This window comes from Anopheles ziemanni, chromosome X, assembly GCF_943734765.1.
Source record: "Anopheles ziemanni chromosome X, idAnoZiCoDA_A2_x.2, whole genome shotgun sequence".
In the NCBI taxonomy this organism is placed as follows: Eukaryota; Metazoa; Arthropoda; class Insecta; order Diptera; family Culicidae; genus Anopheles; species Anopheles ziemanni.
This window is the reverse complement of record NC_080707.1, coordinates 15,059,951-15,131,090: the sequence shown is the minus strand read 5'-3', so window position 1 is coordinate 15,131,090 and position 71,140 is coordinate 15,059,951. Positions and strand designations below refer to the sequence as shown.

Genomic DNA, 71,140 nt, shown 5'->3' with positions numbered 1-71,140 from the left:
AGAGAAATCCAGAAGCGCGGTACGCGTCTGCTGGTGTGCGTCTGCTGGTGCGACCGAATGGTTGAAGCTAAACCTATACATATTTACACATCGTAAAACGCAGGGGTACCCTGCCGCAGGTGTGAAAGCGAGGGAAAAAAATAAAAACGAGACAAAAGTAGTAAAGCTTATTTTTAATTGCGCCGTTCGACGCTTCGAACAGAGAACGACGCAGAATGAGCCAAGTGAGAATCTCGCCTCATCAACTTTGTGGAAGAGGGGTGTTGGAGAGGAATGAAAGGGGAGCAGAGTGAGCTGCTCGCTCGTGTACAGATAGGACAATACATACAAATATTAAAGCTCCCGACTGATTCTTGCGCACTGGGAATGAATGCATTTTTGTAATCCAACATGGCTTCCGCTACGAACACTTTCCACATTTTCAAGCGTGTTGACTGGCATATATGTATGAATCTTAAGATGCTCAGATACTAAGCAAAACAATCAAAGTATCGTGTTACATTTTCCTAGAACATCGCTTATATTCGCAAGTTGCCTCTTCCGTAGCTAATTTTATTCGCCATTATTAGTTACAAACCAGCGTTACACACACGTCTACGGTAGTTTAAGTTGTTGCTTATTTAATTTCATATTTTTGTTCATTCCTAAATGTGTTTCCACGTATCACTAGTCTTTGCTATAAAATGTTAGCGATGCATGAAACTTGGACAACCACGTTACGCAATTCTGATGCATTCATTGCACGTGAGTGACAGACAGAAACAAAAATTTGTTTGAAATTAGAAAACTTCAATTCGCTATTCGCTGGGAGTTAGGAAACAGTGGTGCGTCAATTCACGATTATTGTTGTCTACTGGTAAAAACACTCATTGCAGAGGAATATTTCCCTCTCCTGATACAGCATTATGCTTAAGATCCACCCACATTATGAAGAGTTTACTATATGGAAATAAATACAACTAACATACCTCCATAAGCAACAGCGCCTAGACCTTACTCCCAGTGAATTGTTCATAGAAAAGGTATAGTGTTTCATTTTCTCTACTCACTGAATAGACGAGCTACCGTGTAAATGCCACATGTGGTTCATATTCAAAGCCTTTCGTTTCCATCTAGCTCTAAACGCAACCCAAAAACGTGTGCTGCCAGCGTGGGATTTGGTGTGTATGTTCGTAGGTGTACATCTTTGATGTCTAGGTGTGTCCAACAATTGCTCTTCCAACATTTACGACATTCTCAGTCCAGCTGAATTATTTGTATACAAGAATAATTTCCAATAGTTTTTGCATTCCTCCATTCATGTCGTTAAGTTGCTGCGGATTAAAACGCCTCTAGTAAATAGAAATATTTAGTAGAAAATTCCTAAAACTTATTTGTTTTCTTCTTCACGCATATCATGTTTTCAAGCTTTGTTTCCATGTTTGGTATTTCTTAAATAAACCTTTTTTTTTACTTTTACTCATATTTACTTTACATTTATAAAATGTGTTGCACCTTACTATCGGTAGAAGAATTTTAGTTTGTAGTTTCCTTGGTGGCCTTTTTGTGTTGTATTTGTGTGACACGTTTGTTTTTGAAGCTAAACTACTAGTGACGAAACAACTATCAATTCATGACTATTAGTTTTTGGTTAGGTTACTCGGGTTCTCCCTGCTAATGTAATGTTTGCTTCTTATCGGTACATAAGAGTTTGTATGATGTGGTTTTGAATCTCATCTCGCAATATAAGTAATACCGTCTGAAAAATATTTTACAAATCTTATCGCACGGGATTCAAAAATGGTACGGCTAACGCGCAGCTGAATATTTCTTTTTCCACTGGCTCTTTTGTTTTCTTTTGCTTGTAGCAGTGAAAAAGGAATCGAACGTAAAGTACATTTCACTACAGCTCTACTTTTTTTTTTCTTCTCTGTACTCGTACTTATTGTTCATAGACATTGAAAAAATTCTTCTCTTCTATTGGTGAATATATACGTTATTATCTATCAGCTGTTTGGTTGACTTGTCGATTTTTTTCGTCACAGACAGGCACTAATCTAGATATATAATATATAAGTATATATTTGTTTGTTTGTTTGTTTGTTTGTTTGTTTGTTTGTTTGTTTTTTTTGTATGCATGTTGTTATATGTTTTTAACAATTATTGTTGAATAGCTAGAAGCTTTTTGTTGGTAATTTCCATACCCTAATAACTGAAAAGCAGGTCAATGGGTAGAGTCGTCAAGGAGTTTATGTAGTGGCAGCGAATATAAACAGCTGGGTTAAATAATGCAAATCCACCGCACACTACTGACCATCAATGCGCCTTACTCTTGCAATAGTGCTACGTACCGAGCAGCAGATGTAAAATAGAATGACTTGCTTCTGCTTATTGTCATTGTAGCCTTCTTCTTCTAAATGCCACTAGTCGGAGGTCTGTTCGGAGAGAAATCCTAGTAAACGTTGCCTAGAGTCCCGTGGCCTGCTTGCCTCAGTTAAAACTCACAGTCTCTACTGAACAGGCGTCTAGTATACACCTCCATCTTAACGCGATTCATTTACACCTTCTCGAATTGACGTACTGCACAACGGAACTAGAATTAGTACACGCAACGAATGCTTTCAGTACGGATCGGATACGAACACAACCAAACAGATCGAAGCAAGTATTGTAGGAATCTACTTATTTTTTGCAATTTACTCGTTGCTATATGAGCATCCAACATGGCGCACCAGAAAGCTTACTTCACTGTGTAGTGCACTACAATGGTTACCATTATGAGAGCCTTTTATAGCAACCAACATCTGCTTCTTATTATTATAATTTTCTTGTTTTCACATCCAGGTAGGACTATCCGATCCATAGATCGATGGAGAGGTGAGAATTTATATTGATGTAAGAAACTTCGTTGGTAACAAGAAAAATGTTTAGGAAAATATCTCTTTTTTAATTTTCGAACTAAACATATGGTTTAAACCCTTTTCCTTTAGCTTTCCACTGAGCGGATGCTCAGAATGCATGTTTGTTCGCATACTTCTTATCTGTTTGATTACACTTTTATCGTCCTTTGTGATTTTTTTTTGGTTTTACTGTTTGTTGTAAGTGTTTTATTATACTGTGTGTTTTTTGTTTGTTTTACACCTTTCCTCCACAATGCACTTTATTTTTTCCATTCATAGTAACCAGAAGTGTTGGCTAATTTCTATTACGATTGCATTTGGTATACACGTAGGTTGGTGTAGCAGGGTGAATGTGTCTGTTTATGCTCGAGTTTTGCTTTGTACTAGTTCTACTGGGTAGCGTTATTTGTCGCCGTTCACAGTTTTTGGTTGCCAATGCTAGTAGGGCCAAATTTATCAATTTGGGGCCAGTTTCCCGAGGTCTAGACCAGGAACCAAGCAATGGAAAAAATAGTTCTGTTTTCAATTTCCAAATCCTTACCATTCTTGCTCGTCGTCTTTTTTGTCCATTTGTAAATGAAAGTTCCCTCAACAAGGTTGGAACTCAAAAAATTACATCTGAATTTGAAAGATAAAAACTAATAGTGTCCTTTAAAAATAAAATACAATACAATTTTCTACAAACACAAATTTGTCACTATTGTGATTCTAACGTGTGAAAAAATGTTTGTGAATGTATGCGCAGGATGCACTACTCCAACAACCTAGTCCTGCCTATTTGATGCCTAATTTTGCCTCCGTCTCGCATTAACTTCTTTGCCAACTTGTCTCGTTCTCTTGATAACTGCCAATTCCTTTTGCTACTACTCGTAGCAAAATTATCCAATTTATCGCACGATTCACTACTACAATTTGTATTGCATGAAGACTGGTACATTATTCGCATATCTGCAGTGCACAACTTCTTACATCTTCCTTTCTTTCACTTTTAGAAAATCCTACTATACTTGCTGATATTTTTCTGAAGTCCAGTTGACGCTTTTTTGTTTTGTTAGTGTTCTACTAGATAGGCTATTCCCACTCTGATTCTGGCATTACCTTGTTTTTTTCTTTTATTTCCGCTTCTTGCGTACATTATTACTCTAACGGTATATTGTAGTTATTATTATCTTTATCTACAAGGTAGACAGTTATGCAACTTGCTTGTTTTTTTGTGTTTGTTCTCTTCATTTAATACTGCAGCGCTATTCCTGTACAAAATACGATCTTAGTTATAATTCATATTTTCTTTGTCTCTAGAAGGCCTTCGTAATAAGAAGATAAAATTGTTACTTCCTTCGTTTCACAAAGCAAAGTCGACAGTACATGGATAGCATTATTCTACTCTATTCTCTAAACCTTCACGGTACGGATTGACCTTCCAATGCCCTGCTGTATGCTTGGTAACGGAAAATGTGTGTGTATGTGTGTTTGTGTGTGTGTCTATGTGTTACTACGTTAAATCAACATCAACCACCGCTGGACGAGAACGCAAAACTGTATACGAATGGTTATATAATATCTTCAATATAATACTTTGAGTAATAGATTCAACAACTGCACGCCCATTTAAGAAATGTCTTCCAAAACAGTTAACTTAATAAATATATCTGTGTATATATGTATGTGTATATAGGTGTGTATAGCATATAAATATATACCATTGTTATTGTAATACAGTATGGGAACATACTTATTTTAGGCTACAACTACTCCAAGGAACGTAGGAGGTTAAGAGTACTTTGCACAAACACTGGCGTATCGGATCAAAAATAGAGTATGCAAAGTGCTGCGACAGAAATACTGCACTCCATTCTAATCTCCATCTTCAACGGGCGTTCCTTTTTAGAAGGGCGCATGCTGTTAGACACATGCCTCGTAGTCGCATAGTTTACTTACTTGTTTTGGTTTCTTTAATGGTATTATATGTTTGCTTGACTGGTTGCTTGAGCCTGTGCCACACGCCATATGCATAGACTCCATTGATTGATATGTTCTGCGATATGATATGTTTCGTTTCCTGTGCGGATTGTTACGTAGAGGTTGATGTAGCTGCTACATCAAACCTTTTTTGTCTGCTTACACCTGCTTGGTAACGTGTGCCAGATTTCCTAATTTCATTGCTAAACTCTCTATTCCTATATCCATAACAACTTAATAAACACTGGAATCATTCCAGAAGCATATTTCTAGAAGAGATAATAAACTTGGCAAATAGAACCTCCCTGCGTTTCAGCAATTCCAGCAGTGATATCACCGAGTTGCTGCATTCCTTCTGCGCGTGAGGTGAGAATTTGTTTTTCATAAGAATACATAAGTATACCGCTCATCTTGCAACTTAGTAAGAAACAACCCTCCAGGACCGCCCGCTACTACCTGTACTGTCCTAGAGAGGTTCACATCAATTGCACGTTGGTCATGCTTCAACCGATGGGTCTACTAACCATTAACAGAACGAACTCAGGCAGCTATAAAGCCTCTTCCCTTCATTCGAGTATGCTATTCTTCCAAACTACAAAAAGCACCACACCACTTTACCAGTTGAGTATGTTTGCTCGAGCCGTTGGATGTGGCCTCCTATCCGTTCCGTTTCCATCTAAATCTGACATTCTCGCTATCATTACAAAAGGTGTAGGTGTACTACTCATTCGCTTCATATGTTGTAACGGTAACGCATAAAGCACCGGATATACCTGTGTACCTGTATGATTGTGTGTAATGTGGGTGTGTTTTATGTAGGAGTGCGTGTGTTTGTGTTCCTCATTTTCCAATATCAGTATGCTGCGTGCGCACATTCATTTATGTCTTTTTCTTGACTTGGTTTAGGGTTTTTCATTTGGTTGTTTGATTTTTTTTTTGTCAATATGTATAGTTTTGGTAGGAATGTTGGTTTAGTATGCATACTCTACTTTTAATTGGTTGTGTGTGTTTTTTTTTGTTTTGTTTGTTTTGCTTTGTTCGCTACCATCAATCCGCTAAACACCGTATGAATCACATGCATGATGAATTTTGATCATAAGACCGCATCGCGTATTTTTTGACCGTGTTTATATATTAACCAATACTATACTAACAGTACCAATACTAACAATATCTGCCATGCACCACACTTGTCTTTTCCTGGGGAATGGGGGTATTTTTCAAAAGTGATTTTACAATGGTCATAAAAAGCTTTCTTATAAAGGTATTCTCATTGTTTTCCTTTTTCTTAATTTCTTGGTTTGGTTTGGTTGCCTTACGTGCTATTTGTTTGCTCTCCCGCGTCCCATGCTCCTTTCGCCCGTCCCGGGCCCTCCTTTATAATATTGTATATTAATATCTAAACTTTATCCAGTGTTGAATGATATGTTTTTGGTTTTACATATGTATTTCTTTAAATAGTCGGCTAAACATCTAAAAAAGATGGATTTTGTCATTATAAACGTTCTTAAGCAATTTCTGTTCATCTTCTTTTTTTGTTTGCTTTTTTTTGGTTTTGTTTTACTTGTGTTTCTGCAAGTGCCTCTCAAAACGAGCCTTAACGAGGGTTTTGTTTTTTTTTCACGAAAAATGAACCGTTCTCCCTCGCATTATTCGTAACATCAAAATGGCGCCTTTGCGAGTGTGTGTGTTTGTGTTTTTTCTACTGGTGTGTATCAGCACGAGCACTAACGGAATCGGACACAGAAAAACGGAACGGAACCGAACCGAACAACTAAAACGGGAGATAACGTCAACGCGGTGACGGAAAATCCTACTACTGGTTTTTTTTTATCATGCTATCATGGTTTACGCATAGTTTACAGCTAGCCTTCCGCCTCCTTTGCCCGACGTTTCGTTTGTGTCTCTGCCCGCCCGTCCGCCTAAATCTTCCTCTTATATATTCTCTAGGTATAGCTACACAGCAATGTTTCATAAGTCTTTAAGCACGTGATGTGTTTTTTTTTTGTGATAGAGGTTGGTTAGCGGTACCGGGGTTGCACCGCAAAGCAAACGGTTCCCCGCAGCATCCAACCAGCATCCGGTACCGGTCGTGGCAGATTGTTTTCTCCTTGTTTGAATGTGTGTTCGTGTGTGAGTGTGTCAGTGTGTTGGTGTATGTGTGTTTTGTTTTTTCCTTTCCTTCCAGCAGTTTCGTTTGCGTTCGTCGTCGATCTGCCTCGTAACGGGTTGAATGATGGTGATGAAAAGCGCCTGCGCTTCACCTAAAAAGCTCCTTGAAATTCGATAGTACACCGTCACAAACCAACCGAACTGTTTCCGTTTCCGCCAATAGCAGCGTTGATATGTATGGAGGAGTGTGTGGGGAAGGGAGGAGTGTGGGGAGGGAGAATGGGGCTAGCTTATCCATATGCCGGCTACGGTGTACAGGAATGCCACGCTTGCCGCACGCTTAGTTCACGAGGGACAGGAGTAGGGTCAGCATCGCGACGAAGTGCAGCAACGTCGCCCCGGTTCTGCTGCCCTGCGAGACGGCCTCGACCAAGTTGCACGGACTCTTCGAGGGCACTGCGGGGACGGAAGGAAAGGTAGAGAGCGAAATATTAATACCCGGGTACAGGGACGGTAGCGACCAACACTCTCAGCAGCGTACCGGACCAGGCGCGCAACCTCGGCAGAAAGTCGTTCCAAAAGGCGCACGAGGTGGCCATCGGACCGCGGCCATACTTCTCGCCGCGCAGATCGTCCTCCCCTTCGGCGTTGAAGATGAAGTAGATCGGATTTTCGCGCGTGTAGAGCGGCCAGTGTTCCCCCTCCAGTGCCGGGTTGCTGTAAGTGAGAGACAAAACCGGTTACAGTGTGCCTGCACCCGAGGATGGTTGCTGGTGACGTACCCCGTCCGTGCGAACTCGCTCACCGACAGGACCATACGCCGGCTCAGGTCCCGCTCCCGCTGACGATACTGCAGCGACGCGTTCATCGGCTGGCCGAAGATGTACTCCACCTCGTCGCCATGCAAAACGCCCATCCATTCTCCCCAGAGAGAGGTACTGGTGCGCTAAAGAGGGGAGAGGAGAGAACCTTCAATACAAACCATAGCGAAACTGGTAACATCCCTTCCCGAATCTGCCGCTAACGTAACAACAAATAGCTCTTCCCAGTGCGCAAAGCTGATCCTCATCTGCTCTGTAAGGCCATCAAACCCATTGCTCAGCTGGCTAGCTATGTTTTGTTGAGTTGAACCCATTATTGCAAGAGGGTACTGTCATTGTCATGAAATTGGATCTATTCATTCTGCATTCGAGGTTCTTCTATGACCAACATGCACGATGGAGCAAAGCATGGATAAAACTCAAAAGTTCAACTGTGGATTCGAAGAAAGTGAAATATTTCTTCAACAACAACTACAAGATCAACTTGAACGGCTTGCAACTCCTACAATAATGATCGGAATTTAACTTTAGAGACATGTTTGGTTTATCAAGCTTTTAAATTATGTTTAGTTCAATTTAATTGAAGCTCAATGTTATAGGTTATATTGCAATCTTTTCTACAATTCTTTCTAACATTTATCTGTTTTCCGTTTTAATAAATGAGCAAATTGTTTGTGCCTTAGCGCTACTCTGTGTTTGTGTACTTAGCGCTAGTGTACCACCCACCAGGCGTCTCCATCGTGGCACACACATTAACGTCGTGTGTGGTAAGAAATATTTAGAATTTTTCTTGAATAAATGCACGTTGACGGTGGCGTTTTGAAATTGCGAAGCTTTTAATTTTTTTAATGTAGAAGCTTGTTATTTATTGTAGTCATGCCCACAAACCATTCTTTTTTAACCCTTCCGGTTCACTCCGGATTTTCCAGGTGTTGTTAGTTGTTGTCCAGGTTGAAAATGTTTGTACTATACTTGTACTAAAAGAGAACTGTTGAATGAATGAATATCAATCCAAATGATTATTGACATAAAAATACAATTCAGGAATCTATGGAAAATACTCTAAATATGATTGTTATTGCAGCATCATCTGGTGGTGTTTCCCATACACAGAAATGTACTATGTAATATAATAGTATTACACGATTCCACTTTTTGCTCCATAGTGACATGATCAAATGAAATATTAAGCCAAAAACCTTACACCAAAATGTCCAAAAATGTATGACTTATAACAATTGCGAGGCCTTTGGAAGGTAGGCATTATGGGTAATTTCGTGATCTAAATCCGGGCCATCTGCATGTCCAAAGCACTCAATCAATGCAATTGATAACGCTATCAACCTTGTTTTGAACACAAAACAAATGCATCTCCTCCTGAGTAAACTGAGCCAATTGCGCCACCTGAATAAGTGAGTTTGTCGAGCTTACCGAGCAAGTGAGAGCTCACCTGCTCACTAACCAATACGGCGGCCATCTTGCGGGATACTTACGTGCGTGAAGAAGTAATAGTGGACCGAGGCGCCGCGTTCCGTCAACCCGAGAGCGAACTCGTTGGTCGGGCAGATGAAGAAGTGGTCGCCAACCGCCCGGCCCACCTGATGCTGGTTCTGGTAGCCGTCGTTTCCACTCTCCCAACCCGTATACTACCCGAAACAGGCAAAAACGAAGGGAAAAACGAGTAAATATCAAGGCTTTACCTACAATGTGTGTGTGAGACCACTCCCTCCTACCTGGAATATGATAGCTTCGCGTTCCGGCTCGGATGCTTTGTTGTAGATGGTGTTCATGATCTCTAAGAACTTGTCCCGGGGCAGCGAGGTGGCCGCATCCTTCTCAAAGTAGTCGATGAAGTCATACAGGAGGAAGTATGTGCCTGAAAGGGTGGAGTAGCATAGAGCACGGATGTGGATAATACTTGTACATGTATCTCAGGATCGCGGCCTATAAACAGGAACGTACCTTCATCGCGATTGCTGCCGACCAGGATGTCGATTCCTTCCAAGTTCGCCTCGCGCAGCATTGTCATCGGGTCCGCGGTCATGAAGACCCCATCGATGGTCGGCGCGGACGGGAATCCCAGTATACCGGAGTAGGAGTTCCACTGCTGCACGGAGATGGTTTTGGCGTCGACATTCCGCATACACTGCATGACCGTGCTGGGCGAGTCCTGCACACGATTTCGGAACAGAAAAGGGTATGACGCACGATGCGCTACAAAACGCCGACCTATAGCGACTCACCTTCAGCATCGTGAGGTTACAGTTGCAGTCGTCGATGAGGCCCTCGGCAATGTGTAGCGCTTTCTCGGCGGTCATGTGGCTCCACGGGGCGTTCAGTGTGCCCGACTGTAGGATGCCACGCCGGGACAGACCCCGGGTGACGGGCGACATCAGGTGCAGGCTGACCGAGCTGCCGCCAGCGGACTCACCGAACAGCGTGATGAGATCCGGGTCGCCACCGAACGCTTTGGCGTTTTCCTTCAGCCACCGTATCGCTAGCGCCTGATCCCACAGACCCATGTTACCTGTTTGTGTTTGGAAAGATTGGGGTTTGAGAAATCGGCCGCCCCTCGCCCGAGCCCCTTCGACATCGTGCACCTACCCGGAGCGTCCTCCTCGTAGCCGTTGATGTACGGTGCCAGGTAGAGGAAGCCGAACGCGCCCACGCGATACTGCATCGACGCGACGATGACGTTACCGACGGCCGCCAGTATCTCGGCGTTGTAGATGTCCAGCGTGGAGGTGCCACTCATGAAGCCACCGCCGTAGATCCACACCAGCATCGCCAGACCGCCCTTCGATTGGTGCTGGCGCTGAAAGTCGTCGTCGTCCTGGAAGTACTGTAACAACAAACACCGCGACAAGGCGATGCCCCCAAATCAACGTCAATTAGCGAACTCATGCGACATGCGTATGTCGGGTTGTTCGGGAGTCGGGTTGCAACCTACGTCATTGCTGCCAAAGTTCAGACCCCTGCCATGTCGGAGGCGAGTTTTCGTTGGCACCCAGATGTTCAGATACAGACAGTCTTCAGAAACGTTGGTATTGGGATTCCACATCTCTTCGCCAGCGAAGCCGGGGAAATACTCATACCTGTAGCGAGTGTAACAAGGGTTGGCGGATGATTATTTGATCAGGTGTGTCAGGTGTCGTCGCTCGGTGATACCCGCGTCGCTCTCATCGCCCATCGCCCGCAAGCCCCATTCAGGCGAGGCTCTGTGCATTTCTGCAGGTTCAGGACTCCGGGTGCAAGTGTGAGCTCAACGGTGGTGTGGTGTAAAGGATTGCAGGTAATCGCACCGACTCACCGTTCCTGTATGCACGACGGAGGTAATCTGGTTGCATCGAGCACCCCGTGCCACGGTTCGGCGGGGACAGGCTTCTTGAAGCGCAGCCCGTCGACCGGCGGTTTGGCGAACGGGACCCCATTGAAGACGTGCACCTCGCGCCCCTGCACCATGGTCGAGCGGCCGCGTATCGGCCCACTGCTGGTCTGCACCACCAGCCGGTCGATGATGCCGTACGCCGGACATATCACGGTCGCACCGAGCAGCAGCACCAGCACGTTGGCGCACGATCGCCGGCAGACGGAGTGGTTGCTAGTCATGGTGAGCTGGTCGTCCCTCGTCGGCGCTGGCCGGGCCGGTTGATCGTCTGTTGATCGATGATGTTTGAGGAGGCGCGTGTGCTGAGATCGCTTGAGCTCCCACCCACTTGAGTCACTGGTTTCCTTCGACAAACTCACACACACATACACACACACTCACCCACACGACACACGACACACTTCACTATTGTCACTTGCTGGAACGTTGCTGCGAACTGCTCAATGGCGATGGCTCACATAGTGCTGTGCTGCAGCGAATGGCTTCCAACTGATAGGCTGCCGGCCCATTTATATTAAAAGTGATACGCGGTACACTGCAAAAACATAAAAAATAAAAACAACGGTACAGGTAACGGATCTCAAAACCAACACAGATTCCAATTAGTCTTCGTACAAACAAAAAAAGGTTCCTAGTGCTATCCACCAGATCTTATCACGCACTGATTTAAGTCGAACAACAACAGCTCAAGCTCCAAAATGGATAGGACTCTACAGGACAGTTCCAAGAATTACTGCGGAGGACGTTGGGAAGCGTGAAAGACCAAACACAGCGTACTAATCACTAGCGCCTTATATCGACCTTTAGGAAGCTACCCTCCGAAATAGATAGACCCTCAGTTTCGCGAGTTCCATATCACGTGGTGGAACTGGACTGCTTCAGGAGCTATTCTTGAACACGCTGGAGATATTAAGCTTGACAAACCGGCCAACATCTAGCTTAAGTCGAATTCTACGAAATTGGTGTTGGATCAAGCCCCCAGCGGAGAATCGAGGAAGCGTAGGAGAGCTAGAAATCGCTTCGGAAATGGCATCGACAGAACGACTATTAGAGCGTGATGTTCAGCCAAGTGAACATCCACCCGAAATGCTGCGTAATGCCGATGTGCTGCTCGTGCACGTAGTTGTGCATGTATGGGCGCGTGCATAATGCTTCCCCCCCCCTTACTGCTCAACCCAAACACACGTTCGGCAGTGCACTGGCGCCCCTGCCCCGGGCCTGTCGGGGCCAGTTCTTCTTCCGTCGACAAATCAATTCAATTATTAACATGTTTGACCTTCGCGTTGGAGTACGCTCCCGCGCTCGGGAAACCCCTCCATTCAATTAGCGACCGTGCGACGACTCATTAGGTACCATTAACTTTTCCTGTCCCTTCTCTACGTCGATGTGTGTGTGTGTGTGTGTTTTTTTTTTTAGGCTTTGATAATGCATTTTCCTCTCTTTCTCTATCTCTCCTTCTCTCTCTCATACACACTCTCTCTCTCTTTCTGTCAAAAATGTTGTGAGTTATTCCGTCCCCAACATTGTGCCCCTATCGTACCGTTCATCTTACATCATTATGTAATTTGGCGACTTTGGTCCCCGATGTTTCCCAATTGTATGCTACCTACCCATCCTCCGTCGCCCTCCCACCCACTGCCCAACATTCTTTTACATTTTTTCTAGCTGTCGGAGCCCTTGGTCTGCCGAAAAAAAAAATGAAACGCAACTGCAACGCTCTGGCGCCAGAAGATTTTTTCGCGTACGGAATCGGGCACCCCAAAACAACACGCACCCGGGCCGATTTGTACGGTTTGTGTACATGTGTGTGTGTGTTTTTTTTCCTATGTTTTTCACCTAATAGTCATTGCGCGCTCGTAGCAACAGCTCTGTCCTGCCCGAAGGACCTGCCACAGCTGTACACTCAGCCTTGCTTTACCAACACTACGGCGATGCAGGGCTGCTGGTGGCGATGAGTGGAGTGTAAGGGATGGTGGGGGGGGGGGAAGGAGGGGTTGATGGTCGATGGGATGGAATACACACCGCAGCCTTTTGCCTTTGACCTTGAGCGTTGAGGTTGAGAAAACGGCTCCCGGTTCTGCACACGACCCATAATTATTGCTAATATCCTTTTCAACCCGCCACTTTTCCCATGTTTTCTTTCGCCACGTTCGCCGTTTTTTGGGGAGAGGTTTCTTTTTCAATCTCTCCATTAGTCGTTTCTACCTCCCTTCCTCTCTCTCTCTCTCTCTCTCTCTCGCTCTCGCTTTGTCACAGTCCCAGCGTTTTATTGGAGGACACACGACTTGACACGAGTTAGTTGCATTCCACGCAGAACTTTCCCTAGGACTCCCCGTGCCAGCTGCAGCTGTTGCGGAGGGGAGTGGGGGGGAATCAACAAACCAACCGTAGCGCATCCCGTTAACGATAGCCTGACGTCCATAAAATGTCAAACCGATCGCACACCACCGACAGCGTGCACAAACAGACACGGTGCTCATCCTTGCTGCAAGCTGCTTCCGGACGGTATCGATTTTTAGTGCTTTAGCACCCCGGAATCCGGTCTTCGGTAGAGGAAAGGCATTGGTCTGGGAGGGGAGGGGAGGAGGGAGGGGATAACAATTGTCTTCCAAGGGTGGAGGAGGAGGAGGAGGAGGGGGGGGAGGGGGCTGGGCGAACGATGTCAGCTGGGGATAAGGATACACCATATAAGGGTGCGTGTCTTTGCCTTTTGGCTTTGGGTGCACATTTTTGCTTAGCCGTTTCCCCCTGCCCTCCCCCTCCCACCCAACAATCAAACATCCTTGCCTTAACCTCCACCCGCCCCTCTTTTCTCTCCATCTCCTGGTTTTCCTTGCAGCGCAACATCGGCTACTACTTGGTTGACTTTTCTCCGACAACTGTTTTTTTTTTCTTATCTACTCTACTATCGCATCGCTCGGAATTCTACTCCACTCCACACACACACACACACTCACGCACGTACGTGCGCATACAAATGTCGTTTGTGCAACCCCCCCACTCCCCCGCGTTACGCTTTACTACTATACAACCACCAGGCGCCTCCATCTTTACGCTACCGAAAAAATAAAAACAAAAAAAAACCACCCACCCACACACACACACACACAAACGGGGCGAGAAAAATCGTCACTACTTTCTCGTGAACGTTTTCCTGCGAACGTTCACTCTCGCTTTCTCTTTTTGGCCTTGTTTTTTTTGTGTGTGTGTGAGTGTGTGTGTGGGTTTTTTTTTGTTTTGTTACTCTCGCCCTCCCCCCATAAGGCGACCTGCACCACACACACACACACACACACACACACACACACACACACACAAGATGGGGGGAGGAAGGCAGTTCGAAGTCGGTACGGATGGTAGGAGAGAGGAGGTTGGTTACCGTACACGAAAGGGAGGGTAGGCTGGTGAGATGGGTTAGGAAAAGTGTGTGAAGGGGAAGGAGGAGGGGAGGGGGAGAAGTGCACAAGGTTTCCAGCTGGAAGTGGCGGCGCGGGGCGGGGTGTTCGTGTGTAAATCCTGTCAATCTCAATTTCCAAGGTTGATTGGCTGACATGGACGAGCCCCGGGCTGGTTTCGCCGAAGGGACGGCGAACGGGGGGAGGGGGGTGGTGGGGGGGGGGGGATGGCGGGCCTGACTGAATAAATGATTGAATTTGTGCTCGTCTTCCCGCAAACCCCCCCCCCCCCCCCCCCCCCCCTCGATCTACACGCACACAGCTGGGCCGTGTGTGGCGTTTCCGAGACAATAAATCGGGCATCGTCTTATGGACTTTCGGGTGACTCCCGGTGGGCAGCGAGCCTAAAAGGTACGATTTTACGATTTTACAGCACAACACACGACCCTTGCACCGTCCTTCCCCGTCCGGGACTGCGATGGAGCGGACACGGCGGTCCAAACACCGTCGTCGCACCGTTTGAGCGGGTGGCGAACCCCAAAAAAACCGAGCCGCGAAACCACGAACGGAGTAAGCAAAAGCAGGTGAAAATAATAACACACACACCGAGCGGACGCTCCCCGGCCGCGGCGCAACCAAATACAACCGAATCGATCGGAAAAGGCTAGTGGCACAGTGAGTTCCGGCGCGATCCTTTCCCTATACATGTGCGCTTATCCTAGGCGAGATATAGATCTATCGGAGCTGGGCGCATCTATCCCGGGTTCCCCCGCACGGTTCCGACCCTCCCCCCTCCCCCTCCCCTCCCGTTCACACCGAAAAGCACGATTGGCAGCATTACCGAAAAAACACACTCTTTATTTACGGTGCGACTTCTGATGTGCAAAAGCTGGTTTCGGAACACAAACACGTAACCAAATAGTTGTATCAAAATGTTAATCTTCTCGCAGCTCAACAGAAACTGACACGTCAAGCAGGTCCTTTGCCAGCTCCTAGTTATCAGCATCAGCGGCGCAACGGACCGATTCGGGGCACACTCGGCGAGCTCGCGTCGGGTCTCGGGGCCTCTCCACACACACGCACACACTCGGGTGCACTAGCCGAATGGCAGCAACCTGAAATCGATCGGCGCGTTCGGTGCCGCCGCTTTTTTCGCCCGTGTTGTTGTGTGTCGCTTGATTTTGTTTTATTGTTTCCCTTCACACCTCCCCCCTCCTCCCCTGGTTCTGGGACACACAGTGGCCAACAGGATCGTTCTCATCTCCACTCGACTCGGTGGTTGTTGCACTTGTCCTCCATACTCAACACACACACACAGACACCTCATCAAGTACTAGCTTGCACTATGGGCAGCGTGCAATGGCAGGGTGTATCGATGTTAAATGTGACCGTATCATAAATTGCGAGTTTGGTGGAATTTGGACATTGCGAGGTCTACATTTGGACTGGACTTTATGTTTCATAACGCTGTTTCTTTATACTGGTTTCACTTCAATTCCACACACTCAAGCAGACTAGAATATAAGCCCGTTTAATCAGGTGTGTTAGAACACTTTCAACCAAACGCAATCAACCTATCCAAAACTGTTGTTTTCAACGACAACTACAAATGAATTACAGCGCACGGATTGCTTTATGGAGCTGTCAAAAATGGTACAGACCCAACGCAAGTCAAGTACAGGGTTATTAACTACAATAAACGTGCTGTAGTTAATGGCGTTTACAAATAGTGATTTGTGGTTTAGCAAACGTTTACCAGCTATGACAAGTTGCAATCGTTTTAATTGACTTGAAGGATGCGGTGGAGGCAATACAGTTCCCGGTCTGCATTTACCCAATTCATTTAAAAACTAAATAGTGATTAAAGATTTTTCTAATATATCCAACATTGGTGAACCTTAAGAGTTTAACGAAAAAAGTTCAACGTAAAACACAGGCTCTAATCCGAGCCTTATAATGGAGGCGCCTAGTGCGTTGTACATGTGCAATAAACTAAATAAAAAACAACACATTTATGTGCGTCACGATTCTTCGTAAGTGTCGTGAATTTACATGTGGTAAAAACGACAAAACAAACTATCACGACTCTTACCTAAAGTTTAAGTTTAACAAACTACTCACTTTCATCCCGGCTTCTGCCTACTGTGCGGTGGTGCCGTACATACAGGAGCCGCTCTGGAGAAGTTAGTAGACACGAGCTCCAGCATACATTAGGCGTCCGACGAAGTATCCACATCGAGCTGAATCCGCACCGTTTTTGTGGGAACGATTTCCCAACAGTTCAGTGATGAATTATAAATGGTTGACGAACGAAACAGCGAATACACTGAAAGTAAAAATAAAACAAACTAAACTTTAGTGTAAAACTAATCAAACAAAAGCACGTTAACATTTTTTTGATAACCTAAAGCTCGTAACACACAGTGGCACGATAAACCGACGCCTTCGCATGAGAGCCGACGCGAGCATATTTAGAGTATTCGACCGAAATAGGAAGCAACGAAGAAAGAGAGAGAGAGAATGATAGCCAGCAAAACCAACTGGGACAATAAGAGGGCGAGTGTCCTTACCTTAGCTCACGGGTAAGGAAATAAACATCATAAAACGAAACAATCTCGATTACATCCATCTATCGCCAGTACCTCCTCCCTCTGCTGTCTAGTGTGGCGACAGGGATGCTGTGCGGAGGGATGGGGAGGCAAGGTGTGGCTGGAAGTGATAAGATGCATTGGCTTCCGGCACGACGTCGTCCCTGGTTGCCCGGGGGCAGAACGTACATGTGCATTTTTAAATAGATTTTTCGCAAAAGGAAGGTAACCGTTGTTGTTTCAGGGAGGGTTGAGACTGAGCGGGGTGGGGACTATGCCAACGCCAGGAGAGCCCGGAAGTCCTGCCTGCCTGCCTGCCAGGTATCTGTGTGCAGGGTTGGTAAACTATGGGTTCAATAAAACAACGAGCGCGAATAAAACCAAACCAAAACAACCCATCGTAAACCCAGCCGGTTTGGATTTCTCTCTTTCCCTCTCTCTCTCTCTTTCTCTCTTTGGTTGCACCGCGAAGTCACCGACAGCCCGGGCCGCGGGGAGGATGTCCAGGGAGGGTGGGTTAATAAATTTACCAGCTTAAATTAAACCACAAGCATCATGCATGCATGCCAAACCGGAGCACACACCGGCCTGGCGAGCCCGCAGCCGTCAACACACACTCCCGCGTTCCCGGAGCAACCGGACGTTCCGATTATGGTCCATTAATGTACGCGCCCGTTGCGCTAAAGGTCGCGAGCTACGACGTTCGGAGGCTCACCTTACGGCACTGTTAAGATCGTCCCGATCCACGCGTCCCGATGGCGATGGTACTAAAACCCGAACCGAGCGCGAGCTGAGCTGATGCTTTGCATAGAAAAATTCCTTACCTCAGCTTAATAAACCAGAAAGCCATCACCACCGGGTGGCATTAAACCGCACCAATAATGCAACTTCCTGTGCCATAAACTGCTGCTGCTGCTGCTGCCGCTGATTTACGAGCGCCGGTGCAGCATGCAACTGCGTCCATTAGATTTTTATTGAAGAACATTATTGGATTCCCTGGCAGCCGTGCCATTTATACCCGGCTTGCGCTCCTTTCTTGCGGCAAACGTTAAATCCGGAACTCCGGTGGCATGTGCTCCTTGCAAAAAAAAAAGGAGAGAAAAACAAACACTCATTGCTTAGCGTTTTACAACCGCCGCTGGTTAATGCTGCGCTCGAAGCGTCGTGCTGAGCGTCTACAGCGACATCACGCCCACTGAACCGTCCGTGCCGTAGAATTGGCTGAATTGGAACCAATTAAGCAGCTGCGCGGCCCCAGTGCAGCCTCGATGCGGACGCCCGTCAAAGGCAAAAGCCAAAAGCGATTCGAGACTTCCCTTTGGAGGGGGAGACGAAGAAGGTAGGGTAGATAAGGGGCACGTTCACGGCTGAGAATCGCTTCGAATTAGATTCTGCTATTTCTTAAATATAGGCTTATGTTACCTAAAACCTAAACATGGAAATTTGTAAAATTATTCTTAAAAATCATTCGAAACTGATTCAGACTCTCTGGGAAGGTGGTAAAATACTGCTACCCTCTAGGAAAAATTGTAAATCCTTAAAATATCACTTCCTTTCAGCACAAAATATAACAATCAACAACTCTGGTACACAATAAAATAAAGTAAGAGTTTGGAAGAAGCTTGGAACTCACATGCAAAGGAACAACATCAATCCCTAATCTCAATTTGGGTTTCAACCAGCGCTTTTTACAACACATCAAACATATGGAATTAAGAAATACATTATTTCCAGCGGAAATAATAAAAAATAAACAGTCCTTGCATTATAAGACTCAGAAAAGATACCATCTGGCATACAGCTTTGATATACAAATAAATTAAATAACAATTCCCAAATTGTTTAGCTCGTATCATATATAGTGTTATCGCACATAGAAAGATTTAAGTTCATAATACCGCAAGGTGGTGGACTCTCACCCATTTTGTTCAACATTTACAGCTCTGACAAAACAAACATGAAGAATTGTATTCAATACCTTTTAATACGGATTATGTAGCAATCAGTTCGAATGGTAAACAATCTAAAACCATAATCAAGTCATTGCATTACAGTTAAGATCTACTCCAAATAATGTAAAAATCGAATGTCAAAGAAATGGTGAGAAATCAGAAGCAATATTTTCACACACGCTTCACAAAATCGTCTTAAATCCCTAGCAATCAGCTACAAATGGAAAACACGTAAATCAATGTGAAAAAAATCTCCCATGCACTTGCATGTTTCCTAAACAGATAATCGAAGTATAACTCTGAAAACAAGCTAATGCTCTATACGTCATTAATCAGACCAATTATAACGTATTTGAACAGTTATAATTGGTCATTTGGTACACAATGACAGGAAAAAAAACTCATAACCAGTCCAAACTACACCCTCCAACAAAAAATAATAAAACTATAATCTAACTTAAACTTACACTTCTCAACTAGCTGAAATCATGAACCGTTTGTTTCGGTATGCTCAATTGAGAAAGTCGTAAACCGAATTCTTATAAATAATTACAAATAAAGTCAAATAGCAACACGAGTGATCGCGGACTTGATTTTTGTGATACGAACAGGATTTACGATTGGTTCTAAAACTACAAAAGAAATCAAAATGAAACCAACCCAATCAAAGAGAATCGAATGAAACGCATAGTTTTCAGTGGAAAACAAAAATATCTATTTCTCGAATAAAAGTTCATCCGTTCCGATCACTGTTCGTGATGGTGTACTGTTGACGGGAAAGAGTTACTAAAAGAAAAGGCCTTTTCATATTCATATTCATATTGCACAGAAACACGTACACTGATGTCGTTCGAGCGGTTCGCCCGACCACCGCATTCGTTGCGTCCGTGTCCTGCTAAATGCCCTTAGTCGGTGGTACCGGTGGCAGCTTCCACATCAGTGCCTCCATCACCACCACTGCCAGTACTACCACCACCGTCACCACCGCCGACACCATCCTCTGTTTTATTCTTTGTCGCCGAATCACCGCCTTTCTCTTTCGTGCCCTTGTCATCCTCCTTGCGGGCGGCGGAGTCTTTCGGTTGGCTTTCCTTTTCCTTTTCCTTTTCCTTCGACTTCGACGATGTGGTCACACGCGACGACTTCTCCTTGGAGCTAGAACGACAACACGGTATTTACGACCGAGAAGGGAGAAAAACGATAAATATTCCGCGCCGTAACGGGACAGACAGGGCGGTTCGCGCCGGGGTTTGCCGGTGGGGTGTTTGCGTGCGTACGTACCTTTCGCGCTTAGACCCAGCGGAGGACGATCCATCCCGGGTGCTACGTTGTGCGATGGGCCGGACGCGGTCGTACACCTGGTGAATCACGGATAAGTATTCCGCCTGAGTTTGCTGCAAATAAAAAATGAAATAAACAACGCAAAGATTAAACGAACAGTTTGTTTCCTGATATTACTTTCGCTTCACAATTGCACTGCAACTGCTTCGAGCTATCCATTCTTATTAAGTGAAAACACTTCTTCAACTTCTCCCTACGGTACTCACCGAAGCGTTCCTCGAAACGCGCACCGAATCTGCCAGCTGTTTGCTGAGGGATTTCGTTTCCGATTGCAAGTCTTTAATTTTGCTTGTGGCACGGGTGTGGTTCGAAAGGAGCTCCGCGTACTGGCCCTGCAGGCTCACCAGCTGCTTCTCGCCTTCCTCGCGCGCTGACTCGGTCCGCTTCACCTGCTCTAGCAGCTTGCCAACGTCAACCACGCATCCGTTGTATTCGATGATTCCTGGACGGGGGGCGTTAAAAAAAACATCAATCAATTCAAATGAAAACAAACTGTAATAAAATTAATAACAAAAGAAAACGGAGACCAGGCAGACAAGTACGAGTGTTCCGGGAAGTACTACTGTACCACATTGAAACGAATAACTTTTCCGAAGTAATCACGGTGCAACGAAAAACAGATTTATTTAAAATGCTTGGCTCAAAACGATACTTGTCCTGGAGAATCAATCAAAGATTTTTGTTACCAACATTGTGTATCTTTGTAAAACAAAAATATTTAAAGGGAAAATTGAACAAATAACTAAGAGCAAATGGTTGGTCTCTCTATGTTGTGTCAATGCCTATAACAAAACTGTTCGCCATAAGCAAATTAAAGGAAAATAAGCTTAAAATGTGTTCAATAGTAAAGTTTGAATTAAATAAGCGGAGTCAAATTATGAAATTTATCGATTCTTACTTCCTTAGCGAAGTAGTTAAAGGTACAATTTGACGATAACGTTTTGACTAAACGAAAACTGGGGATAAATGCCATTTCCATTTTGTGAATTGATATGTTTGATCTACGAAACAAAATGTGTTTTGGAAACGTAATTATCTGTTTTAAATAATCAACTACTTACCGGTACGCGTGGTTGAGAGTTGAGACGTCTCGTTCGTGGACGTAGAGTTTCTGGGGGAGGCATGTTGCTGTTGCCGCAGTCGACCTTCACCGTCATATTCTTTCAGGAGCTGCTCCAGACTAGCCTTCAGCTGCTGTTTGTAGTCTGTGTTGCCGCAAATCACGGCCTCCGGTGCGTCTGCATCCGACTGCTCGTCCGACTGCTTCTTTTCTGCACCCTCGGACGCATCGTTGTCCGTCTGCATCTCGACGGTTTTGTCCGCGTCTGCAGCCTTCTCGGCGGGTGATACAGTTTCGTCCGCTTGGGAAGTAGTGGCCGCCGGCAGCGACACCACCTTGTCAGTCAGCTTGCGGTAATACCACGGCTCGCGTGTGGTTGCTTTGGCTACCGTTTTGCGGATCTGTGAGCGGGACAGGTTCAGCCCGAGCGTGTAGATAAGATCCTCCACGTCCTTTTCGGCGATGTAACCGCAGTGGGTGACGTCGAAGTAGACGAACGAGAGCAGCAGCTCGGAGTTGATCACGATGCTGGAGTCTTTGTCGCGCGATACGCGGTCCCCATCGGGTGTTTCGCTGCGACGCGACCGCTTACGATCGCGCGGCTCCTTGTCGTCGGCATGGGCCGATTTCTTCTTCGTTTCGTCACCTTTTTCGGACGTCTTTCCGCTGCTCTCCTCACCGTTGCTGGTAGCGGCGCTGGTTTCCGCCGTTGCCTTGCCGTCGGCGGGCCCGTCCTTTTTCGAATCGTCGGATTCCTGCTTGCGCGACGGCATCTCGCACAGCGCACGGTAGATGTTAAATCCAAAGTCGCGCGTCAGCATCTCGTTGAACAGCTCGGAGAACAGGGCCACCTCGAACGAATGCTCCTTGGTGTCCTCCAGGCGATAGTCCAGCAGCACCGACAGCGACATGATCGAGCAGTCGAACTTGCCCGACTTGGCCATCCGCGACGGATGAACGATCATGTGCGGCTTCTCCGGCAGCTGGTAGCGCCGCTCCAGCAGTTGCCGTTCCTTCTCGGTGAGCTTCACCGGTTCCTCCTTCTTGCGAGCAACGACTGCTGGCTTGCTACTCTCAGTTGTCGAGCCCGTTTTTTCGGAGATGGTCTCAGCGCCACTCTTTTCCTGCTTGCTCTCATGGTTAACGGGTTTCGATAGGGTTTCGGCCGCCTTCGCGGCCTCCACGACGACCTTTTCCTGTTTGGGTTCATCGTTCGCGGGCTTCGATGGAGTTTCAACCCCCTTCAAGGGTTGAGCAACCTCCTTTCCCTCTTTGCTTTCATCTTTCACGAGCTTCGATGGTACTTCATCCACCTTCGAAGCCTCGGCGACGTCCTTTTCCTGTTTGTTTTCGTGATCCTCCGGTTTGAGTGCAATTTCGGTCATCTCCACGTCGGTGTTCACGTCCAGTGTCGTCTCCTGCTTAATCGTTACTGCTTCCCCCACAGGATCTTGCCCTTCCTGAGCTTCCTCCTTGCCCTGCTCCATTAGCTGTTCCTTCTTCACGACTACCTTTTCCGCCGAACCCGGCTCTTCTTCACCTTCGCAAAACTGTTCTTGCTTAATATTTGTATCCACCGGTGCCAGTTCTTCTTCCTCATCCATTTTCACCGGCTCGAGATTTTGCTCCTCCTCCTTCACCACTACATCATTCTCGGAGTGCGTGTCGTCGAGGGCTTGCTGTATCAACATTTGATGCTCTTCCTTATGCTGCTGGACAACAGCTTCCGACAGACGCTCCACCAGAGTAGCCTTTAGCCCTACGAATAGAATCGATATTGTTTTTAGTTATTGATGTAAGCAACTAAAATGAGTGCTTGAGAATAAAGATTTAGTCACGTCAATCAAAAGAGAAGGACAACCCCAATGCTAGCTCTTTCTAACTTTACTGCCAATTTCTAATATGAAAACAATGGACATGAAAATAGAACATCATATTTACGTACCATCAGTCGGCAGGTTGCGCTTGCTGAGTTCAGCCTTCAGGTCGGCCACCTTCATCTTTTTGTACTCCTGCACCAGATCCGGCACGAAATACGGCCCCTCGGCGGTGTCCTGCAAGTGCACACACGAGGACGGAAAAGAAAGGGATGTGGAGAAAAGCCACCATTAGTGGTCGGTCTGGCCAGCGGGGTGTTTGAAAGGGCGTAGCGAAAACAAATGTATGCGGTAGCACCGGGGTTTTGTTGATTTTATTTTAACTACACCACACGCTCAATCGTTCTCCGTTCGGCCGAAATGATCTCTCAACCACACTCCCACCATTCATACGCTTTAGTACTTAACGGAATCAGAATCATCAAAGTCTCGCAAGATAAGAAGTGGTTCAAGAGATAAATATGCTAGGTAAGCTACTGGGAAAAGGGCCACGGCCTCGTCCTCCACCGTTACGAGAAGTGTAACGGCAAACGGGACGTTTTATGAGTCGACATCACAAAGAAAGAGAACGGGAAGGGAGTAGGGTTTGATGGCGCACATAACTCATGCGATGAGTTATGAGTTAGTAGAATGTTATTGAACGTCTCTCTAATCGTACGGCATCGTCCGCAACACCATAATTGTGGTCGTGAGTAAACAAATCTCTAGTGTGTGTCGTGTTGGAAAAGTGGTAATGCTTAAAACATATCAAACTAGGTGGATGGAGTAGTCTCATCGCAGCAGCATGTTGTTGATCCAATCTTCGACATCCTGTAGCTACTGGTACCGTTACCATTTTTGTGGCTGCCGCTGCTGGTGGTGTTGGTTTTGCTGCTGCCGATGATGGTTTTGCTGCCGGTGATTTCGCAGATGGTGTTGCAGATGCTGCTTCTGCCGCTGCCGGTGCGCTGCCAACGTTAGCATCTTTCTCCTCCGCAGCATCAGCCGAGTCTGCCGCTAAATAAGATGCCGACGACGAGATCGTTGCGACTGCCGTTTCACCAGCAACCAGCGGCTCCTGTTGCGCGGGCTCAGCCGCGAGATCTGCCGCCGACGGTGACGACGACGCTGTGGAAGATTCCGCCTGCTCGGAAGCAGCTGCAATCGATGATGGTGGTGCTACAGCGGATGTGTTGTTGATGGTGTTGTTGATGGTGGTGGTGGAAGATGAGTTCGTTACGTCGTCTGCGGCCGGTGCCTCGGCCGGCGGTGCCGTGTCGGCCGCTGCTTCCTCCCCGTTGCTGCTGCTGCCTCCGCCACCGCCACCGCCGCCGCTACTAGAGCTGCTACAGTTAATAATGCGAGTCAGACTGGCCTTGTAGCTGAGTCGAAGCTGTTCCCACTCCAAGCGCGTGGGCTGACAGGAACGCACATCGGGCAGAAATATGACCACCGTTTCAACGCGCGGCGGAATCAAACGACCTTTATGGTAGGATTCAGAGCGACGGTAATAGAGCTCCACGAAACGGTACCTGTGTTGTATACAGCAGTAGGTTTGGTTCAGATCAAGATATGTTAAATATAGATACAATTGGGGGGGAGTATAAAAAGAATATTATAAGCTAGACGATAACAAGTAAGTTAGAGATCAGTCACGTCGTTGGAGGGCAATTGGATGCGGATGGTAAAGATATAACCTACGACTATGTGTACGGTCTATATGCGTGTGTCTAGGTCGGTCAATCAAATTCAAATGCAGTTCATCGAAACAATGTTACTGAAGCAAGTACTGTATGCCAAACCACGTTCAAAGAAGTGTATCCCATTTTTGTACATCAACTGATATTGTTCGATACTGAGATAGATATTTTAATTCTCGAGCATAAAATATATGCATATGCTTTCTCCAGAAAGCTTCTCGCATTCCCAACCAAAAGCCGCACGGATGATCAGAGCCGTTAAGCTACAACCGTATTGGTTTCTCTATATATAATAATGTTTAGCCATGCACCGCAACCACTAGCTTCGAAATATTGCACACTTCAAGGTGTGAATAGCAGTGCAACGGGTGTGCAAAGGGTTAAGTTTCTAGAGGACCCTCAATGGAGATTATCATCTCAATTTCCTGCGAAACTTTCCCCGAACAATACGGCTAGTAAAAAAAAAGGTATCATCAATCATTGGTTGTAACCATGAATGACATATTGGAGCAAACAACCACAGTCCGCTAGTGGAACGGTAATAGCAAAACAAAAACAAGATACACACGGCGAAACTCAACAAGAAAGTGTGTTTAAAATGGACGCAACAAAACATGTAAACTGATTTAAATTCAACGTTTTAGAAACACAATCGTTCGTTTGATGCAATGCGAGCGCTTTAACGGTTGACCATCCGTGGCGGAAATGAAAGAAAACACGACAACCGACGAAGGGTATGCCGTAGGAATCGATACCTACCACTGAGAGCAGTTTGACAAATCGATACCGGTCAGCGCCCGGCAGGTGCGCACGGCGGTGCGGATCAGGACGGTCGGATCGGACTGCGGGTCGGTGCCGTCCAGTGACGGCGACCACGGTCCTCCGATGGCCATCGTTTCGTTCTTGCCGCGCATTCCCACCAGAAAGCTGATCATCCGCGTCGGATGCATATGGTTGCGTTCCGACTCGTACCGGTCGCCGTTCTCGCCGGCCGACTTGGAGATACAGTTCGCGTAAAATTCGGTCAGCGGTGGCGTGCTCATCAGCATCACCTTGGCGCTGAACAGGTAGTCCGCATCGGGCGGATCGGCACTGGCATCCCCCGTTTCGCTCGCCCCCGCTGTCAGTGCCGGCGGTGGTTCGACGTCCTTGTGCATCACGTGGAAAAAGCACGGACTACGAATGGAGAACGGTGCGTCGGGTGGGAACGCCTCCGACCAGCGTATGTCCGAGACGAAGAAGTCGGACGGAATGTAAAGATTGTTGTACCGCCGGCGTAGCTCAAGCACGTCCGCTTGTTTGCTGAGGGAAAAGAATCAATGGAAAGCAACGGTTAATAAGAGGTTTAACACATCTATTCTTAAACGAAAGATTTCGCAACAGCTTACATTGTCAAAAGGTGCTTCGGGACCTGTACCATGTATCGTGGCACGGAGCGGACCCGGCGCCGCTTGGGCGACGGTTTGCGGATCGGGCTACGCTCCCGTTCGCGGCCACGATCCGATGAACGGTCACGGTGCTTCTCCCGGTACGTCGATCGATCGCTGTCTCGGTCGTCGCGCTTTCGCCGTCGGTCCGAGTCGTCGTACTAGTGGAGACCAAAAAAAAAGGAAGAATTTTATTAAAGAGTCACAACAATGCGGTCTTTTCCTTACGTCATCCTTCGGCCGATCCGACGAACGGTGCCTATCCAGTGACTTCCGGCTTGGAGAACTATAGCGATTCCGGACGTTCGAGGAGCGCGACTCGGAGGTATGGCTCGAATGGCTTTTGCTGTATATCGAGGTGTGCGAGCGGGCGTGCGACGAATGGGAATGCCCGACCGAGGAGGAGGAGTTTGTGTTCGAACCGTTGAGCACCTGGACACGCGACGCGTTCCACTTGAAAGGCATGTTCGAATTGTAGGCCGCATCGACCAGCACGCGATCGCCAACCTTCGGAAACACACCCTTGACGCAAGAATTCTTGTGGAAAAACACCTCATCGTCGATGAAGCCAAAGTCTACCTGTACCTTTGTAACCATCCCGGTGCCGCTGAAGTTGCGCTGGCTCGGGTTGAACTTGGACGAGTTCTGACTGACCGGCAACTGCGCCGGTTGCGACTGCGGCTGATTTTGGAAGCCGATCGCATTGACTGGCCTGTTGGTCGGATACTGTACCGTTTGCGAGTAGATAGCCTGCTGCTGCTGCATGCCCATTTGCGGCAGAATAGAAATGTTCTGCTGCTGTTGCAAGCCTAACAAAAACAAACAATATGGATTATCAAATTCCATAGTGATTTACAAATGTGCAGGCCCATACGCGATGGTGAAGACATAACTTTCAACCCCACCGCGAGTAGGCTTCAATACGCTAAAAAACATACCTATGTTAGGATTATACACAGGCTGCGCCTGCGGGAAGCCAACGATTGCTTGCATGTTCGACATGTTTTGATGGCCTGCATTTCGTTGCCACGGCGGATTCTTCTGGTTAAACGCCATTTTGTCCGCAACCACAAAAGGTTCAAACAATGTACTTGCGTGCTTTCCGAAAATGTATTGTTCTGCTTGACGTTCTTTTTTCTTCTTTTTAGCAACTCTTAACCAACGGTCTGTCACTCACTGCGCCATATAAAAATGCTTCCAATTATATTACAAAGACGAATACCGAATAAACTGCGCTAGCTTCTATTGCATAACTAACAATAGGTTGTATTTTGAGCTAAGGTACAAACGCTAAACTAGTAATGCATTAAATTTGTTAACTACTCTGCACAGTTTGGTTCAGCCAAATAAGCTATGATTATTTGCTATACTCGGCATCAATTGCTATACTCATTCTGCTTCTTGCCCAAGCAACAAACCAATTTGACGTTTTAACTACAAACTGACAAATACTCGAAATGTCAAACGAGAATTAATCTTGTAATAAAAGAAAGAAACAAATGTGATTTTTTTCTGTTTTCTCCATATTTGACGAACATAAGTCTAACGGTGAGATCCTACTTTATTTGTTTCCTAATAATAAGTTGAGTATATATATATAATAATATATATATAAATAAATAAAAAAATAAATAAGTTGAGTGAAAAGGTGTAGAACAGAAAATTTCTCGCTTATGGATGTCACCGGTGACAAACTCAACAGTACTAGGCAATGCTAATTGGAAATGTGTTTAGACTTCAATCACTACAGGTAAGCTGAAGAAAAATTAAATTCCCTTCACAGATCTTCGTATAATCGTATTTTTAATAGGGACAGTAAGAGGTATATAGCTGAGAATGAACTTTAAATACACATTTTTTAAATTAAACATATTCTACGGTCCATACCTATATTTCTATCACAATTGGTAATAAAATACGAAGAGCATAGGTTTAACATGTTTTAATTTTATATGGTTTTATACTCTCCCCATTTTGTTGCTTGGGACACGATAGGCTGTCAACTAAAAGTTTGCGTTTTAGAAAAACGCACACTTTGCATGGTGGCAAAACATGACAATCTGGAACGGCTCAGCTGTTCGTGCCAGTGGCTGCTATGTTCGTTACACTGGTATAACGAACAAAATATTTATGCGACAAGCACAGCAATGCGAACGGCTTGATTTTGCTGCGATGCTTCAAATTCCGAATTTGTCGTTAAAATGCCTTCTCCATGTAAGCCGTCGGGCAGTAAATACTTGCAGTATATTTATTTTAACAACGTTTAAAATATTTTGGGCGCCCATTGACCTCATCATAATTTTTATATGTTATATAATACCGGCGCTCGAACAAAAAAGCAAAACTATTTCGCAACAACCCCCGGTGTGCCGGGCCGATCGTGCGTTCCGCTCATTTGCGTTTGCGTTTTACGCCGGCCGGTTCAGAACTGGAACGCACCGAGCAGTGCAGCCATCAATTTCCGCCTCCTAAGCTTAGACATGACTTTCGCTTTGCTCACTCGTTCTTTAGCCGCCGTTGCCTCCACGAAGAGCTGCAGCAGTCAAGCGTTGGTCGGTTTCGCTTCAAAGTTGTCTGCTATCAATAAGAGTGGTGCTCGTTTTCATCCGCAACAGTGTAATTTTGCGAAAAAAATGACTCTGCCGCGCTGCTTTTTCGACATGGCCGTGGATAACCAGCCACTCGGTCGGATCGTCATCGAGGTAAGTGTCTTTTCCTTCATGTTCCTTTTTATAAGCACGGCGAAAGCGATCGGAAGTTGCAGAAGAAAGCTTGCCGGAGAAGAAACATGACTACCGCTTATTGCGCCTATGCTCTCTGGAAGCAAATATAATCCAATGAACATGCGGCAAACTGTGTATTAAGAGGCATTTGTTGAATGGAAATGTACTTCTCGAAAATTACTCCATGATGTTTCAATTTGATTGACCAATTTGCGAAGGAAGGCAACGATGATTGTTCTCATTCTTGAGCGTGTGAATTTTTAATCTTCCTATGCGCATGCATATGTGCGTGTGTATGTGTACGAGTGTAAGAGCGTGCGCCTGGGGTAAAGGTGTTCCTCAGTCGTTTCATCTCATCGATTTTTTTAAAGTTAAATTTCTCTAGATTTTTCGATTACATGTTTTTCTTTAATTGTAACATAGATTAAAACTGTAAAATTTTGATCGTCTTTCCGATTACATATTAATCTCATTAAAATAAGGGCAAGCATGCTTGGATGTAAAATAGTGGATAATACGCTTTATGGGCATGAAACATTTTACGCCCGGCTTTTTTTTATACATCATGCGGCCAGTCCGGTGTTCAGAGATAATGGTGCATGGAGCAATAAATTACCACTTTGCAGGTCCCATTGCAATATGGCCTGAAAGGGGAATGTGAGAGTGTGCCTGCAGCTGGACGGGACATGTGATTTCTTGCGCCTGTCGAAAGAGGTTCTACCTTCGGTCAGGCTGACATCAGAGTTTTTCATTTTAGTTTTAAATTTGCATGTAATAGCTTTTTTGTACTGTTGAGCGCCTAGAATGGCCGCGACCGGACGGCTATACGCCCATGGGAAAAGTTGGATAGGCAAAAGAAAAAATTGAAAAAACGGCGGCAACTTTTGTGTGCGTGTGGCAACCAAACCATATGCGCTTGTGACACATCTGAAATAAAAAAATATAGTTGTTATCAGAGCTGTTGTAAGCCATTTATAGACTTTCAGGCAATATAAATGTGTATGTTTTTATGCGATCAAAACAGCAATAAAAAACTTGCATTTGTCGCTATGCTATGTGCTATCAATTTACCCAATTCCACGACTCTTACACACACACTACATTGAAGTGAAGCTAAACTAGTTTATACCGTTGGCGTTAAAATTCCATCTGCTAAAAGCGGACGCAAATGCGGTAACTGTAACCACTATTATTCAAGTTTAACCGTGGTCATTGACCTGGTGGTCCCTAGCATCGTAATCAACGTCCTTCGGATACCCTTGAACATGCATGCAAGCTTTTTTATAGGGCTCTCCGGAACACAAAAGGTAGCATAAGTAAATTTTGTAAAAGGAACAGAATTGGAAAATATTCATGAGTCGTTCAAATCAGGCTACGTCTGTATGCATTTTCCAACATAGAGTTGCTTATTATTTCCCATTCCAATTAACCTAATCTGAATCCTACGTTATTTCATTACAGCTGCGTCCCGATGTTGTCCCAAAGACGAGCGAGAACTTCCGCGCGCTCTGCACCGGCGAGAAGGGATTTGGCTACAAAGGGTCGATCTTCCACCGCGTGATCCCGAACTTCATGTGCCAGGGTGGTGACTTCCAGAACCACAACGGCACCGGTGGCAAGTCGATCTACGGCAACAAGTTCGAGGACGAGAACTTCAACCTGAAGCACACCGGCCCGGGCATTCTCTCGATGGCTAACGCCGGACCGAACACCAACGGCTCCCAGTTCTTCATCACGACCGTGAAGACTTCCTGGCTCGATGACCGTCACGTCGTGTTCGGCAGCGTTGTCGAGGGCATGGATGTCGTGCGGAAGATTGAGAGCTTCGGCTGCCACTCGGGCAAACCCTCCAAACAAATTGTTGTCGCCAACAGCGGACAGCTGTAAATCATCCTTCCTTGCACCAAGAGAAATATCCAGTTCCTGCTGTTGCTGCTTTCAACAGCAGAGTCTGTTGTTTCTTTTTTTTCCACCCTCTTCAAGAAGAGAGATCATTCAAACTATGCTAAACTTACCGGAAATCGGAAGAGGTAGTGAACGGATGGGAAATGACAAGCGCGCGCGTAGGGTTAATAACAATTCGAGAATTTTTCTTACCATCGCTCATTACATTTTGCATTTGGCTAAAGCATACTAAACCAAATTAATTCTTTAACAAGAAAAGAAGGAATAAAGTATGTAATAACAAAACGCTGTTAATTTACGAATCTGTTTCGTTTTCTTCCTAGTGGACGGTAGTTAAGGTTATTTACTTTATTCACTTTTCCGAACATAAACTACAAAGGAATGTTGTTGAAGTATATCCATAGCAAAATAAACAAAACTGTTACAGCATGGTCGGCGTCTTCCAACAACACGTGACGAATAACAAACTGAGAAAAGGTTTACGCGAAGGATGAATGAAAGATAGAAAACATGCTACGGTCGTGATGGGTCAAGTTTTCCTTGAAAGAAATCGCAAAGCTCATTTGGTAAACAACAAGCGGTCGGATTTACCGTTCCGAACCATGTGGCTACGCAAATTATAATTGGCATGGCCAAGCAATCCTCCGGACCACCTCAAAATCATCCGGAATGTTATCGATTTATGATATATGCGAGAAGATTGTGTCTCGGATAACATAAGTGCGCCATCTATTGCTCGTGTACATAAACATGTGTGTCGTTTAAGTTGGTCGTTTTTTTCATGTTCCGTGTTTTCTGCGAGATTCGACTGTATTATTTAGCTTGGATTATGCGTATCCTGTTATGACTAAAATGATTTTGATTCATATTGGCAAGCACAGCAAGGATGTCAGCCTAAAAAATGTTTAAACAAAACGATAGGACTTTTCGTTTTCTGCTACTTTGTTTGCTGCATCCTTTTGCTGGCCGAAAGCTGATTGAAACTCCTGTCGACCGTTAACGCTGTGGTGGAAAACCGTTTCCTTAAAAAGCTTCTTTGATCTGATGCTGATCATTTTTACATAATGACACCAAGATAACGGTCTTTGCACTTCTACTGCAATGGCAATGGTCCGAGATCAGATGCCCAATGGCTGGAAAATTAAACGTTCGCTATCCTTGACGATGCAGCCTCTTCCATTCGACGCCCGTAAAACAAGTGCCATGCTCATCCTGCTGGGTAAAAAATGCGGGGCAAAGTACGGACGGAATGGCTGCCGTTTTAAAGCGTTCCAATGATGTTGAAAGACGATGCACCAACCATGTTTTATGCTCGGTGCAGCCAGGTTGGTTTTGGGAAAAATTGGTCCGCGTGCACGGCCTGGTGTTGGTGGCTGCTCAATCAACATGCAGTTGCGCGCGTGTGCGTAACGGCGTACGGGATCACGAGAGTAGGACAAGAGAGGGAGAGAGAGAAATAGAAGCGTTCTTCAGATGAATGAACGCACAGAATAAGATGCCAATTGAGAACGTATCTCCGAAATTGGAATCTGTAGAGCGGTTGGATGTCATATCGGGTGCGAGCGGGAGCGCACCATACGCTGGGAAACGGGCGTAACGAGAGGCGAAAGTACGGGAGTTGCGAGCAGCAGATTCTTTTTCGGAGAAAGGGTACAACAGTGGCGCACTGAAGGCATCAGCAGCAACAGCAGCAGCAGCAGCAGCAGCAGCAGCAGGAGCAATTCCTTTTTCATCACATTCGACAGCGGACGAGCGCAGCGGCAGTATAGTGCACAGGCAGAGTGAACGTATAACCGTACTCCATTGAAGAACCTCACTCTGGTGTAAGGTGCTGAAAAAGTAACGAGTAGTGGAGCCGCAAAAGAAATTACTGCTCGGTGCCATCCGGACAGGTAACACGGTTGTTTCACACCGAAAGTGTGGATTGGAGCCTGGTGTAACATCCGTAACAGCGAGCCCGACATATTTCACACAATCAACCTGCCACGCCATAAACAGAGAAACAACCGTTTGCGGGATTGGGTTTGCGGGAAGAAGGAAGTACAGCAGACGGCCCAAAACGGCCCAAATTTGTGTGCGACGGGCGGCGAGTGAAAATCGAAACCAACCCGTTCGTCCTGAAATATGCCATAATCCTGTCTGCCCGCTGGTTTGGTGAGAATCGTGCGTGTGGGTGTCAGTGTGTAATTCCGTTTCCGTTCAAAACTTTGTCCCGTTCTCAGTCAGTCCTTGTTCAGTGCGCGGTGTACGATGAGTGACGGAAAATCGGTGGAAAATGCCCCTTCGAACGGCGCGTGATCGCGGTGAAAAGCGAACGAAACGAGTGCACTGAAAACAGCATTTCAAAAAAAAACCAAACCCAGGGTGTGAAGCTGTTTTTGGATGTTGTTAAAGATGGCTCGGCAAGCCCGAAGTTGCTACCGTCGCTGAACGTCGATTTGCTGGAGCACCAGGTAATGCATGATTTCCGCATGAGAACTTGTTTTTTAAATTGTGTTTTAGGAAAAACGGATCATTCAACCGAAGGATCAATCGGAGTAGCCGGTCGCCGTTTCAGGGCACTTTTCAGTGGAAAACAGGGTTTCCACCATCGCGCGAATTGGTGAAAATTATGCTTCCCTGCGGTTGGGAGAAAAATCGATAAAATAGACGTACCACAGATACACGGGAGTGTATTTAGATTACCAAGAGTTGAAAAACGATCATTTGCGAGAGAAGATGTTGCCAGCGAGCATAGCGTATATGTTGGAGAAAGAGAAAGGCTAACTTTCCAAGCAGCGGAGAGAGCGAGAGAGCTAGCGCGCAGGAGAGACATAACGTGAAGCTGCGAGAGAAATGGAAAAAAGGAGCAGCGCATGAAGAAGACGTCATTTCTATGCTCTTAAGAAGACGTCTTATGGTGGATGTAAAATATTTTCCATCCATTGTGGGCACCTAGGAAATAATCGGCATTGATTGGACGCCTACCGCGACCTTACGTTAGCTGCATAAAATATGTTGACGTTTTTTTTTTCGTAGCAAACAAACCGAGCACCAACCGCGCTTCAATCGCTGGTTTATGCCATATGGTGCACGATCATAATGTTGCCATGTAATACTACATTCTTGTGGGCAGGAAGGGGTGGTGGTGGAAAGGATTCATTCCAAGCACTCTTCGTATTTCCCCTGTACAGGTGTGTGATTCCGTATTGGACGCTTTGAAGACTTCTTTTTTAACTGCATTATTGTGCTCTTTGTGAGATAAATTTTGAAATTTAAATCTTTGCCAGTGTGCCAGTAGTTGGGTTTTCTTTCCCAACCTTCTTTTCTGCTCCAGCTCAACAGCTTCATCTTATTTTGATTTCGGACGCATTCTTCTTGTGCATCCCATCTTTAATTAAGAACTCTCGCTTTTTCGATCTCCTTCGCCAACCGTCTCGCACACCTACACAGACCGTTCTCGCTCCCTCTCTATTTCTAGGTGCTTTGAAACATGTTTTCTTCTATCGCAGCATACCGCTTGTGGCACACAGATACACACACAACATATGCTTGAGGGAAAATGTTTTCACCGCTATGAAGCACATAAATCTCCCGAAAAACCCTCCGCTCGTAGTAATCAATAAATGCATACACATCCTTACGCACGGACACATCGGCGGGACAGGCACACATACACACACATGCGGGCTGCCCTCGTCGGTACACGAAGAAATGGGACCGTGGTTTTGCGTGTGTGTGCGCCCGCGAACGGGATTGTATGCGAGAGAAGCGCTAGCGAGCCACATAAAAGAGAGACAGATCAGGTAGAGAGAATATATGTTGTATTTTGGAGTCAAAAAAACAAAAAAAAAACGAACGAAGGTATTTTTTCAAACCTGGCTTCCTCTACCACCGAGAGGATGTTCCAATGTTTCGTGGAATCATGGTGGGTAGTTGTACCCTACGTTGTGATTCGCCACACCGTCGCTGCTTCTTGGACGCTACCCTAGCGAAGGGAAAGCGGCAGCATTAGGCGAAGGCATCCTTTCGTTTGACCGTCGGTTTGAAGCAGTTCTGGTAAGGCAAGGTAAGGCCATATAAGGGGTAGGAAAATATTTGTCCCCGCAGCGAAGGATCGATATGATGGATCCCGTTCCATATTGTCATCAGGATGAGGTTTCGAATGGTGTCTCGCCGACGAGTGGGCGAAGAAATGGAAAACCACCGAACGTCAGTGGATGGTTTTCCCGTGATGGAATATGGTTGGGGAGGATAGATGATCGAACGAGAACATTCCACAAAAGGCATCGACCAGACCTCGGCAGAACGAGTTGGTCCTGAACCTCCTTGGATGAATCTGATTGGGTCTCAAGAAGAACCAACTCCTTTCTTTCACAATCACCAAGCTTCTACGGTCAATCGGTGTCGCAAGCATGACCAACACGGTGGTCAATCAATTGAGGCAAATGCGTGCGGTGCTCGAGAGTGCTCAAAATGTGCGCACCACCAATGGACAGGAGTCCATCTTTGAGACCACGATTGGCTTCGCCGGACCTCGGGGTGCTGACAAAAGTATGCTCTTGAAGCTTTCCTTCTGTTCACCACACATTCGACCGAAATGCCGTTCATTCATGGCCCATTACCGGCCCGCGGTCCATCCGCGCGCAACATTTTATTGTCGAGCCTAACGAGCGTGGCGACAACCGACGGGACGGAACACGGCAATTGAGGCGGCGCACACAATGCTGCGATGGTTCTTCTTCCCGCTGACGATAATGATGGCGTACAATTGATTCAGAATTGATCCAGCTCATCAAACATTCCATAATTTGTGGCACCGCCGGAACGAAACAAGCTTTCAATTTCACCTCCAGTGCCCAGCAGCCAACCGTGGTCGGCACCCGGAGGAATACTCGAAACACAGGCAGGAAAGCTGCCGTATGCATGCTACACATCATATTTCGTAAGAAATCCCGAAACGGAAAAGATTAAATTCCCCGTTGCGCCAAACAACCTGCCCCGGACCCCCCGCCCCCGGTTGGTTTCGGTCGAGATTGCGAGATTATTTTTCACATTCGCCGTTCAATTTTTCGCCAACACTCCAACGCGATTGCGCATCACGCAGTTCATGTACTGTTCTCCCCCTCAGGTGCATCCATCCCGTCCGCCCACGCCGACCGTCGTCATCTGGTCGCTGGCATGCTCATCGGTGCTCGCGCTCGCACTGTGCAGAGGGCAACACTAATGCTGGGCGAGTAGGCAGTTTTTGAAACTTAATGCCAACTTTAAGTTGTTGCACACCGAACACCTCCGTTGAAACCGTGTGTTGACGGCACAACATTTCTGCTGTGCCGTGTGTTTGCTTACTATTTTCCAACTAAATTGATTTGTTTATTTATGCATTTGTTTGAGGAGGAAATCTTTATAGACAATGGAACGGTCTTGACGAGTACGTTGTTCGCGAGTGGTACTATTTTTTTTGTTTAACTATAAGTGTGATATTTCTCTGTGTCGCCTATCTCAAGGCCTTAACCATCTCTTTCTTTTCCGCTTGGTTTGCTTACTATGTTACAGATTTTTCCAGTGGACTCGCAAGCAGGACGATGTGCACAGCATGATGTTGGGCTGCAATCAGAATGCGATGCCTTTGCTCTCGGTGCACAACGCTAGACTCTTCTGCGGATGCGTTAGGCGGCAGCAGGCCGTAGTGGGTGCCTAGATGAGACCGCTAGAGCAGCCAACGAGAAGCGCCGCAGCCTAGAGTCCGGTGGACGGAAGGACACAAGTAAAACGTTCGACAAGCGGTCAAGCCCGTCGGTCCGACAACCTCAAAATCGTTGGTTTACCGAATTTATAGTTACCTGTAATTGAAAAACAAAAAATACAACAAGAGAGAGAGAGAGAAGGAAGGCAGCGCGAGAAGGCTTGCCGGCAGTTCCGGGGTTTGCGGACTCATCCGGTTCCGAGGACGGACGAACGGAACCCCAGCCAAGAAACGTCTCCCACCATCCCATGATTTAACGACGCCCGCAGAACGGTTCCAGCAAATCCACGGCCGCCAAGATGACGATGAAATCCATGAAATACAACGACTGCGACACCATCATGGACGGCTACAACCCAGCGCCGCCTCCGCTTCCGAGGAGGGTGCCACCGGCACGAAACATCTACGCCGAACCGTTCGCCACGGAATCAACCACGAACAGGTAGCTACATGCGTGGGATTTATCTTATCGCAATTGTATGTACAAACCAGGCTGTAGAGAGGGAGGTTCTTGTTGTAAGGAAACGATAGTTATATGCAGGTGTAATGGCAGGCGGACCCCCAGATGAAAGCACACCGGTTGGGCTTCAAAGGATCAAAGCGTCGCGTGGTTGTGAAGCGAGGTCGATATCCTTGCAGCGTCATATCCTTCGACATATTTTGCTTGCTTGGTTTGTTTTCATAGTGTATCCTGATGCCATACTCCTTGCCCTTTTTTTTATTCGTTACGCGGTGGAGTATCCTTTACGTAACGGGGTGCTGAAATAGGTCAGTCACAATAACAAGGCGGCGTTATGTTTCTTCGCATGCGGTTATGCAATTCGTCGAATAACAAAGACCCGTTTCCCCTTTCCCATCGTCCTGTCACCCTTTCGCTACCGCGTCTATGCCGCAAGCAACGGGATAGGATTTATAATAAGAAACAACAATACCTTATCGTGTCCAACCGTGATCGGGTTATTTACCGCGTGTCTGTTTGCCTCCCCCCTCCCCTCATTCGCCAGACTACAATCATCGCAACAGCTGCAACAGCAGCAGCAGCAACAGCAGCAGCAGCAGCAACAGCAGCAGCACCAATCGCAGCAGCAACCGATTCCGCAACTGACACAGTCCATGACTAATACGCACATCACGACCGGATCTCGCCTGGGCGGCTCGTCCTCCCTGGTGATGCCGGTATTTCCATTGCGAACCGGCGGAACTGCCCACACCCCTCACTACTCACCTTACTCGCCGTCAAGGTAAATTTTCGTGCTGCCACCCCACCTCCGGCACACGATTCTGCCCTCTGTTTTGCTTCTGTTTTTGCTGGGGGGTTTTTGTTCCATTCACCTTTATTGTGTTTTGTGGTCCTTATGGTACGCTTTTGCACTCTCTCGTCGCTATGGTAGTAGACGTTCTAATCCTCTAACGCTTGGCCGTAACCCAACCGACTTCAACGCCAACTTTTAGCAGCGCTTTTCCGGGCAGGGATGTTATTTTAAAATTTAGCCTTTCGTTCTCACTGTTTTGAGGTGTATTATTTTGCCGATTTACTAAAAACAAACAACAGTCTGCTGCAACCGGAAACTTTTTTATTCCTCCACAGTCGTGTTTTCTACTTATCATCAGAGGTTTTACCATAAAGAACAGAATAAAGATATCCAGGCTGAGCCGTATTAGGCATATTAAGCTAAGAACCATATGGTTCACAGCCCCATAATCGAAAAAAAATGTATCCGAGAATGTTTGTTGAATGTTTCATGCTGTGTTCAAACACTTTTCAACTTTCGAATCAAACTAAATCGGCTTCGATGGCCCCTTTTCGATATGATTGTGGCTTATGGTAAATCGAATATTTGCAAACCTCAAATTAAAAAACAACACTTTCGTAAGAGTACTAAATACATATACGACGATTGGTTTCTAAGCATTTGTGTGATGAATTTGTGGATATATTTAAGCCATTGAATAGGGTAGAAAAAAAACGATGATGGAGGAATAAAAAGTTGCTTGTCCGGATTCACGTTTCACTACAGACAATATTAGGATACTAGTTTCTTCAATAGAGGAAATAAAATTGTGCACCATGTGCACCACAATGTAATTGTTTTTGTGTTTCGCAGACACCTGACATGTTTGGCATGGCGTTATAAAAATGTTATAAGTGTAATTTAAGTTTGATCTACAAATGCTTCTGTTGGCGTGCCGCATTAACGCATGCTTACTCTTTGGGTATAGCTTATAGTTTAAGGTTTTTCCCTAATGTGCTCCTTTTTTTTCTTCCCATAACGTGTTTGAGTGTTTAACCAGCTTGTTGTGCTTGTTTTGGTATTTGTTAGTGATCGATTTTGTTATATTGATTTTTATTTACTTCTTTACGTTTTAGGTTTCGTATTGATAAGAGCTGCCAACATCGTTGTTCGTGGAAATGTTTCAGCATCGCCTTAATTTTGGTTACAATCATTTTGTCAGCCATACTGACATACTTCGCAGGTAAGCATGTGTACATTAATTGCGACATTGGAGAAAATATGTTGCTCTAACTCGGTCCGTCTGCTTTGCAGCCACAAGTTCCATGAAATCCAATCTCGACTCTGCCAACTGCATACTGGTGCAAGACGTGAAGACGGGCACGTCGGTGGACCAGGCGGGCACACCGATCGATTCGTCCAACTACGGGCTGCTGTCCGGGCCGTCGACGCTCAACCCGACCGAGGAGTCGCCCATTACGAGCACACTGGACCACAACAGCTTCTCGACGCTCGGCGGGCTGAGTGGGGGCGCGACGGGTGGCGGCAATGCGGCCCTCTCCACGTACAACCGGCGGGCGGGGCAGCAGGACCTGTCACACCAGCAGATGCAGCAGCAGACGACGCAGGTGTTCAGCTCGGTGCACCAGCAGAAGTGGCCGTCGATCGTCGAGCTGCGCGAGTTCAACGAGGTACACGCGTCGACGATCGCACCGTTCCAGTTCTGGAACGTCGAGTTCCGCAACAAGCATCCCGCGTTCATCCAGTTCAACTTCACGCTGCCGTGGGGCGCCAACTTCGCCATCTACGGGCGGCGCAACGTGGGACCAACCGTGACGCAGTACGACTTCGTGGAGTTCATCAAGGGCGGCCGGGTGGACCACAAGCTGCGCCGGAAGCGCAGCATCGGCAGCAGCTTCTTCGCGAACGACGTGCTGGACGCGAACTTTAACGCGAACGACGAAAACTCGTCCAGCTTCGAGACCGCCCGGCGCAACCGGTTCGCGTTCGAGGACCTGGCGCTCGACGAGGTCGAGAAGCACATCATCTCGAAGCGCTCCGCGGACGGCAGCTCGGCTCCGTCGTCGCTGCAGAAGATCGACCTCGAGGCGATGACGGTGAACGTGACGATACTGCAGTACCTCGACATCGGTCGCTGGTATCTGTCCGTCTACAACGACGAGCTGCTGCCGCACACGGTATCGCTGGTGGTCGGTGAGGCAGAAGGTATCCACACCGCGTGCCCCAGCGACTGCTCCGGACGTGGCTCGTGCTACCTGGGCAAGTGCGACTGCATCGATGGCTACCAGGGGAACGACTGCTCGATAAGTAAGTATGTCGAGGACAATTGGAGACGTTTAAATACACACTTCCCAAGTGATTCAGAAGATTGTAATGTGGTGGTTGATCAGAAGATTGTAAGAAATTTGTTTTGACTGGTTTTAAGTTTTTTGTGTGTGTTGGGCAAATGTTATCCAAACTGGGGAGGCATACGTTATAATTGCTCTAATTATTGAAGTTTAGAGCAGTAGCTTGTTTTTAAAGTTATGCTTCACTTTTCTGCCCAGGAAATAGTACAGTACACGGCAGACATTTTTGTTTACATTTGACAACGGGGTTTTGCTATATGATATCGACATGTTAGCCTTTTCTCCAGCGTTAATTCTAGGTACTAAATATTTGCTTTCCATAGGATGTCAAAATTGTCAAGTTGTGCTGTGTTTGGAAATTTATTTGATTTTGTAAAGAATATTGCTTCCGATTTCTGTCGAATGATTTGTTTCGGATCAAACTTTAACCCGATTCCTATTTACCACAGGTGTCTGTCCGGTACTGTGCTCCGCGCACGGCCACTACGGTGGTGGCGTTTGCCACTGTGAGGAAGGCTGGAAGGGCTCGGAGTGCGACATCCCGGTGTCCGAATGCGAAATGCCGACGTGCTCCAACCACGGCCGGTGCATCGAAGGCGACTGCCACTGCGAGCGAGGCTGGAAGGGACTGTTCTGCGAGCAGCGTACGTACTTGCCTCGAAAGCCTATCGTCGAACATCAAGATAATTAGTGTTTTATGTATACCACAGAGGACTGCATCGACCATTCGTGCTCCGGGCATGGAACGTGCGTGTCCGGCCAGTGTTTCTGCAAAGCCGGCTGGCAAGGAGACGACTGCAGCATCGTGGACCAACAGGTGTACCAGTGTCTGCCCGGCTGCTCCGACCATGGCACGTACGATCTGGATACCGGTTCCTGCATCTGCGACCGGCACTGGACGGGCCTCGATTGTTCGCAAGGTAAGCATAGGAGTTGGATTTCTTGGGCTTGATTTTGGCCCGGTTTGCACATTGTTATCCAAAGAGTGTAACATGGATTTGTTTTCCTCACGCAACAGCTGTCTGCAGCCTCGACTGTGGCCCGAACGGGATCTGCGAGAACGGTCGCTGCCGGTGCGACGACGGTTGGACCGGGAGTTTGTGCGACCAGCTGATGTGCGACCCGCGCTGCGCCGAGCACGGCCAGTGCAAGAACGGTACCTGCGTTTGCTCCCAGGGATGGAATGGACGCCACTGCACGCTGCGTAAGTTACCCCCGCAAGCCACACAAGAATTTTTCATCTCAATTCACCCGATGCGGGTTTCTTTCGCCCTTGCAGCCGGCTGTGTGAACGGATGCTCGCGCCATGGACAGTGCACGATGGAGGACGGCGAGTACAAGTGCATCTGCGTGGAAGGATGGTCCGGAAATGACTGCTCGATCGCGCTTGAGATGAGTTGCAAAGACAATATCGATAATGACAATGGTAAAAAATATTCCTCAAAGTCCGCGTAAAACATATTTGCGGACGCAGGGTCTCCAGATCCTCCCCAGGAGGACCACGTATTTTTAACTGAACCGTAGCCGTGTCCCGGTCGTAACTGTTTACCAGCCAGTCAGTAGTAATCCAACCCAATTCTGCTCTTCCAGATGGAATGACGGACTGCTCCGACAGCGAGTGCTGCGTGCATTCGAGCTGCGCGGAACATATCATGTGTCTGGCGTCGAACGACCCGGTCGAGGTGCTTCTGCGCAAGCAACCACCCTCGGTAACGGCCTCCTTCTATCAGCGCGTCAAGTTTCTGATCGAGGAAAACTCGGTGCAGTCGTACGCACACATGGATGAGTACAGTGAGAGGTAAGTGGCGAGCCGCCGATCGGGCGGCCTTTCACCTTTTCCTTTTTAGCGATCGTAGCAAACTATTGTTCTAAAGTAGGAATATATACATAATAACGATGTAGGACACAACGACGAGACGAGATGCATACATAAACACTATATAGTGTGCGTATGTATACTTGCATTTTCGCCATGTTGCGGAAATAGGAAAACACACGAAACGGGGTGTTCGTGTGGAGCTTCCGTTTCTCTTCTTGGTTCACGGTGGGTTGCACCAATAACCCACCGGAAAGCTTCCACCTATCGGGACGCAGAACCACAACCACAACACAACAAACACTGTCCAGGCTCGTAACGCAACGGATACGTTTGCTTGTGTCATCTTTGCAACTCAACGCCTCGATGACTTCGGCAGTCGAGTCCAAACCAATGGCTTGCACCTATCAGCTAAGGTCAACCGGACTAACACACAAACGTCATTGCTTTAAGTAGAGAAAATACCGAAACCGAAACCGCTACAGTTGTCCACAAAAATGCCTTTCACTCAGGCCACACACGCCAACATGTGTCCGACCGACCGGCTAACGACTAGCTCGTCCTAGGGTCGATCGATTCGCACAGAGTTTTGTACTGTTGATGCTTCCCTTTACTGTTCCAAATCTGTCCACATGCAAACCAAAAAAAATTAAAAAAAAGCAAAAGAAAAACAAACACATTTTATCCCGAGCAAAAAAAAAATATATCCCATAACAAACAACAGCAAAGAATACATATACTTCCTCCCAACATTTCCCCTTTGGCGTCCGGGCCGGGCGTCGCCGTCTTGCCCGCCCTTCCGCGTCTGCCGCCCCCGGTGCTCCTAGTGGTCGGCGGTCTGCGCTCTGCCGGACTGCCGGCGGACCGGAAGCGCGGGCAAACGGGCGGCGCCCGCCGGTGCCGAAGATTGTGTTTCGTCTAATGTTGTTCATCAAAACCTACCTTGTGTGTGTCTTTTGAAACCCTTCTTGATTGTTCATGTGTGTTTCCTTTACCCCCCAGAAAAAAAAACAACTAACAAGCAAAGTTTAAACCAACAAGCGAAAAGAAGAAAAAAAACTAATGGTTTTATTTTTGTTAATAAGAACGAAGCAAAAGTACGATGAAAAAATGGCCTAATGAGTCATACGGTAGGGTTTTTTTTGTATGTTTTCCAATGTTTTTTTTCCGTTCCGGAAGGGTTTTTTGTTTTCGTTTTATCAACGAAAGATCGAACTTATTTCAACATTCGTTTCGTTAAAAGCTTCTATTCATTATCAGTTTCGTGGTATCCTCTCGTTACCGGAGAGTTTAGTCTAATGTTTTCTCGTTTTCTTTTCCGTTAAGAACTGTTCTGTTTCTGAAACTAATCATACCCGGCGCGGTGCGTACGAAAGTATGTGACGGGCGAAGTATCATGTCATGGATGAATTAGAGAAGCTCCTCGCACTAAAACACTCCCAGGGAGTGTAAAACCAGCAGATGAAACACAAAAAGCACAAAAAAGTTATAATAATGAATAGATATAAAATGGTACACACATCACTTACCCCTTTCGGTATCGAATGTCTAAAAGTAGCATCAAAGTAAACTACTGAACTCTGATATCATTGCGTGAAGAAACACTGCCAGCCTTTTAACCCTCTTCGTTTTCCCTTTCCTGTTTCCTTCGTTTGTTGCAAAGTCTTTTGGACCGTTCCACAAACACGTTGGAGGTCTAAACTACAATTTTAAAAAGGAGTAGAGTGTGGTAAACAAGTTTTTTTCCATGCATTATGCTCGTTTTGGTTCTTATTCTTAACCTGCAATATGATTTATGGGAAATAAGAAATGTTTGTTTACGAAAACTAGTTCACTTAAAATTATCACGCCCAGTGTTTTCTTTAGTAAATTCTTTAGTAAAATCTTTCAATCGGGTATACCAGTGCATCTTTTCCTGATTGAAAATGGAATTAAAATGCATATGTTCGATTTAAAATATTGTTATTGATCGATGCATACTTCTCTGGATCACTTTTAAAACAATCGGGCTCGCTGGCCCAGAGAAAATTTGGACGTGGCATTTTCTCCAGTTTATATTTCCACTTTTCTTTGCCGAAAGCCGCTTTCGACGGGGCTGTGCTGTTACATTTATTACTCCAGTCCCGGCCATTATCACTCCCCCGGGTATGGTTAGTATTTTTTACGGTTGGTTTTATTGAACTTCGTTTTGTTTCGTTCCGTTAATTACTTTACCAGAAGTGCAAGGTTGACAACCACTGGTCCAGTTGCAGTAAACGCGATGCGAGGCTAACTTGATGATTTTCAAATGGCTCACGTGCCGCGCATATGTTGTGTTTCCTTTTTGGTTTCATTTGTTTGTTTTCTGGTGCGTCCTTCAGTTGCTTTCTTCCGAGTGGAACGCTTGAAAAAGGAGCTGGAAGGAGTCAGATTGTAGCAAAAAAAAAAAACAATCCCTCCAAACCAGCACACCGGGATATGATCGTTTTGGGTTGCTTCTTATCAACACATTACCAATTATTTCCTTCCCCTTAATATCTCGCGCTTGCAAACAACGCTGAACGGTGAACTGTTTTTCCTGGTTCAATTGGAAAGGTTGGAGTATAAAGAGATTGATGAGCAAAACAAATCAGTGTTAGGCATTCCTGTTGCTGCGGTCTCTGAGTAGCAGGATGCTCGATGGCAATGGTTTTCAGTTAAGTTCAGCTCAGTACACATCGGCAGTTGGGTAGTTAGCATTTGTTATGTTTCTGAACATAGAATTCCCGGTACAAGTAAATACAAAATCCATCCAAAAGCAACAGGCCGTTTTGCGAACGGTGGGGTTTTGAAAAAAAGAAACGAAAACAAAACAACCAAACCGAAACAAACGATAAATCGCCTCCTCCTTTCCCAAGGCAATGTTCTTTCCCATAAAACGACAGACTTGCTAGATTTAAAGAAAAAAAAAACAAGACGATAAGATGAAAAAACGTACAATCTCTTGTAAAACAAAATTGTGCACAGTGTGGTTGAAACGAATTGACATGTGTGAATGCTGAACGAATGAATGAGTTGTATCTGTCTAATGTATTGTGTTATGTGTTGTTCGATTTATTGTGATGTTATTTCTTCTGTTTACTTTTATCGATATATGTATGTTTTCATCTTTTTTGTTCTGAAACTAAACGGTCCAGTAAACCATTGCAGAGGAAAATGAAATTAGTTTATCAGGGCTTTTTATTTGTTACGGAACAATCGAAGACGAAGCTTTTTCCCGGATACTTCGGAGAGGTCCTTGAACATGTTAGCATTTGCAAATCTTGTACCTTCATTCTGATTACTTTTGTTTTGTTAAACTCTTTAAACTTATCGAAATTAACCTTTTATTAAAATATATATAAAAAGAAAAGTAATAATTTGAACAAACTCATTTAAGATTCCTATTAAATTGGTCATGAGTCGAAGTTAGTTGACATTTTCTATGGCTGTGTTACTTCCAGCATCTTGTGTTGGAAGGATATGGAAAACCAGCATTCCATGAGACAGGAGATAATAAAAGTAAAAGCAAGTCGCGGTTCGCAGATGTTATTTGAGTAGTACAAAGCTAATTGTAATAATATGAAACGAGCCGACTCACTCGACCCCGTATGTTAGCTGAATCAGTTCCATTCTTTTTTAAATAATATCTTCTTTTTTCTTTCCCAAACAAAGTAACCGCTCCGCTCTTAGTGCTTAAAGAACTAATCCATAAACTTCGTTCTCCGTTCTTTTCTATTCCCATCTTCATCCACATTGCAAAACGTCGATATTGTTCTTTGTTTTACTCTTACGTGCTCAAAACAAAAACGAAAAAATGTTCTTAATTTTTAATTAAAAGTGAGTTCTGGAACTCGTTCACACCGTGGTAAGTCTTGCAAGCTGCAGTTGCTGCTGTTCGTCTTGTTGCTGTTATAACTATTATTTCATTTCATGCTTTTCCGTTCGAAGAATGTCCAATGTCTTTTCTTTTCTCCTTTTCTTTTCCTCAAAACGAATTCAACGCCGATTTCATTCATACCATTTTGATTTGATTTCACCGGAAAATCAAGAAATCATTTTTATCTCGACTTTTTGTAATATTTCATCCATTCCACCGTTAATATATGTGTGTATTCCGTGCACATATACATATGAATATATATTATGAGATTATGTGTACTTGTTTGACTATATATGCGTAACTGTTCGTGTATATAAGCATATATAGAGCATACATAAAAGATGTATGTACACAAACAATTGTATGCATACATCTTTTATTAACAAATGGTCCATTTTATGTATGTTTCATCATAAATAACTTCCTTTTTCGTTCGTTTTATTCATCTGCCTTTTGGAAACTTCATGTTACCTTCTTACCATCACTTTTGGCTTTCGTTTCTGTGTTGTCCAGTTAGTCAATGTTTCTTTGGTTTTGCTATACGTATACTGTCCACGTGATTGACATGATTCTGAAATGAGAATGCCATGGTAGAACGAACACAAATTACTGTAATTAAACACTGGTATGATACTTTAATTTCGAGGCCGGGAATTTTCTAGCGATAGTGTAAACAAACTCACTCACATACACCCAAACACACGTACATACACAGACATACACACATACACGTATACATATAAGATAATAGTCATACTTCATACTTCTATTGAGTTTTGTCCTATTTTCTAAACTTCTACCCAGCGATATGGGATATCGTTGCGATTGTACTTACCCTCAATGCGTTACGTTGGGTTTAGAATTATGAGTGCCACATTTAAAAAAAATCTTTTAATTTTCTCTTTTCTCTTTTTTGTTTCTAAATACATCAAAGTTAGCGAACACTCGCAAGATGTTGTACTGTCGAAGAACTTTTTACTTTCCGAAGACGTGCACAACATAATTACCCCAAAAACTTTTATGATTACAAAACAGCTCTTCGCCATTTACTACGTACTTGTACATATGGATTTCGTTTTGAATTTTTCATCAATCATTATTTGGTTTTATTTGATTGGTCCTCGAGATTGACTATTCCCACTTCTGTATTAGTTGCACTTCTTTGGTTTTTTCGGAGAAAGAAAAAGAAACAGATGAAACGGAAAGGAAAGGCAAACTAAGTTAGCGTAATGAGAAAACAAGCAAAAGAAGCAAGAAAAAAAAACAACTACAACAAAACTGAAGCAAAACAAAAAAAAGCAAAAAGTATACTAGTTTAACGGTACTATTTATTAAAACGTTATAAATAGTTAAACTAGTCAGAGGCTTTTCCTACTATCCCTCCGTGTTCCCTAAATGTTGTCCTCACGATTAAAACGTTCCTCACTCCCTGTTGTCCTCGTACTTATCCTACTTCCTTATTATTGTCTGCGTCTTTTATATGTTTCTATGTATATACCCTCCATGTGCTGCGAAATTTTGGAACATTTTCACTATTTCTTTCTGATTTTCGGTGAAGAAAAAACATTGAAAGAATAAAACTAATTACACCAATAACAAACAAAAAAAAAAATACACATACAAAATAGTCTAGATATTGTCAAAACATGCTGATAACCAAATACGTAAAAATCTCTAGTAGTGTGGAATGCATAAGAAAACTGGAACTATAGAGGCAACTTGTGCGACAGCTTAGTGGTGGTGTGGTGTGTTGGACAGACCCTTCGAAAACATTGTCAAACAAAATAAAACAAAACAAAAAGATTGTACTGATTTTGCAATGCACAACTGTTCATTCGCTGTACTGGCGTATAGGTTGTTGATGTTGACAACAAACACGCTACACAGCATCATCTGTTTAACTGCGTTTTAAGCGCGTCTTTTCATTAAATGTTTTTCAGACGAAAATAGTTTCAAAATCTAGAGAATTACAAGTGTTTAAAAACGTATGTCAAACATTACTTATATAACTCATGGGGATTGTAGAATTTTATGTACCTCGTTTTTATTCGATTCCGTTTATTTTTCGTAGAACTGGAATTCCTATTTTATTCCAGGTGTATCAAAACCTTAACAAAGAACGGCAAAATGCGTGCAACGCCGTGAACAACTTTATCCCATCTAATTAGCTTCTTTTAGGACTTTATGGGTTTATGGCCTTATCACACTGGTCACTAATCGCGACACCGCGAAGTCCCTGGACTGCCAACAATTGGATTTGGCACGCAGTTTGATATAATAGTGCCTTTTTGTAGTGTTATAAGGCAGGTCATCTGGTTTTCAGCAATTTAGAACTATAATGCTGAAAGATAATAAATTAACTACTCATGTGATTGATTGCTAATAAAATCAAGAAAAATTAATCACTTTCAAATCAAGTTAAACACGCCAAAGATATGAAATTCGACAGACTGGCAGCTTTCACTCGAACGTTATTCTCGTTTGACAATCCAGTGACGCCATTGGTGACCAATGTGATAACGCAGTTGCTTCACTATACAACGTTGAATGAGATTCTCCTTTGAGGTTCTCCACATTACAGGGAAAAATGAACACAAACCACATCCTTGCATCCTTGTGTAGTTTTTAAAAGTTTAACCAATACGAAGGTCCTTTGGCAGGATAGCGTGGGCGAAAGGGGTAGGGGTGAATAAAATACGGTGTACGCAATCATTCGGTGATATCGTGAGAATACCCTTTTTCTTCTTCCATTTACACCCCACATGGTAAGTGATATGTGTACAGACTCGGCCTTCAAATTCATCAACCGTTCCGAACTGCTAACGGAACAGAAAATCAAAACAAACGAATGAATGTTATGTTTCCATGTAAATTAACAAAAATAAACAAACATAAAATCACGGTTCAATTCGTTATGACATGAGCTTTGGGTCCGGTTAGTAGAACATTTTTCGACATGTTTTATTTTCGTTTACTACGATTTTAGATGAATGCACATCATTCACAGTTAAGCTCTCAGCTTTTATTTAATCGTTCAATTGAGTTCAGATCCAGGTAAATCCGCTTAATTATAACTGTGGAAGTGACTGTGTAAACTAGCAGTCAACGCTAATTTCTATTTAACCTTTATTTGATCTCTTATTGTTTCAATAATTGTACATGTTTTGCCAGTTTTAAAATGCTATTTGTTATTCAATTTTCATTGGTTTCAAAAATTCATTTAATCCCATATTGAAGGAGTGTAAATAAAAGCTACGTTGTGTAGAGTGCTAGAAATTTTCGTCAAGTTTCGATCTGGAAATGACAAGCGAAGAACGATCAGTATATAAAAGCGAGGCGATTGCTAGAGGCGATCTCTTTTATTATCAGTAAGAAACGAAAGAAGCCATCATGGTTCAAAGTTTCTATACATTTTAGAAAACAACAACATTTTATTATCAGTTCAGAGGCGAACAGCTCAAAGCCTCTGTAATCTTCAGAATACTACTGTTATTATCAGTTGTAAATTGGTTCGTGAATAAAAAACACTTAATTTGTGGTACGATTCACTTTGTGATCAAAATTTACACTTTTTTCAAACCATTTACAACAATCACAGCAGTCTGGATGTCGTAGGTTTTTCTTTTAAGTTAATTTCCGCATGAATTTACCTATAATTATTTCATGTTTGTCCATTTTGAAGGTTGGTGCTTAAAGTTGAAGCATCTTTCTCATGATCTGTTATTTGGAGATCATGATGTTAGGTTCATTACGGTAGACCCCGTTTGTTAAGTATCAATGAAATAAACGCTAAGCTGTGCTCAAATTGGAAAGTTCATCTGTACTCATAACCAATGTTAAAACATTTCTCTATTTCAACAGAATGAACCGTATTGTTTATAAGCCGTAATCAGTTACAAAAATTTCTGAAACATTTTAGTAATGGCTCATCAACACGTTCATTTGCCCTTTCACACATATATACACAATCATTGATACCGATCTAAATTCAGCTTCCGCTAGAATCACGGAAAAACGTCGAGAGGGGATGGCCTGTATGTGGGATGACTTTAATAACTGGAGTTTAATTTCGGAAGTTTTAGCATTCCGGAGGTGCTTGGTGTGTGTGTGTTTTTTTTTTCAAATTACCGTTCGTACAAATATAGCAGAGTGACAAGTAAAGTTAGCCAAAAGCGTGGGAAACACAACCCAACCCGATGTGGTGTACAATCTTTCGAAGGGTCCGTCAATTGCCGCAAGCAAAAAACCGCCACGCGCAGCTACAACTTTCAAGTATTCCTAATTCTTAGTTTTAATGTGCATTTCAAGCGAGATAGCCTTAAACGCGCAGAGCAGACTTTGTTGCCGATCAGTTTTGCGTATCGAGTATAAGTTTGAGACACTGACCGTATTTGGGGACGAGACGGGAGACGCCACTCTAGTAACTTGGAACGCCGCAACGACGACGCTTGGTCCTGGAAGGCGAGGGTACCGTGGACCGTCCGTATGGTAGTATCCTACTTGCCTGTGGCAGGCTTTTAGATGGTGTTTACTTTGGGGATCGCAACTTGGTAGTGACATCAGTAATTCTGAAGCGGTTGACTCGATTCTTAGAAGCAATATTAGCAGAGAATCACACATTTATGTCTGAGTTGTAATGCTAATGCTTCCTAGTTACAGTTTCCCATGTATAGTAGAATCAGATATCTGATGAAACATATTGAAGCCGTGAATTCGTATCTCATCCAGAGAATGTGTAGCTAATATCAATGATTTGGATCAACAAAATAATAAGTAAACACGACAGAAGTCATAACAACTTTGTAAGAGAATGTATTAGCTACAAACAAAGCCTAACTTGAAATGGATTTATGTCTCTCTCGCTTAGCTAAAATGTCTAAGCACAAGCGTAGTGTGGATGCTACCATCACCCAAAGCGTACCCTCAGCTATTCGCAAAGAAACAAACGAACAAGCAAGCCAAAAAAAAACGCCTGTCAGATCCGTTGTGGCGTTGTTGCGTTGCAAGTACTAGACCGTTCTCTATTATTATTTTGGGTTCCGTTTCTGATTCCAGAACCAAAAGGTACACTCTATATCTATATATAAGACATATATATTTCTTCCAAACATTAAAAAGTACACATTTGATTGAAACCTTAGCTACCGTAACTATCTATTTAATCTACTTTAGCACAACCGTTACACTTTATGTTGTCCTGCTCTATTTGTTACCACCGTTCGATAAGAATGTTCCAACGTAGGCCCGGTACCGATGCGTACCGTCGCTGTTAAAAGCTCTTCCGTTGTTAATTTTTTCTCACACATCTCCTTCAGACTGTGTTTCCTCCATTGCTCACGATTTCAGTTGTCGTTAAGTTTATCGAGTTTGTGTTCCTTTCAACCTCTTCTTCAAGTTCAATCACCTCTTGCGTTTGACGTTCTGCTGCTGGCAGAACGAAACGGCCATTGGAACGTCGATCCTCGCCGATCGATTTGACTAAAAGCAAGATAGGCAGAGGCCGAACAGTCCGTGCTGTGCTGTTCACACGGGTTTCTCTTTTGTTTTTAAATTGTTTCATCTATTGGTTTGTGTTCATTTCTTCTCTCTCTCTCTCCCTCTTTCACTCTTCTCCTTTCTATTACTCACTACTTTTTTCTACTACTCGCAAGGAACGACAAAGTTAAGCAATCTCTCGTTCTCATCTCTCTTAACGTGTTATGGTTTACCTTTACTTTCCACATACACTTCATATAACGTAACCTAGTTTTAGTTGTTTTTGGATATAGTTTTGAACGTTTTATTTCCGTTTCCTTTCATTCCATAATGGATGTTCATTTCTGTTTCCTACATCCGTTGTGCTAACGCGGCGTCTTTTTCTGGCGACACTCACTGATCAACTGTTTCCTTCTACGTTCTTCCCACCCGTTCTTCTACGTTCGTGTCGCTGCTGATGCTGTTGCTTCCGATGCCTGTCCTTGTGACCGGGGGACATGGTTTTCTCCATTTTCCACAATCCCGAACTCCCACCCACCCACCCATGTACAAACACACACACACGCGCGCCGCACCCTCTCTCTCTCTGTAGCCGGGTGTCGGTGATGCGCGGACAGGTAGTCACACCGCAGGGGCTCGGCATCATCGGTATCCGCGTGTCGGTCGACCGGGACTCGCGCTTCGGTTTCACGCTGACCCGCCAGGGTGGTTGGTAAGTTCGATGCAAGACGTCATTTTGGTTTTCTCAAAGTACTAAAATCCAACTCGATGTCCTATTGCAGGTTTGATGTACTCGTCAACGGAGGTGGCGCCGTTACGCTGCAGTTCCAGCGATCGCCGTTCCGGCCTCTGACGCGGACCGTCTTCGTGCCCTGGAATCAAGTAAGCGTGACGTTAGAATGGTAGATCTACTAATCACTAGCAACAAGTTCGCGAGCCAGACTCACCGCTGAAGGAACTCCTCGGATCACATTGTCGCTTACAGCGAATTAAACAATCTCACCCTTGTTTTGCTTCTCTCTCCACAGATCGTCGTGCTGCCTCCGGTGCAGATGCAAATCAACGACAACGACGACCACGATGACATATCGTTTATGTATGAACCAAACCCATCCGAAGGATGCGAGGGCGAGCGCGGAAAAGCACGCTTTCTAACGGTTGTCCGTTTCTTTCCTGATTTTGCAGATCCATCCCGTCGAATCTGGCCTACAGCTTCCTGAGTACCTCGCACTACCGCTTCATGGAGGACACGCCGTCGCCGGTGGCCATCTGCCTGGAGCACGACCATGAGCTGCTGAGTCCGCACCTGACCAGCACCTGGATGCCGAACGGGATCGGCTCGGTGCCCGGGAAGAACTTCATCTTCGCCGAAACTCAGGTGTGTACACTCAGTCCTCCTCAGACTATTTGTGATTTCAGTTGAATACATTGGAAAATTTGCTCATTCTTACTGATTACTGAGTTACTGATTTATAATAGTTACTTACAAAACAATTAAGAACGACTCTCGCTGCTTGATATTTTCTGCTCAAATTGACACAGTTACCATTAAATTACGTTGTCAGCTTCATTTATAATTGTCCCTTCATCAAAATCACGTTTGTTGTGTTCTTATAGAAACTGGACAAACATTGAAACGACTTTCCAGAGTTATGAATGAAGTATTTCTTAACACTAGAATACATTGCTTTGGGATCTTGTAACGATGCTTTTTGGTAGTCATTTTGACCACTCTTTTTAAGACGCTATAACTTCTCTATTTTTGAAGATTTTTCTGGTTCGCAAACGTTTAGTATATGTTTTGGCTATCTTTTGGCGTTTTTATTTTTTTGTATGCACCTTTTCATCATTTCACTAGCTTCGTGTGAAACAAAACCAATGAGCTGAACGGAGTAGGGATCCCTTTCAACTTTTATTCTTTCAAAGTTTTCTAAATTAAAAAAAGGTATGCGCTAGAAAGCTAATATACTAAGCCATCTATGAAATATCATTTAATATTTTAAAGATCACAAATGACGCCACGAGTTAACCTTAAAGTGGTGGATTTTGTAATTTTCCATAGGTTGTCTCCGTCTTGTGCTTGTCCATATCCATTTGTTCCACTGTTCCTTTGTTCCTTTGTTATAATTGCAAAAATGTGACTTTATTTTTTTAACATTCGAGATATTTATGATATATTTCATTTATAGTGTACTCTTTGTTTTTGGATTTATATTATACATTTTGTAAATATAAAAGGCGAAAAGAAAACTAAAACTCGCTCTTTTTTGCTTTACACCGAGCTAGCGGAATGATGAAGAGGTGCATCGAAACCCAAAAAATATCACAATATAAAATAAGAAAAATAAACAAAAATGCGCCCCTTTACACATTAGAAACATCTTCAAAACTAGAAAACTTATAGCGTCTTACAAAGAGCGATCAAAATTACAGTCAGCAAGTAATATAGGGGTGGTCAACTTGTCAACTTGGAACTGCTCGAACAGAACAATCTAAAATAAATCATCGACAGCGAGCGAAGTATTTAATGAAAGTTACTAAAACCAAGATGGTCGTGTCGTTATCATAAACTTCATCTTATGCTGTGTTTCTCTGCTTTCCCGCCAGGTGGTGCAAGAGTCGCTGAAAATTCCCGGCTCGGAGATTCACCTGCTGTACAAGTCGTCGCAGGCGTCCGGCTACCGGTCGATCGTGCGGATGCAGCTGACGCACGACCGCATCCCGGACACGCTGACGCACGTGCACGTCGGCGTGCAGATCGAGGGCTCGCTGCACGTGAAGACGTACGAGGCGGACCCGAACCTGCGGCACATCTTCGCGTGGAACAAGCGGAACGTGTTCAAGCAGAAGGTGTACGGCATCGCGGTGGCCCGCATCTCGATCGGGTACGAGCACGCGACCTGCCGTGGCATCGTGTGGGAAACGCGCACCGTCAAGCTGCAGGGCTTCGACGTGGACATCTCGGACATCGGCGGCTGGGGCTTGGACATACACCACCACTACAACTTCCACGAGGGCATCCTGCAGAAGGGCGACGGTGCGACCATCCACCTGAAGGAGTTCCCGCGGATCGTGCGCGGGGTGCTGGGCGATGGGCAGCAGCGTACGCTCATGTGCCGCGACCACTGCAACGGGCTGTCGAAGAACGGGCAGCTGCTGACACCGGTGGCGCTTGCGTCCGGCCCCGACGGCAGTCTGTTCGTGGGCGACTTCAACCTCATCCGCCGCATCACGACCAACGGCAGCATCTTCACGATCCTGCAGCTGGACACGACGCGCGTCTCCTACCAGTACTACCTGTCGGTGTCGCCGGCCGACGGCCAGCTGTACATCTCCGACTCGGAGAAGCACAAGATCCTCAAGATCGTGTCGCTGGAGAACGTGGACGATCCGTCGTCCAACTACGACGTGATCGTGGGCAGCGGCCAGCGGTGCATTCCGGGCGACGAGCAGAACTGCGGCGACGGCGGGCCGGCCATCGATGCGCGCCTCTCGCACCCGAAGGGCCTGGCCATCGCCGCCGACCGCACGATGTACATCGCCGACGGTACCAACATCCGGGCGGTCGATCCGAAGGGCACGATCCACACGCTGATCGGGCACCACGGTCACCAGAACCGCTGGAGTCCGGTGCCGTGCCGTGGGGCAGCCCGTGCCATGCAGGTGCAGCTGCAGTGGCCAACGGCGCTCGCGCTCAACCCGCTCGACGGTTCGCTCTACTTCGTCGACGATCGGCTCGTGCTGAAGCTGACCTCCGACATGAAGGTGAAGGTGATTGCCGGCATACCGCTGCACTGCAACGAGGACCACAGCCCCAACGTCAACCGGTCGTCGACGACGCCGGTGGAGGAACCGCTCGGCACCGTGCTGGCGATGGCGTTCGGCCCCAACGGGGACCTCTACGTGGCCGACACCAACTCGAAGCGCATCAACACGATCAAGGTGATCGAATCGTCCACCGGCTTTATGAAGCAGTTCGCCGGCAAGGTTGAACATGGAAGGTAGGCAGCCTAGCTCTCTTTCAAGACTACGAGATACCAGATGTATCGTTTCATATGACTTGCAATCAGCTTATTTTTCGACTCTTGTGCTTACCAACGATGTTGCGCGGACCTAAGTACTTAATAGTGTGTTATCTGTCTTCTTCTAGTTTCATCCTAGTTATAGTTGATACAACAATCAAAGTGTTGTCACTCCATAGTTCCAGATCTTTGTTTACCTTTCGCCACTATTTTTGGAAGTTCTCAATGTACTGTTGCTTCCCCTCAAGCTCCTACGTAAAACAGTTGTTCTTTTTCGGCTGCTTCACCAATCTACTTTCAAACTCCAACATTTGGCTCTTCTTGGTACATTTTTGTAGCTTGATCTTTTTCGTTACTGCCCGAACATTATCCTTATGACAGTTTTTTCTATGAGATGAAAACGAGTAGATTCTATGAGTTGATAGCGAATTACGAACCACGAATCAACCGGTGATGCAAACGTTCCCTTTTCTTGCCCAAACTCGGCTAACTGATCCTAGACTGACTATCTTCTACAAGCATCGTGTATTTGATTGCTCTACTATTATAGCATTGAGCATTCTTTAGCATGTGCTTGTCCTCTGTCACACAAAGTGCAGGATTCATCGCACACAACACTTTATTTCGGATGTCTTGTCTTTTTTAGAGCTCATCATATCTTTCTTGGTGAACTTCTGCTCTCTTACCTCCATCTATCCTCGGATCGCATTTCCCGGTTGACTGCTCCCTTAAGTTTCACACTATTCACTGACGGCTATCCCGTATGCCTCTTTGCGGACTACTTCTGACGACTTTCCTTATTCTCTTTTTTCGGAAAACTTACTTTCTTCCAATGTAATTTCGGTTGATTTCTTACTCGAATCTGGACGGCTTTTTACTCCGTTCCGAAGACTTCGTACTCCATCCGGACGACTCTTTACGGATGAACCTCCTCTTAAGGTTTCGGGTTCCTTATTCTTTCTCCCACAACCACCTTCAATGTTTCCTTTGTTCCTTTGTTATATGATTTTCACGCCAACTTTTTACACCCAACTCACATCTATACATAACCTTGCTTGTTTCCCCCCGCCAGCCAAGACTGCGACTGTCAGAGTGGTAAGGCGGTGAGCCATTCGCGACGCAAGCCGGCCAACGGTACCAGCGGCGGCTCGGGTCAGAGCGCGTCCGGCGCATCCGAGCGTGCCGGTGGCGCACCGGAAGGGACAAACCAGTTTTGCGTCTGCCAGAACGCTAGCGAGAGCGGCAACGGTGGCAGCGGGCGGAAGGAGTACGCCGACGCCGCGTCCGTGCTCGGCTCGAGCGCCGGAGCGAACGGGGAAACCGTGCTCTCGTCCAGCATCCGCTTCCAGTCGATCTCGGCGATAGCGGTCGCACAGGATGGCGTCATCAACGTGGCCGACCAAGGTAAGTGTCACAGCCTTTATTTTACCAAACAACATATTGAATATTCCAACGAATTTTACCTTATTTTTTTAAGGCAAGAAACAGTTCCAACGATTCCTTATATAACTTATAACTTGATTGTTATTACATATCTAATGCTCATTGAGGCTTCGTATAGGTATACTACTCATATAAATATCAGCGTCTGTTTACTTTTTCAATTGTTGTATTTACTTATGTCTACTTGAAATTTACTAAAATCGCTGAACGGCACGTTTGGGAATAAGTCCATGACTCGGAGCACTGGTACACAAGGGAGTCTTCTATACTTTCAATATCTTCAGGATATCGATTGACTTTAGAATTTTCGTCACGGACATTCTTGGAAGTGCGATTAATGATTCTTGGAATCCAAATAAGCTCATGGTTTAAAACAGGTTTACCCTGGCCATTAAACGGACGAAGAGATGGTAAGAGATTCTCTTCTGGCACTTGATTATCTTCTAGATGCCCCGGTGAAGATCTTATAAGTTCCGTTAATTTCCTACTATCTCTTGGGCGTACTTGTTAAGTTCCAATGCCATAAAAAAAGAAAAGCAAAATTTTCAACTCTGTTGCTCATTTCTTAAAACTATATATATAATCTATAATATATATATATATAATCTCAAAAACGGCTGAATAGTTTTACAAAACAAAATAAGGCTTTTCTTAAAATCCAAAGCTATATCTAAAACAAAAATTTCAGATTTTTCTGTTCGACCAGTTCCGAGAACCAACTTGGCTATACCTAGAATGCTTTTTAGGGGTCATTTTGACCCCTACTTGTAAAACACTATAACTTCATTATTTTTGAAAAATTTTCAAATCCGTAAACTGTTACTTTTTACTATATTTGTTGACTATTCTTGACGTTTTTGGTTTTTCGATGCATTTCTTCATAATTCCGCTAGCTCGGTGTATAGCAAAAACGGTCGAAATTGCGTTTTTTCAGCTTTTATTCATTCAAAACCTCTAATGTAAATCTAGAAAAAAAGTGTGTGCTAAAAAGTTAGTATGTTGAGCAACATTAAAAAAATAAAATTATATTTTTGCCATTACAAATGACTCCAGAAAATGACCTCAAGGAAAATGACCTGCACACTTTTTTTCTGAATTTACATGATACATTTTGAAAGAATAAAAGTTGAAAAAGATTTTAATTCGAGTCATACCGATCTTTTTTGCTATACACCGAGCTAGCGGAATGATGAAGGGGTACATCAAAAAATTAAAAACGCCAGAAGATAGTCAATAAATATACTGAAACGTAACAGTTTACGGATTTGAAAAATCTTCAAAAAATAGTGAAGTTATAGCGTTATCAAAATAGGGGTCAAAATGACCCCTAAAAAGCATTCGGGCTAGTTTCCACAGCCGATTTTCCGACAATTGTTGTTCAATAACTAGAATAGCTAAAGTATTTAATTTCATTCCTCTCAAAAAGGTCTGCGCTTCGTGGAAGAGTTTGTACGCTGGTCTAATTCTGTATCCCGGCTTTATTGGCGACTTACGGAGCCTGGCGAGTCTAATTCGATGATGTGATGGTTGACCTCCCTCTTCGGAATCCCCTCTGATAGTTTCCTACTATCTCTTCAGCGTATGGGTCAAGTCGTTCTTGAAGAACGAGGGAGAATATTTTGTAGGCGGTATTCAACACCGTAGTACACCTGCAGTTACTGCAGTCTAACTTATCTCCCTGTTTGTGTATGGGGTAGATGATACCAAGATTCCACTCACAAGGCATCGATTCGCTATCCCATATCTCAGATATAAGGCGATGAATTTTGTTCTCTAGATTTGCGCCTCCGTTTTTTGATCAGTATGGCTGTTATTCCGTCCGTGCCAGACGACTTGTTGTTCTAGAGGCGACGGATAGCCTTTCCAAAGCAATGTATTCTAGTGCTAATCGACGAGACGGTACATAGAAACATTAGTTTTGACATAGTTCTACTTCTTCCCTCGTCCTCCTCCGCTTAGGTTCGCTGCGCATCCTAGCGCTGGAGCACTACCTACCGCAGCACGACAGCAACGGCGAGTTCCAGATACCGTACACGCCGCTCAACGAGCTGTACGTGTTCAACCGGTACGGGCAGCATATAGCGACGCGCGACCTGTCCACCGGCAAGTCGCGCTACTCGTTCCTGTACTCGAAGAACACCAGCTTCGGCAAGCTGTCGACGGTGACGGACAGCTCCGGCAACAAGATCCAGTTCCTGCGCGACTACAGCAACGTGGTGAGCTCGATCGAGAACGGGCAGGACTACAAGACGGAGCTGAAGATCTCGCCGAGCGGGCTGCTGACGAAGGTGAGCGCCCGGTCGGGCGGTGGGCGCAAGGTGGAGGTGCTGCTGGACTACGAGTCGAACAGTGGGCTGCTGATCAGCCGGACCGAGGGCCAGGAGAGCTTCATCTACCAGTACGACGACTTCGGGCGCTGCGTGAAGGTGATCGCGCCGAGCGGTGAGATCGTGTACGTGCGCACGCTGTTCGACGACCGCGCCAAGCCGAAGCAGGAGGATCTGCTGGTGTCGGTGCAGGGTAGCATCCGGTCGGCGTTTGGGGCGCGCGGTGCCGCCAAGCCGACCGAGTACGCCATCACCGGCGGCATCCAGATGGTGACGGTCACGCGCGGCGGCAAGGAGACGGTCGGCCGGATCGGCTCGATCAACCAGACGGTGTCGCTGGCGCTGCCGACCGGCATCCGGCTGGAGGCGTCCGCCGTCGTCACGCACCCCTGGCTCGAGAAGTTCCTCCCGACGGAGGCGGAAATGCTGCCGATGTGGTCACATCAGTCGCTGCACGTCGGCGACCGCTCGGCCAACGATCTCTACTCCAACTACGCGCTCTCCTCGATCGGCTGCAACGGGGCGGCGGCGGCGGCGGCGTCCGAACACCACCTGGGTCGCGGTGCCTCACCCCCAGCACCGTCACCGCCGAAGGGCGAGAAGATGCTGTGCCGCGACGTGTTTGTGAACGATGGCAAGAAGCTGCGCGTGGAGTACGATCCGGTGGCGCAGCGCGAGATCCTGCGCGACCGGGACAACGAGGTGATCCTGATGGTCGCGTACGACCAGTCCGGCCTGCCCACCATGTTCTCGCCCGGCCTCGGCGACGTGTACTACCCGCTGAACATCACGTACGATCGGTTCAACCGCGTCGAGGGGTGGCAGTGGGGTGCGTCCGAGCTGAAGTACAACTACGACCGGCAGGGCCGGCTGTCGGAGGTGACGAGCATCCAGGACGGGATCGTGTCGTACAGCTACAACGAGGGCAACCTGCTCGAGCAGATCTCGCTCGGTAGCCAGCGCAAGTACAAGCTGGTGTACGACCGGAACGGAGGCCTGCGGGAGATCGTCCTGCCCAGCGGCACCCGGCACACCTTCAGCCTGCAGCCGTCGATCGGCTTCCTGCGCTTCACGTACAATCCGCCGGGCAGCTCGCGCTCCTACCTGCAGCACTACTCGCACAGCGGCGTGCTGCTGCAGACCGTGTTCCCGGGTGACGGCGCGCGCATCGTCTACCGCTACGACGACGAGGACCGCATCGCGGAGATCGTGCACGGTGACGGGCGGGACGAGTTCCTCTACCAGAGCGGGGCGCCCGCCTGCGAGCTGCCGATGGCGATCCTGCACACCGAGCGCGACCTCGAGTTCCGCTGGGACTTTGACTGCGTGGGCGAGCTGCTGCTGGAGGAGCGCATCGACTACTCCGCCCGCTCGGGGTTGTCGAACGTGAAGTTCAACTACGAGTACGACGACCACTTCCGGCTGGCGTCGATCGGCGGACGGATCGGGGGCCAGAACCTGCCACCGCAGTCGTTCGGCTACGACGAGCGCACGGGCCGGCTGGCCACGATCGGCCAGTTCGAGGTGACGCGCGGCGAGCGGCAGGCGAACGCGACCACCGTCAGCGACCGGACCGGCACGTTCACGCGCACCGTCAACGGGCGCTTCCTGCTGATGCAGCTGACGCTCACCATCCACCGGATGGAGGTGTTCCGCATGGAGTTCGCGCACGATCTGCACGGGCGCATCGTGCAGACGCGCACCTACACGCGCAACGTCGGCGTCAACACGTACACGAACGTGAAGAACCTGACGTGGGACTGCGACGGGCAGCTGGTGGGCGTGGAGGCCCAGGAACCGTGGGGCTTCCGGTACGACGACAACGGCAACATGCTGTCGCTCACCTACCGCGGCAACACCATCCCGATGGAGTACAACGCGCTCGATCGCATCGTCAAGTTCGGCGAGGGCCAGTACAAGTACGAGCCGCGCGGGCTGGTGGCGCAGAACGCGCGCGAGGAGCGCTTCCACTACAACGCCAAGGGTCTGCTGATACGGGCGACCAAGCGCGGCCGGTTCGACATCCGCTACTTCTACGACCACCTCAACCGGCTGATCACGCGCAAGGACAACTTCGGCAACGTGACGCAGTTCTTCTACACCAACCAGCGGCGCCGGGCGGAGATCAGCCACATCTACTCGCCGCGCGACGGCAAGCTGATGTCGCTCACGTACGACGATCGCGGCTCGCTCATCTACGCCCAGGTGTACCGCTACCGCTACTACATCGCCACCGACCAGTGTGGCACGCCCGTCATGATCTTCAACCAGTACGGCGAGGGCATCCGGGAGATCATGCGCTCCCCGTACGGCCACATCGTCTACGACTCCAACCCGTACCTCTACATGCCCATCGACTTCTGCGGCGGCATACTGGATCAGGTGAGCAGACTCTCCCGGCTCTCCCGACTCTTTTTACCACATTCCATCATATAATCAATCGTTTATCAAAACAATCGTTCTGATGGATTCATGAATCCTTAGAGATTCTATGCATCATCGCATTTCAACAAATCGCATAATCTGCACTTCAGGCTCACCAGAAATCAATCGCAGATGAATTGAGCTCATATCGACTTCTGGATTCGCTTATGTCATAATCCCCTAGCAAAAGTATCAATTAACATGATTCATCATTCTTTATTGATGAAACAAAGACAAAAGATTCACAAATCGCCAACGAATCTTGTTCTTGCTTATGATTCACCTACTTTCATGAATGTCGGCAATTAAAATCGGTTCACATAAAATCAATCGAAGATTAATTGATGTCATCACGACTTCTCAAAGCGCACTTGTCATAATCCCATAGCCAAAGTAAACATCACTTTCAAAAAGCTAAAAAATCAACTACATCGAGAGCCTCGACAGCCTTGAGTAGTGGTTCCCTTCGTATAGGAGTTCCGGAATTCATGATTCGTAGGAGGTATAGTGAAACCTCAACAAATTATCTTCAATTCTTTACGGATTCATGATTCGCATTTATTTATGAGGGTTTATGAAACTTTCGCATAGAGCTAAAGATGCGTTTATTTTGTGGAAATATTCATTCGGATTCGTGATTCTGAATCTGAGCTACACAGCTCTATTGGGTGCTAATGTTTGTTGTACGCTTGGTGTAGGTAACATCGTTGGTGCACATGCCAGACGGGAAGGTGTACGATCCGCTGATAGGCCAGTGGATGACGCCGAACTGGGAGCACGTGGATCAGCGCATCCAGAAGCCGACCAAGCTGCACCTGTACCGCTACAATGGCAACGATCCGATCAATCCGGTCCAGCAGCTGCGGGATCACCCGCGCGACCACTTTGAGTGGCTGCAGCTGATGGGCTACGAGCTGGACAACATGATCCCGCAGGCGACGATCGATGCCCGCTTCTACCGGCAGCATGATTGGCTTGAGAGCGCCGTCGCGGCTCCGAACGTGCTGCGCCGACAGTACGAAGAGCGAGGTGGCTCCGGCATCAGCATCGGGTCCGGATTCATGGCACACCTGCTCGAGCGGAGCGTGCGGTCGCGGCGCGGTCTGCTGCAGCTGCCCGACTTCGGTGCCAGCCTCAAGTCGGACCCGCTGGCGATCGGACCGTTCCGGTTCGGCTCCGGATCGGATCCACCGTTCGGGCACGGCATCATCGTGTCGCGCAGCCCCGAACCGGAGGGCTACGCGATCGTATCGAGCGTCCCGGCCGCCAATCCGATCTACCGAGACGTCTACACGTCCGTGTTCAACCGGACGCGCCTGCTCCCGTTCACCTTCGTCGTGCACAACTCGCTCCAGGACGCGTTCTTCTTCGTGAAGGAGGACTCGTGGCGGGCGAGCGAAGACCGGCAGCAGCTGAAGCGCCTCCAGGGTCAGGTGAACACCACCTTCCACGATTCCACCTCGAACGGCGGTGGCGGTCCGGGTGGCAGCGCCGGCTCCTCGCCCTCCTCCGGCTCCCCGTCCTCGTCGTCGTCCGGCTCCTCCTCCTCCTCGTCCTCCGGTGGTGCCCTCCCGTCCGCCAAGGCGTCCGCGCACCATCAGGACGTGAAGATCCACACGACCAACGCCATCATCAACCTCAAGTACGGCACCACGTCGGCGAAGGAGCGCCAGCGGCTGATGCACCACGCGAAGCTGCAAGCCGTCCGGAAGGCCTGGCACCGCGAGAAGGAGCTGCTGCGCGGCGGCCTCATCTCCAGCTACGAGTGGAACGCGCAGGAGATGGAGGAGATCATCAAGAACGGCTACGCGAACCTGTACGAGGGCGAGTACGTGCACGACATCGATCGCTACCCGGAGCTGCTCGAGGATCCGTTCAACGTGCGCTTCACCAAGAAGAAAATGAACCAGTCACGCAAGCGCAAACGGAGAGACACCACCACCAGCACCACCACCAACAACAACGGCGATGAAAAGGAGGTCTAGAGACAACGGGGCAGCGCGAACTCCGTCCGATTCTGATTTGGTCCCGTTTGGTCGTTGATCCCTTCTCCCGAACGTTGTCCTAGGGGCTTTGTGTATGCGTCCGTACGGGTACATTTATGTATGTGTGTGTGTTTGTGTGGTTGGATGAATGGGTGTGTGTGTGTGAGTGCGAGCGCGCGCGTGCGTGTGTCTGTGGACGATCGGTAAAGTCACAGCAAGGACAGCAGCATGGAAATCAGCTAGTATTTTATTTGGTATTCCCCCGATTACGGTTAGTTTGTACTCTCCGCTCTCCCGGCCGGCGGCCCGCGAGGCGTTCGCTGCCCGGTTACGTATTCCGTCAAAAAACAAAACAAAAAAAAAATGCGTCACGTATGCCCTCCCGAACGCAGCCGGCAGGCATGGTGCTGCCAGCTGTGTGTGTAGAATTAATTGCCACCGTCATGATGAGATTGTTGCCAATACTGCTCCTAGTTTTTATTGTTAACCTTAAACGTCACCGCACACAAAACGCTCTCATAGTATTTAATTATCATTACTTCTACTAGTTTACAATTAATGGATTAAAACGCAACTAGCTCTAGTGTGAACCCCGAACCGATTGCCCGCAATGATATTTTAGAAGTTTTCTTATTTTATCGTATTTATTCTAATCGTCCGTTTTTTTAGCGGAAACCATTCATTTCCCCTCCTGTTGTATTGGAAGATGCCCCGAGATTGTTTGTTGGGGTAGATGGCTGCCCGTCTTTAACTCACTGTACGTATAATCTCATTGGTTTAGTTGCAATGATTTCTTTCTAGTTTGTGGTGATGAGAAAAAAAAACGCAAAGGAATGTCCCTATCGACTTGCATCAAGTCCCGTAATGTGACTGTTTAGGTTTCCCCATTGTGTCGCTGAGTTTTCTAAAGTATGCGTCCAATTAGGCCCCCTGCTTCCAGTTTTCTTTTATATCTTTGGTTGGGTAAGCTGAAAGCGGTGAATCAGTGAGGCTGGCAGATTGAACATGAAGTAATAGGAGAGCGAAATTATACATCGGAAGGGAAAATAGCTTTGCAAAAGGTATCAACGTTTATTTGTTTGCCCCCTCCCGTTTCCGACAGCAATGGTGGAAATGGCTGGCGTGTAGCAGCATTGCATGATTTTACTGGAAGCGAAACGAACGAACGCAATTGGCAACTAGTGAAGGGAAGTCGTATTCTGAACGATCGTGGAAACGATGGACTGGGAAATTGGTACTGGAAACACAGAGCAGAAGGAATGCATGGGCGGATGAAACGGATGTGGCTTCGCGCGACTAAACCATACCATGAATGTTTGAAAGGATATGTATGTGTTGGACTATGTGTATGAACTAAACAACCGATGTAAACAATACAAAAAAACGAAGCAGAACGATCGGATGCGGAAGCGGTTAAATAGGTGGAAGAAAAAATTGTTGTTAACAAAAAAAAAACAAAACCAGCGCTAAGGAGAGTGACATTGTGGAACAAGCCATAATTTACGTGGACGGTAGAAAGGGGGGGAAGCGGGAAACCAAGGCAAGGCAACCGATAACAGTTACAAGAATGTGTAGAATTTAAATGAAAGAAAGAAGAGAAAAAAAAACTAGAAGTTTGAAGTAACTATGGAGCAAAACTAGAAGGAAGGTATTAGAGAAAAAAAAAATAGGATGTTTATACCTATTCACGTGTAAAACGAACATAAAATATGGTGATTCGAGCTTTTGAGACTGTCGTCAAACATTTTAGAATGAAGAAATAGACAAAAAGTATATTAAAGAGAAAAAAAATGAACAGAATGAAATACAATAGACATTACAAAACAATAAATGTATTACACGCAGGCATACTGGAGAGAGAAAGAGAGAGAGAGAAAGAAAGTGAGAGAGAGATACAAGGAGCAGAACTAGGGACAGGTAGCATTCGCGCTTGATATACAAAACAAACCAACATGAAAGTGGTCATAGTGTTTGGCAAGGTGTGGTTGAGGCGTGAGATTTTATTTATCTGAAGCGAAGGGAAGGATGCAACCGTAAGGTGCAGGAGTTGTAATGATTATATGATGTAATTTAAAACCACACTTACCCAACGCAGAACTGGTATGAGCGCGAGAGGTGGGAAAGCGTAGGAAAGGAGCAGAAATATCCGGGACCGGGACGTCAAATGTAGAGAGAAGTAATTGGAACAGTACATTAGCCGTAGCAGGTGCGCGCTCGTTTACATTTATTTTAACGTTTAGTAAACACACGGAACAGTGCGTGTGTGAAGGCGTCAAGAGTAAAAAAATATATGACCGCCGGAGCAAAAATACCCGTTATATCAAACATTATGACTGTAAAATAAAAGCAAACAAAAATAGTAACCCAACGCCTAGCGGAGCAACAGAAACACGCTCGTAGAGAAAAGGGACATCGTTAGGTAATCGTAAAAATAATGAACAAAAAAAAAAAGAAATAAACACAGCGACAGAAAAGCATGAAGTGGGTAAACGCAACCGAACCAATCACGCGCACCGTGCGTGCCGGAAGCGGTATGTTGCGCTAAAAAAGAAATATTTGTGAACCGTATCGTCGATGTGTAGTTTCTGCCATTTTAGCTCTAGATTTTTCATCAAGCTGAGCTAGGAAATGAATGGGAGGCCCTTTTCGGGGGAGCTCAGTTTGTTGTAGCCCCCCCTCCCCCTCTGTACTTCCTTAGTTTTGTTTGATTTCAAGCGTTTCTTCCTCCTGTATGTTTCCCTCCCCTTCCCACGCGTGTAGATCGTACAAGATTTGCAGATCCTCTCCAGAATGTATAAAACCGTTGACACGATTTCTTACCCTTACTGTATCAAGATCAATGGATGCCAAAAACTAACGAGTCGTTGTTGAAAAGAAAACGAAATGCAAAAGCCTCACAATGCCGTGCACGCGGAACGATCGAAAAGGATAATAAGAAATGGCGCGCAGGAACAACACAGATAAGGTCTCGAACCGACTCGAAGTCGGGTTCTATGGAGAGAGAAAAAAAAAGAAGAAAGCGACGCGTAGAATCCGGCAACTTCTTACACATGCCCTCCCCCCATACCCCCCACTCTCGACAACAAGCGTAACAAGCGTAACAATGTAGTATTTGGACTCCTTTCCACGTATCTGTAACTTCATGGATTCGAGCAGAGTAGCTGAAGCGGCAAAGGCATAAGAAGAATTGGAAGAGAACTCGGCGCGGGCAGGGGAAGATGTCACACCCAGCACGGGAAAGGAAGGCAGCCGGCGGTAGTATTTGGGGCCGGAATGATAATGGCAGCGCGGAGGGGATGGCGAAATACGATGGAAGTAAATTTTAAACGTGTACATAATGGAAAATGTGACAAATTTTTGAAATTAATTAAGAATAGGCTGTAATTTAGTGACCGACTCGAAGGAAACAGGAAGAATAATAAAGGAAGAAACTAAAGGATATGAACTGGGAGTTTTGCTCGAACGTGCGTCAATGTCGAAAGAAATCGGAACACACTATTTGGAAATTTTCCCAAGCTGAACTAACAAGCAACACCTTAGATCCGGCAATTGGTTTTATCCGGCATGTAAGAAAATTTTAATACTTTAATGATTTGTTCACGATATCAGACTTTTTTCCCCAAAATGAAGATTAAAATTGTTGAACAAGTTGTTAAATAACGTTCGCGATGAAAGAAATAGACAAATTTTCATCGGTGATAAGAAAAAAGTTAACCAAGCTAATTGAAAAAAGTAAATTTTATTGTAAAGGTACACCCTTAAAGTATTTTCAAAAAATATTCCGACGGCCAGTAAGCCGGCCTTACGGTCCTTGGCCGAATTCAATTTAAATGATACATTTGTCAAACTTGTTCTAAATTTAAAAGAAATGCTACTCTTTATTTTGCTTTCTACAAAAAGTTGCTGGCGTTTTCTGGTTTTTGCATGAAACGTCGTTTTGTTTAATTTGTTTAATGCAAACGTTGCCAAGACTTTCTCTTATTGGTATTATTGATCGTTATAAAATTTCCTAGCTTCGTAAGTCTTGTCCAAAATCAAACAGAAATAACTCATTTACTTTGCATCCAAGACATGCAAGGAATGCAATTTTCAATATCCATCACAAAATAAAATAAGGCTCGCAATATTGAAAATTTATCGCAGCTGAGTTATTGTAATTACTCAGAAAGTACGCCAGTAAAAATAAGATATTTTAATATAATTTGTTTACAAGGTGAATTTTAAGTATAATTTAGATAACAAAAATAAGAGTAAAACAAACCAACATTTATATTTTGATCAAAATTCAACAAAAATCGATACAATTCAAAAAGTTTTTACGATACAATTATAAATATTTTAGCTTATAGCTCTTTTAATGTAACTTTACTATTTATAAAGTTGATACTCTATTCCAAAAGGGTTGGTAAAAGTTTGAAATTTGTCGAATGCGTTTGAAATTTGTCGATGCGTTTGTTTGTCGAATCCGTTTGACCTCGCGGGCCACATTTCGCCCCAAAATAGGTTCGCGGGCCAAAACGTAAAATTGATTGGATTGTTGAAAATATGTTCTTATCATTGTGGTTTGATCCAAACAGTCAATCGTATTTTTAACACCTTCAAATTTTCAAAATATTATATTATATTACTTCTTATAAAATTACTTCTTATAAAATACAATTTTCAGTAAAAGATAAATTTTCTTTAACACTATTGTGCATTTTGGTAAAGATTTAAAAAAAGTAAATGTGCATTATTACTACAGTTAACTTATTGCTCCACATCTGTTATTTTATTAAGAATGCTGTTGTAGTTAATGACGTTTATTTTGTATTAACACTATTTATGCGCTTGTCTCGATAATCTTTGTGAAATCTTTGCGCCTGTGGCCGGATCCGATGTGCTTGCGGGCCGCATGTGGTCCGCGGGCCGTATGTTGGACATCCCTGGTGTAACGTATCCGGCCCGCGCTTTCAGTTTCTCTTTAATCATCTGGCCTTTTTTGGAAAACGTGTGCCGATCTATGGCATAGATATTGCCACGAACGACTGATTTTATTTTTCAAAACATAACGACAACCAGCAGCGGCTCTAACGGTAAGTGGACTAAGCGGCCGCGGGGGGCCCCGAGCTGTCTGGGGGCCCCGAGGGCAATGTGGATCACACAAATTCAAAGCAGGATTTCAGCAAATCAAGGAAGCGCTAAATAAAATAGTTACTGACGAAATAAAAAAACAGGGGAGAATTCACGAAGCAAAATCATTGTTAATAAACATGTCTAAATTTGAAATTTATTTAATGACCATAATCTGCAATACAATTTTGCAAAGAATGAATGCGACCAATAAGTCACTACAACCAGCAGGGAAAGGGAAGCTACAAGAATAACTGGCTTATCGTTTGATTCGAATGAGTGAATTCGAAAAGGAACAAACAAAAATCTGAATGATTTCAGAGTCAATACCTTCTACAGCATTTGCGATATTGTAACTGCCCAAATAGCTCAAAGAGCAGACAAATACGAACAAACTATTGAACTGTTTAAAATATTTGTTGACTTGAATTTATCAAAACAACAAAAACTGCAATTTCGATGTAAATTATTTGATGTAAATTATTGGGAGGATAAATCAAACAATTTTTATTGTTTATTAAAGAAAATAATGTAGTAGTTGGTTTCCAAAATGTACAAGAAAAATTAAACGAGCTTCTTCCTTAAAATAATATAAATTATGTATACCGTGTGAGCCAAGAAATGACCTGCATTATTCCAAACATTTAGGTAAATCTAAAAATTTTATTAACAATACCAATTCCAATTCCTCAGGAGAAAGATCGTTTAAAGGGTAAAAACCTGTTTGCGTAATTCGATGGGTGAAACAAAATTGAATAGTTTAGCAATACTTTATGTCGAACGAGAATTTTTAGATAATATTGATGCACCAGACATCATAAATATGGACAGGAAGAAATGTCGAAAAAAAATTATTTAGAACTTACACTTACTTTAGGATTTACAAGCGAGTTATGTTTCTTTTATTTGAATATATTAATATCTGAATTTTCATCCTGCCTGTACCATAGTTTCAATTTTATGTTTGCATTATTTGTAAATCGATAAATCTTTTAAAAATAATTTGATAATCTTAACTATTCCTCGAATTGTAAAAAACACATAATTTTTTGAGTAAACGTAACAATATAACGTAATTCAATCCTGCATACATACCTCAATCTTGAATAAAGGAACAAAATATTAAAAAAAAACTTACAAGGGCTAGGCGGGCGATGCATCACTTAAATATAATATTTGTAAAAATCAAAACCTAAAGATTGATCAAAGGGGGCCCCGTTTGATTTCCCGAGTGGGGCCTCCTAGTTTGTTAATCCGCCACTGACGACAACGACGAATAACGGTCGGTTTGAATCGGAAAAAACACATGTAGGAAAGCATGTAAGAAATAGTTGGCGAATCGATCTTAGTAACCATTGCAATTATCTGTCACGTCTAGAAACGACCTTTTCAGTTCAGATTTTGCAGCAGGAGAGCAGGCAACTCCATTGCGTTAAAAAAGGTGTTGGAAATGTTGGCGAAAATTTACAGCCTGCTCCCGGCGCTTTCGCGGGTTGAAGTGAGGAAATTGTACGACACCTTCTCCAAGAATGTCCGTGAAGGAGAGCGCATCAACATGTGGGACCTGCGGCTGCTGATGGAGAAGCTTGGCGTCCCACAAACGCACGTCGAGTTGAAGCGTCTGTTCAACGAGATGGACAAGGATGGCGATGGGAAGATAGGGCTCTACGAGTTCGTGCTAATCTACAGAAAAGTGTGGCGATCCGGTCAGCTGGCTCGCCCGACCGAGATCGACGTTGGTGAGGTGGGCGTCCGTGGAGCGATAGACTTCTTCGAATCCCAGATCGAGCAGCAGTTGAGCTCGAACAGGTTCCAGGAGGAGATTCGCCAGGAGCAGGAAGAACGGCGCCGCATGGAGAAGAAATGCCAGCAGCTAATGCAGCGTGCATCTGCTGCTGAGAAGCGAGACGAATAACCGTGCTGAGCTCACCGAACGGCTCCCATTTTGGCGAAGCTTCTGCTGACACCACAATTAAAAATGTCTATCTAGAAATATAAACAACTTTCACAAAGCATACTGAAATTGGAATACTTATTTACAAACAACGGTAAGTTTAGTAACAATGAAGGTAACAACAAAATAACGGGCAAGTATGTTACCCCATTGTGATTATCTCATTTCGCTTCCAATTGGATTTATAAAGAAACAACATCAACCTCGGGGATGTGTTTTACACAGCATCAATTGTTGCGCAGCGTGAACGACTTCTCTGCACATTTACAG

General features: G+C 45.5%; 4 protein-coding genes across 4 annotated transcripts; 2 read left to right on the top strand and 2 right to left on the bottom strand.

Annotated features, from left to right (window-relative positions):
• Positions 1-7,290: 7,290 nt before the first annotated feature.
• On the bottom strand, positions 7,291-19,065 carry LOC131291149 (acetylcholinesterase). The gene is made up of 14 exons (XM_058320341.1): positions 19,016-19,065; positions 18,047-18,066; positions 13,759-13,807; positions 11,618-11,694; positions 11,082-11,427; positions 10,722-10,866; positions 10,376-10,613; positions 10,015-10,298; positions 9,734-9,941; positions 9,505-9,647; positions 9,265-9,417; positions 7,733-7,896; positions 7,492-7,667; positions 7,291-7,406 (listed from the first exon to the last, which is right to left on the bottom strand). Exons 1-14 carry the CDS (start codon positions 19,063-19,065, stop codon positions 7,291-7,293), a joined length of 2,169 nt encoding a protein of 722 aa, XP_058176324.1.
• Positions 19,066-19,999: 934 nt separating this feature from the next.
• Positions 20,000-27,809, bottom strand: LOC131291148 (cell division cycle and apoptosis regulator protein 1-like). Its single transcript, XM_058320340.1, has 10 exons — positions 27,417-27,809; positions 26,707-27,287; positions 26,440-26,639; positions 25,811-26,353; positions 24,205-24,883; positions 23,441-23,549; positions 21,497-23,254; positions 20,642-20,877; positions 20,376-20,488; positions 20,000-20,249 (listed from the first exon to the last, which is right to left on the bottom strand). Exons 1-10 carry the CDS (start codon positions 27,532-27,534, stop codon positions 20,000-20,002), a joined length of 4,587 nt encoding a protein of 1,528 aa, XP_058176323.1. The 5' UTR covers positions 27,535-27,809.
• Positions 27,810-28,935: 1,126 nt separating this feature from the next.
• LOC131290858 (peptidyl-prolyl cis-trans isomerase-like) lies at positions 28,936-31,408 on the top strand. The gene is made up of 2 exons (XM_058320043.1): positions 28,936-29,180; positions 30,663-31,408. The coding sequence occupies exons 1-2, from the start codon at positions 28,959-28,961 to the stop codon at positions 31,086-31,088; spliced, it is 648 nt and encodes a 215-aa protein (XP_058176026.1). The 5' UTR covers positions 28,936-28,958; the 3' UTR covers positions 31,089-31,408.
• Positions 31,409-37,130: 5,722 nt separating this feature from the next.
• LOC131291147 (teneurin-a) lies at positions 37,131-70,831 on the top strand. Its single transcript, XM_058320338.1, has 19 exons — positions 37,131-37,273; positions 37,836-38,072; positions 39,200-39,306; positions 39,378-40,391; positions 40,882-41,076; positions 41,143-41,352; positions 41,451-41,636; positions 41,712-41,858; positions 42,023-42,230; positions 46,087-46,113; positions 52,196-52,315; positions 52,386-52,485; positions 52,632-52,699; positions 52,789-52,981; positions 54,211-55,604; positions 56,698-57,029; positions 59,028-61,777; positions 62,518-63,755; positions 70,735-70,831. Exons 1-19 carry the CDS (start codon positions 37,131-37,133, stop codon positions 70,829-70,831), a joined length of 8,766 nt encoding a protein of 2,921 aa, XP_058176321.1.
• Positions 70,832-71,140: the final 309 nt, after the last annotated feature.

What these genes read in the sequence shown, in the direction of transcription:
- LOC131291149 (XM_058320341.1), bottom strand. Translation starts at nt 19,065, where the DNA reads ATGGGTGAGAGTCCACCACCTTGCGGTATTATGAACTTAAATCTTTCT. An exon ending in TCCACCCTTGGAAGACAATT is followed by an intron (nt 11,695 to 13,758) that starts GTTATCCCCTCC and finishes ATGTTTTTGCAG; the next exon opens with TGTACCGCGTATCACTTTTA. An exon ending in TCGCTGCAGCACAGCACTAT is followed by an intron (nt 11,428 to 11,617) that starts GTGAGCCATCGC and finishes ATCGATCAACAG; the next exon opens with ACGATCAACCGGCCCGGCCA.
- LOC131291147 (XM_058320338.1), top strand. Translation starts at nt 37,131, where the DNA reads ATGACGATGAAATCCATGAAATACAACGACTGCGACACCATCATGGAC. An exon ending in CAATATCGATAATGACAATG is followed by an intron (nt 41,859 to 42,022) that starts GTAAAAAATATT and finishes CTGCTCTTCCAG; the next exon opens with ATGGAATGACGGACTGCTCC. An exon ending in ATGGATGAGTACAGTGAGAG is followed by an intron (nt 42,231 to 46,086) that starts GTAAGTGGCGAG and finishes TTTAATTAAAAG; the next exon opens with TGAGTTCTGGAACTCGTTCA.
- LOC131291148 (XM_058320340.1), bottom strand. Translation starts at nt 27,534, where the DNA reads ATGGCGTTTAACCAGAAGAATCCGCCGTGGCAACGAAATGCAGGCCAT. An exon ending in TGTGTATAATCCTAACATAG is followed by an intron (nt 27,288 to 27,416) that starts GTATGTTTTTTA and finishes TGTTTTTGTTAG; the next exon opens with GCTTGCAACAGCAGCAGAAC. An exon ending in GCGTTTCGAGGAACGCTTCG is followed by an intron (nt 20,489 to 20,641) that starts GTGAGTACCGTA and finishes TTTTATTTGCAG; the next exon opens with CAAACTCAGGCGGAATACTT.
- LOC131290858 (XM_058320043.1), top strand. Translation starts at nt 28,959, where the DNA reads ATGACTTTCGCTTTGCTCACTCGTTCTTTAGCCGCCGTTGCCTCCACG. An exon ending in TCGGTCGGATCGTCATCGAG is followed by an intron (nt 29,181 to 30,662) that starts GTAAGTGTCTTT and finishes ATTTCATTACAG; the next exon opens with CTGCGTCCCGATGTTGTCCC.